Here is a 65,113-nt window from a genome sequence, read left to right as displayed (position 1 = left end):
ACACGGCAGAAGGAAGCCAGATTCCCGAAGACTCCCCAGGCCTGATCATATCCTTAGAGAGAATGTTCTAAGGGCTGGCTGCACAAATCTTTAACACTATTTAGCAGTCTCTTTGGAGGGGGTTTGTCTCTTCTTTACCTGAGATGTAGTATATGAGCTTGCACATCTTTGCTTTTCTTTTATAATTTCAAATTATATATAGTCAGGAAATATTGCGTTCACTGGCAATCAATTTATTTTGATTGATAAAAAGGGGTTAATAAAACCCCCCTTAGAAATAACAAGAAGGGAAACAGTAATATATCTTTCGTGGTGGCTTCTTTGGCGGTGCATAAAGAGAGCAAGGTTCTTTACTTCTCCCCGATAAGTCTTCTCCTTTATTTTCTATACCTAGTGAGTCATTTATAATCCTTATTATTTCCAACCCACACACAGCCATATTTCCACATGCAGGGGTCCTCCTTACTATGTTGTGAGAGCCGAGAGGCCCAAACACCCTATCATTTATATGAAAATACATGCCAAAAATGGATTATCAAACATAACCAATGTGACTTCATACACTTGCAAATAAAAAAAATTTAGGATGAAATATAAAACATCGTGCTAAAATCTCAATCTATTGTTGAAAACACAACATAGCATAGAAAGTACACCTGTGTCTGGCATTTGACAAATACTACCGAGTGATTAGAAGCAGAGAGAGGTCAGGGGCGCCTGGGTGGCTCAGTCGGTTGGACGTCCGACTTCGGCTCAGGTCACGATCTCGCGGTCTGTGAGTTCGAGCCCCGCGTCGGGCCCTGTGCGGACAGCGCAGAGCCTGGAGCCTGTTTCGGATTCTGTGTCTTCCTCTCTCTCTGACTTTCCCCCGTTCATGCTCTGTCTCTCTCTGTCTCAAAAATGAATAAATGTTAAAAAAAAATTTTTTTTAAAAAAAGCAGAGAGAGGTCAGAAGGAGACCCAATTAATCCCTCCATTCAAACATAAAGCTATTATTGATTTTAGGCGGCACAGTTGTGGTTTATTAATCTTTTTATTTATTTACGGCACCTGTGAAGAAAATGCAAAACGATGGACCATAAAAAGCTTGCCTTCTGTATGTAACAAGTGTTTACGCAGACGTCATGGGATGGGTTGGGGCACGCACGTTGTGTGCTATGTCATCTCATGTATATCTCTAATTTGTACTGGTCACAAATTCTTTCAGTATTTTTTAAAAATTTTTTGTAATGTTTATTTATTTTTGACAGAGAGAGAGAGAGAGAGACAGAGCATGAGTGGGGGAGGGGCAGAGAGAGAGGGAGACACAGAATCCGAAGCAGGCTCCAGGCTCCGAGCTGTCAGCACAGAGCCCAACGCGGGGCTCGAACCCGGGAACCTTGAGATTATGACCTGAGCCGAAGTCGGACGCTCAACCAACTGAGCCACCCAGGCGCCCCCAAAGTCTTTCAGTATTAAATAATCATCTACTGCTGATCATTCCCAAAGAGTACACTTACAGTGTCACAAAATAATGTAGGGAGCTGGCTTAGATCAGAGACGTCTCCACGGAGAGATAGCATTTTGAAAGGTGAAACGTGCTGGGCTATGTTTGGCCTCAACAAACTCTTCCTGGAGCATTATCAAGATCGCATGTAGAAAAATCTTATACCAACTCTTTCCATAAAGGAAAATATAGCCCGGACTAAAATGGCATTGAACAAACCGTGACCCTCGGGGAAACAAACGTCTCCCTTCTAGAGAGAGACGTGTGTGTGCCTCAGATTCGGATCCTCTGGGGATGAAGCAGTCTGTCTGCAGGGCGAGGGCCTCACAAGCTGCTGAAGACCAAGGCTAACGATGCGAGCGCAGAGATAGCAGAGCTTACGTTCCCACTCACCAGCCCGGCGAGAAGAGAGGTCCTTACCGCTAGCACCCAGAGGCCAGAGGGCAGGGCACCCTCCTGAAGGCCCCCCAGGCTGTGGCTGGAGCCGATGCCTCACAGATAACGGTGCTGCACTCATTCATTCACTGGCCTTGCGCTGAGTACCCGCCCTGGGCCCTGCCCGTGCTGGGAGCTGGGGACACAGATAAACATGCTCACGGAGCTTCCAGAGAGTGGCAGGCCGGACCCTGAGTTCATGGACCACAGACCTACTCCCACTCAGAGAACCTTCCACGTTCCAGGCAACGGAATGTTTTGGAATGAGTGAGTGGGCGGGCAAGCGAGCCTCAGTTTCCCCATCAGCGCGTGAAGCGCTGCCCTTCCAGTCCTGACTTGGCGCTGTGTCTGAAGGTGGTCTCACTTGTCGGCTGGCTTCTCGTCACGACGGAAAGGAAAGCACCATGCCGAGGCTTTCATAGGCAGCACACATTCCACGTTAACTCGCCAATAAAGGGCATGTGTCGTATGCCAGCTCGATGCAAAAAACATTGGAGTCGGGGTCCCCTGGCACAGGTTACTTGGCCAGTCCAGACGGGCCCACGTGGGAAGATACAGCATGACAGACAGAGGGTGGCTCCTGTGGAGGACCGCAGGGCCGTCAGAGCCACGGAAGGGAGGTCCCATGGGCGAGCTGGACGTTGGCTGGACCTTGAGCCCCGAGGTGAAAGAGAGAGGTGGGAAGAGAGAGGCCAGACAGGCACAGGGCTCCTGGTCAGGGAAGGCAGTGGGCGGACACAGGCAGCTAGGTGAGGCCGTACCCAGGGAGGCAGAGACGGGCCGGTTCTCAGGGAGGAGAAGGCCCTCGACCGCCCACTCCTGGGCAGGAGCCACTTCCGGCACAGAGGGCAGTGTGCAGGATTGACTACTCGTGCCGGCGCACAACAGACGGTCACCTCGCGAGGGACGATGCCAGTTCCGCGCTTTCCAGCAGGGCGCCTGCAAACTCGGCCTGTGAGACGAAGGCCCTTGGGGCCAATGGCAGACCTGAGCTGTTGCTGGTGTTTGTTTGCTGGGGTGAGCAAACTTGCCCGGTTTCCAGCAACACCTGCAGCCTAATCGGGAGGCTCTCCACAGGCAGGAAGGGCTACAGGGCAGCAAAACTGGTGAGAGGTCCCAACGGAGCTGTGAGGGAATTCGGGTCAGCCAGCCGGTCCTCCCGCAGCCCTGGGCTCCACAGGTAAGGCCTCTGAGCCTGTTTCTGGTATCTGAACACAAAGACACCTCTGCCGTGGCTTCACTGACACCAGGGACGCGAAGCTGACGGCTCCAGCTCTGACGCCTGATGGACGGCAGGCCCAGTCCCAGCCAGTGGGGAACCAGCCCTCGGTGGGGCCTACGGGACGTCGGTTGGCAAGAAGGAAAACTGACCCCTGAGCTGGGTGTCCTGGAGGACTGGAGTCAGGCCACGGCTGAGGTGCATGTAGATGGCTGCTCTAGGTGAGCGGGTCAGCTTGGCCTCTCTGAGGAGGGGCGGGACCGCCAACATCTGAACAAGAAGAAGCAAGCTGTTGCAGAGCAGGGGGAAGTGTTTCCAGGCAAAGATGATGACCCTTATCACTATGATAGAGTCTGAAAGCTGAGAATTTCAAAGAAAGAAAGGTATCCTTATGCTTGTGCCCAAAGAAAGTGCTGAGAATTTCTTTCAATAAGAGGGCAAGAAGGAAAAGAAGGGGCATTCATTAAACACCTACTGTGTGCCAGTCTCTGGACTGGAGGTTGTGGATGTATTGTCTCTTTCGCATCCCAACGAGAAGAGGTAGCAAGTTTTAAAAGAAGTCGTTGGAGAGTGAAAGGGGGGTGTTTAAGTTCATGAAAAACTACTCATAGCTTTGCAAAAGTTGAACAGAACTGTCACTCATCCCCCTCCCTATAACACACATGCGATCTCCCTTGACCGGGCTGAACTGTACATGGTTTCTGAGGCCATCTGCAGGCTACTCTTTGAAGCTCCCTCTTTCCTGGAAGGCAGGTGACAGGAGCAGGCTATTTCATTCCTATTGTACAGATGAGGAAACTGAGGCTTAGAAATGAATGCTTGCCCCAGTGAACATCACTAGTTAGGTTTGACAGCCATATGCCAACTGAACCTCCAGAAACCGCCTGGACTCCGAATGGTCCAGGGCTCAGATGGGGACAGACTAGAGATGGTCGGGCAGCTACAGTGACCGAGTACCGCACGTCAGGCTCGCCACGGTACAGACGGTATCTCGCGGAAGACGCACAGGACCGCGCCGAGGCAGACATCGCTATTAACACCCCGAACTTCTACGCTGAGAGGGGCAGGGGGTGAGAGGTTAAAGCAGCTCGCTTGGGAGCTGGACATCGGCAGGGTGGAACTGGACCTCAGGTCACCTGAGAGCCGTTTCCCTGGAAGGTGGTGTGCAAGGGATGGTAAATGGTGTGCAGAGAAATGCTTTTCTTTTAATATTTAATGTATTCATTTATTTGTGGTAAATAATTAATATTTATTGTGGTAGAATATACGTAAAATTCACCATGTTAAACATTTTTTTCTTATTAAAGACTTCTTGGCATTTTATTTTATTTATTTGTTTATTTGTTTATTTATTTGTCTGTGTTACCTTTTTTTTTTAAGTTTAAATTCAAGTTCATTAACATACCGTGTAGTATTGGCTTCAGGAGTAGAGCCCAGTGATTCATCTCTTACATATGACACCCAGGGCTCACCCAACAAGTGCCCTCCTTAATGCCCATCACCCATCTAGCCCATCCCCCCCCCCACTTCCCCTCCAGCAACCCTCAGTTTGTTCTCTGTGTTTAAGAGTCTCTTATGGTTTGCCTCCCTCTCTGTTTTTATCTTATTCTTTCCTTCTCTTCCCCTATGTTCACCTGTTTTGTCTCTCACATTCCACATGTGAGTGAAATCATGTATTTGTCTTTCTCTGATTGACTTATTTCGCTTAGCATAATACACTCTGGTTCCATCCACACTGTTGCAAATGGCAAGATTTCATTCTTTTTGATTGCCAAGTTATACTCCATTGTATATACGTACCACATCTTCTTTACCTATTCATCAGTCGATGGACATTTGGGCTCTTTCCATACTTTGACTATTGTTGATAGCACTGCTATAAACACTGGGGTGCATGTGCCCCTTTGAATCAGCATTTTTGTATCCTTTGGATAAATACCTAGTAGTGCCATTGCTGGGTCATAGGGTAATTCATTTTGAACATTTTTAAGTGTAGAGTTCAATGGTATTAAGTGACCATCACCACCATCCATGTCTGGAACTCTTCACGCCTTCCCAAAGTGAAAGTCTATACCCATTAGACACTAACTCCCCATTCTCCTCCCCAGCCCCTGGAAACCACCATTCTATCTGTCTCTAGGAGTTTGATTTTTCCAGTATTTCATGTAACTGGAATTATACTTTATCCTTTTGTGACTGCCTTATTTCATTTCACATAACGCCCTCAGGGTTCCATGTCGTAGCTGGCGTCGGAGTTTCTTTCCTTAAGGCAGAATGATATTCCACCGTATGGATGGACCACATTTTATTTATCCATTCATCTGTCTATGAAAACTTAGGTTCTTTCCATCTTTTGGCTGCTGCGTCTAGTGTGCAATGAACATGGGCATTCGAATTCCATGCTTTCAGTTATTTTGTGTTATACACCCACAAGTAGGGTTGTGGATCCTAATTTTATTCTTAATTTTTTGAGGAAATGCCATACTGTTTTTAATAGTGCTGCACCATTTTGTAGTCTCCCCAGCAACACTCAAGGGTCCTAACTTCTCCACATTCTGGTCAACACTTGTTTTCTTATAATGCACCTCCTAATGGATGTGAGGTGGCATCTCAATGTGGATTTGATTTGTATTTCCCTAATGAGTAGTTGATGTTGTGCATCGTTTCATGTGGTTATTGGCTGTTTGGAATCATCTTTGGAGAGATGTCTATTCAAGTCCTTTGTCCATTTTTTAATCAGGTTCTTTCCCTGATGTTGAGTTGTAGACATTCTTTATGTAGTCTAGGTATTAACTCCTTATCAGAGACGTGATTTACAAATATTTAGTCCATTTTTTGGGTTGCCTTATCACTGTATTAATAGTGTTATTTGATGCACGTAAGTTTTTAATTTTGATATAGTCCAATTTATCCACTTTTGTTGTTGCTGTTGACTATGCTTTTGATGTCATATGCAAGAATCCAACGTCCTGAGAATTTTCCAGTTTTTTTTCCTAATAACTAATGTATTTGTTTTAACATATTGAAATAATGAGTACTATAAATATCATTTAACAGATGTCTTATATTATTTTTAGAGTTTGAAAAATATATGATATTAATTTAAATAAACTAAGTAGTAGCAGAGTTTTGTATACATCGTAATTGTATCCAATTGACTGTTGTTTGGTAACTAGCGTATCACACTAAATTGCAATGTATTAAATATACCTATCGCTGTACATAGTGTTAAAGAAAAAAAATGCATGACACTTGACATGAGTGGTAAGGCAGACTTTATTCAGGGGGTCCATTGTGACAGATATAGAGACTATTATAACGGGGTTTTGCAGTAGGAGAGGAAGAGTGGGATTAACTCCCAACACAAAGAGTGGGAATTCATAGCCTAGGAGTGTGATACGGGTAGGGGGAGGTCAGTGGGTGAAAAATCCTAGAAGGAAACATCTGGGGTGAGGGACAATTCTTTCTAAATCAACCCAACAGGATTCTTGCTGAAGGCAGGCCGGGGTGATCAGACATCACCTGGGGGAATGTGGGGAATGAGGAACCCCATCAGACATTGAGGCTGATCAGAGAGCAAGGGTGGGAGACTCTTGCTAAACCTGGACAATGCAGAGACTAACATGGAAACCCCAGAGTCAGGGACTAGTTGAGAAGAGTTCAGGGGAGCCTGGGTAGAGTTTGGTCAAGGAGAATAGCTGTCACCAGCCTGTGGGCTAAGCGTTCCCCCATTACTCAATGGTTGGTTCAAGTGCCTGAAAGAGCAGCCCCAAGTCCAAAGACCAGTGATACTGACACTGGACCACACAGCACATCATTTAAGGTAAACTGCAAGGCCAAAAAAACACAAAGTTTTTAAAGTAGGGGCAGTAGTACAGGTTCTTGATAGCACCTTATTTTCAACTCTGAAATCCAACAGTTCTAAAAATCAGTTCTTCCTAAGTTTCGAGCAAACACATTTGAACGGATATGAGACTATTTAAAACAGTTATATATCCCACTTAAGGTGAATATTTCTGAACATTCACACATTTTGCCACATAAATATTGTGTCTGATCATAGGGTGTTGTCCAGGCCCTACTGAAGGCATTTCATACTAGATATGTAATATATGTATATATATATATATATATATAGCGCTTCAAAAACAAAAAAATCCTAAAGATTTTGAATTCCAAAACACAGCCAGCCCCAAGGTCCCACCCCCAACTTTATTGAGATATAACTGGCATAGGACATCATACAACTGGAATGATTTGACATGTTTACATTGCAAAATGATTACCATAAGATCGGTTAGCACATTTATCACCTTACACAGTTTATTTTTTTATGGTGAGAACTTTCAACATGGAGTCTCTTAACAACTTTCAAATATACAGTATTGTTAACTTTCGCTCACAACTGTTAAGTCCAGGGTTTTGATATAGGATTGTCAACTAGGAGCAGCAGTGTTAGTATAGGAAGACTAGTAATAGTAATATACCATTTATTGAGTAGTTTGTGTCAGTCGTTGTTCTAAGTACATTATATGTATACACCTCACTTAATCTTCATAATGCCCTGATTCATCATTATCTTAAATGAATAACAAAACTGATATAGATTAGCTACCTAGCTTGCTGAAGATCATGCAGCCAGACGCCCAACGGAGTGGAGGAGTCACGCATCACCTTAACGGGTAAGAACCGGGCTTTGCAACAAAAAAGATGCCTTTGCCTGCAGCAGAATGGTAAACTCAGCCCTCAAATAATTGAAATGCAACAAAAAGCCTGGAGGCTGGCAGGCATGTAGTTGTGGATTGGTGCGGAACTCAAGGCGTTTCGGCCTAGGTGCTGTCGCACTTTACACCAGGTTTTCCGCCAGCCGCCCCTCATGGTGGCAGGAAGGTTGCAGCGGCTCCGGGAAGCTCACACTTCGGCGGGTAACGACCGCAACAATAGCTGGAAAGAACGCAGCCCCCGCCCATCCATCCATTTACCACAGACGGGAAACTCTGTCCCGGAGCCCCGCCCTCGCAGACCTAGTTTACTGCCACTGCGCAGAGCTCCGGCCCTGCCCACCGCTAGCAGATACCCGGCAGAGGCCCGGCTCGGACACGTGTTACTTAATCAGAGTACGGGGCTGGGCGCCTCGGCCTTTACGGGGGCTGCCAGCTCCCCTAGGGTGCGAGCGCAGAGGGCAGCCGGCGCGGCCCGCCAGGCCCCGTTCCTCCTCTGCACAGCCCGCAGAGAAGCTCCCCGCCCAGGGCCACACCCGGGCGGGCGATCACCTTACCGCCCCCAGCCACGCCCGCCCGGAAGTGAGGCCCCCTTCCCGAGACTACAGCTCCCAGACACACCCTCCAGGGCAGCTCGCCCACGCGGATTGGCTCGCTGCGCCATCCATCAACCGACCAGCCACAGGAAGACGGTTGCTGACGGCGCTCGATGACCAATCACAAGAGCGAGGAGGAGGGAGCTCCCCCTGCCGATCCGCCACGAGCAGTCGAAGCCTGGCAGGACCCTGAAGGAGTAAGGTCTTTGGAGTCCCACAGTCGATTCAGTGACTGGAGAAGTGACAGGCTGGCCCTCTGTGCGAAATGACAACCCTGGGCGGAAGTCCCCTTTTGCCCAGAAGACTCTGGTCTCCGCTACTCCTGTCTGCTGCCCTCGCGAAGCAAGGCCCAGCCGTCTTCGCGGCGCCCCGCCCCCCGTCTCTCATTGGCGCCCTCGGGGCACGTGGGGGGGGCAAAGAGGCGTGGACACAGTGGCTGGGGCGGGCGGCCCGAGTCCGTAGGTCATGAGAGGCCCGTGGACTCGGGCTTGGGGCCGCAGGGATACCATGGTGCCGGGCCCGTGGCGACGGCGGAGGCCGGAGGAACTGCAGGTTCCGGGGGACGCGGTGAGCCCCCCCGGGGCCTGGGCGTTAGGAACGGGTTGGCGGAGCCCCTGGGCGGGCCCACTGGGCTTCGTGTCTCCCCGCGGGCCGGCCCGGGAGGAAATCTAGCCGGACTAGCGCTGGCGCCCTCCTGCCAAGGTGGGCGGACCGGGGGCGAGGCCGCGACTCTGGCACTCCGCCTCCCCGCGGCCGCGCCTGCGCAGAGATGCGGGGCCTCCGGACCCTGGGTCCCTCTCAGGAGCGCGGGCTCCCTGTGCGGCCTGGCAGACTCGGTGGACTCGGGGTGAGGGTCAGGTGGCGCCCCGCGGTCAGCTCGCTGCTGCTCCTGAGTCAGGCCTCCGCGTGCAGGCGCTGGGCTGGGTGTGGTGGGGCTGCCAGGTGAGCAGACACACCTGGATTGAGCACTTTGACCCGAGGGAGCAGGGTCAGGTGACGTGACTGGTGATAACAGCCCTGATCGAGATCCGCGGGTGGGTAATCGGGCCTGCACGAGACTGGAAGGGGAACAGGATAGGAGGCAGGGGATTGCTTAGACTTTTAGGGAACTGGAAGTCAAGTACCGTCGGATTGGAACGTTAAGGCAGAGCCCCTGAGCAGCGCCCCGTGACTTCCACCTCCGCTTGCGAACTGGCTGGTCTCACCCCGCCTGCTTTATTTCATGGTTCCTTGCTAAGAGCACCAACGAGCAGCCAACATACCCAGCATCTGAAGTGTTCTGTGTCTTCTGGACCCACAGGCTTACTAAGCACGGGATCTGTCTCCCGAGTTCATGCAGGCACAGTTGTCTCGCATGATTTTACAGCATAACAAGAGTGCCTAGTTTCCTTCCCTGCATGTGTTTGCTCACCCACCACTGCCTGGCCACGAAGCCAGTGTCACTTAACACCCTGTCACAGAAGCACACTACTTCCAGGGACCGTGTTACTAGGGCACAGATTAAGCTTCTGTAACTGAAGGTTTCAAACCACATTGGTTCCAACGAGGTGGAAGCTTGATCCTGCTGTCCATAATGTATAGAGGTGAGCAGACCGGGGGGACCCTAAATACAGGGTGGGGCTGGTGCTCCCCAGATCAAAGACATCCAGGGACCCAGGTTCCTCCCGTCACCTGCTTCCTGCATTCCCTGGTGGTGTCCTTTTACGTGAGGTCAACACCAGGTCATCACTACACTGCTCACCTTGCGTATGGTGGGAAGTAAATGTAGAGTGACATGATCATACTGACATTTTAAGAGCCTATTCTGGGAACTCTGGGGAAAATGAAAGGGATGGTGATCAGAGCTAAGGAGGGGGGCAAGGGGTGTATAAATTACGAGAGGTTACAGGTTTGGACAGTGAATGTAGACAGAGGGCTCTGTGTATCGGAGGAAGAACGGACTAGTCTTGCTGATGGAGTGGACGTGGAAGGTCATGGGAGAGGAGGAGCCCAGGATGGCTCCCAGGGCTGTGACTTGAGCACCTGGCTGGGCAATGGTGCTCTTACGGGAGAAGATTGGTGTGGAGCTGCAGGAGAACACCGGCTCTGGTTTTGTCACTGCGTTTTCCGCTTTGGGCACGTTTGTCACAGGTAGTCCTCGTCATTGAGCGCTTAGCAGGTGGGTTGTCTGAATCTCACAGCAACCTGTTTTTATTCCCATATTACAAATGAAGAAACGGAGGCACAGGGAGGTTAATCAGCTGGTCTGAGGATACACAGCTAGCGGTGGACGTAGGTCTTTGACCCCACCGCCTGCCTCCAGAGCCTGTCGTCTTAGTCACAGCCTAAGACGTCTGTAGCCTCCCATGTGGGGCTTGCAACAAAGCCCTGAATTGGCCGTACAAAGATGAAAGGTGTGATGCCACAGGCTGTCAGGGACCAGGCACTGGAGGTCATTATTGATCAGAGAGAACGAGAAAGGCTTACAGGAGAAACTTGGAATGGTCTTGCAGATTGCGATGCTGAAATTAAGTGCCCAGCTGGAGGCTGCAATACTTCCTGTTACCAAGGATTGGTGACTTGGGTGTCTTATTGCCATGGTGTGTGTGGACTCTTAATTTGATAAAGTTCTTGTTCGTATTGTATTGTGCCTCAGTCGTTGATCCAATAATTCAGATTGAGTCCTTGTCCCAAGTTTTCCATTCTCTTTTCTCTCACTCTCTCTCTCACACACACGCGCGCCCCCCCCCCCCCCCCCCGGCCTCCTCAGAGTTTGGTTACGTGCAAAGAGCAACTCGTGTCCTACCTCTGTTCACAGACTAGTGGGTCTACACCCTGTGCGTTGTAACCACCAGTGGAGCTGTAGAAACCCCTGCAGCTGCCGGGACCCATCTGTGTAATAGCCCCACAAGTGTTCTCCGGCGGAGCCACAGGTGCCTCCCGTAACCCCCTGGGTGTCCTGATTGTGGGAAGCTTGCCCAGTGTGGTGCCACGTGTAGCCATGGACGATGAGTAGGGTTCATCATTCCTGTTAGGGTGCCTGCTGAGCAGCAAGCACTATTGTGGGCTCTGCAGAAAGGAAAGAGAAGTGAAATCCTGGTGAGATTGACCCTGAGACTTGGAGGCATCCAGCGCTTGGCTGCTTCAGCCCCCCTGCCCCCCGCACCCTCACCACCCTACGTGTTCCGGAAGAAGAGGGTGTGCCCAGAACGCCCCACCTTCATGCATACTCAGCCTTTACTGTCCGTGAAGGTGCTCCTTCCTGACGACCTCTGTAAAAATTCTCCAGGGAAGCGACACCCGAGGTGTCTGGGCTCACCCTCCAATTGGTATCTTTTCTAGCTTCCTCTCGGTTGATCCAGGATCCCATTTTCCAGCTTATCCTGGGATTAGTGACCATTTCCTCTAATGTATTTTCATTCTTTATCAGTGACCTGTAGAAATAACGTATCAGGATGCAAAAATTAATTGGCTATTGACCGTTTTTTTATCACTAGTTTTTTTCTTTAAAAATTTTTACCTTGGGGCGCCTGGGTGGCTCAGTCGGTTAAACGTCCGACTTCAGCTCAGGTCACGATCTCGCGGTCCGTGAGTTCAAGCCCCGCGTCGGGCTCTGGGCTGATGGCTCGGAGCCTGGAGCTTGCTTCCGATTCTGTGTCTCCCTCTCTCTCTGCCCCTCCCCCCCCCCCCCCCCCCCCCGGTTCATGCTGTGTCTCTCTCTGCCTCAAAAATAAATAAACGTTAAAAATTTAAAAAAAAATTTTTTTTACCTTTATATTTATTTGTTGATATGTATTTTTTAAAATTGAAGTATAGGGGCTCCTGGATGGCTCAGTCGTTTAAGTGTCTGATTTCGGCTCAGGTCATGATCTCATGGTTTGTGGGTTTGAGTCCCGTGTCAGGCTCTGTGCTGTGTGCTGACAGCTCAGAGCCTGGAGCCTGCTTCAGCTTCTGTGTCTCCCTCTCTCTCTCTCTCTCTCTGCCCCTCCCTCACTCGCACTCTTTGTCTGTCTCGAAAACAAACATTAAAAAAAATAAATTAAAAAAGTAAAATTGAAGAATGCTGTACATACAGTGATCGTTTCAGGGATGCACTGTAATAATTCCACAGTTGTATTACATTACTCCGTGCTCGTCATGATTACTGTACTCTTGATCCCCTTGAATTCACCCATCCCCCCACCCGCCCACCTCCCTTGTGGCAATCACTGGTGTTCTCTGTATTTGAGTCTTTTTTTGTTTGTTTTTGTTTGTTCTATTTCTTAAATTCCACTTCTGCGTGAAAGCATATGTTATTTGTCTTTTTCTGACCGACCTATTTCACTTAGTGTAATAACCTCTAAATCCATCTGCGTGGCAAATGGCAAGACCTCATTCTTCTTTATGGTTGAGTAATATTCTGCTGTATGTATATACCACATCTTTATCCATTCATCTGTTGATGGACACTTGGGCTGTTTCCATAGTTTGGCTATTGTAGATAGTGCTGCAGTAAACACAGGGTGCAAATATCTTTTTGAATTAGTGTTTTTCTTGGGGTAAATAGCCAGTTGTGGAATTACTGGATCATATGCTAATTCTATATTAATTTTTTTGAGTAACCTCTATACTGTTTTTCACAGTGGCTGCACCAGTTTGCATTCCCACTAACAGTGCATGAGTTTCTTTTTCTCCACATCCTCACCATCGCCTGTTATTTCTTGTGTTTTTTAGTTTCACCATTCTGCTGATTAATGATATTAAGCATCTTTTCATGTGTCTGTTGGCCATCTGAATGTCCTCTTTGGAAAAATGTCTATTCATGTCCTTCCCATCTTCATCGGATTATTTGGGTGTCTTGGTGTTGAGTTGTATGAGTTCTTTATGTATTTTGGATATTAATCCCTTTTTTTTCTTTTTTACTTACTTACTCATTTACATCCAAGTTAGTTAGCATATAGTGCTATAATGACTTCAGAAGTAGATGTCCAGTGATTCATCCCCTACATATAACACTCAGTGCTCATCCCAACAAGTGTCCTCCCTAATCCCCCTTACCTATTTAGCCCATCCCTTCACCCATGATATTAACCCCTTATGTATCATTTGCCAATATCTTCTCCCATTCCATTCAATTGGTTGCCTTTTTGTTTTTCCATTCAATTGGTTGCCTTTTTGTTTTCATTGGTAGTTTGCTATGTAAAGCTTTTACTTTTGATGCAGTCCCAATAGGTTATTTTTGTTTTTGAGACCTATCGAGAAAAATGTTGCTATGGCCGATGTCAGAAGAAATTACTGCCGGTGTTTTCTTCTAGGATTTTTATGGCTTCAGGTCTCACATTTAGGTCTTTAATCCATTTTGAGTTTATTTTTGTGTATGGTGTAAGTAAGGGGTCCAGTTTCATTGTTCTGCATGTAGCTACTGGTTTTCCCAACCTTTTGTGGAAAAGGCTCTCTTTTCCCATTGCATATTCTTGCCTCCTTGCTCATAGATTGATTGACCATATAACTGGTTTTGTTTCTGGGCTCTTTATTCTGTTCCATTGACCTATGTGTCTGTTTTGGTGCCAGTACCATGCTGTTTTGATTACTACAGCTTTGTAGAATATCTTGAAGTCAGGGATTGTGATACCTCCAGCTTTGTTCTTTCTCAAGATTGTTTTGGCTCATTGGGGTCTTTTGTGGTTCCATCCAAATTTTAATATTATTTGTTTCTAGTTCTGTGAAAGTGTTGTTGGCATTTTGGCCAGGATTGCATTAAATTTGTAGATTGCTCTGGGTAGTACAGACGTTTTAATGATACTGGTTCTTCTGGTCCATGAGCTTGGAATATCTTTACATTTATTTGTGTCCTCTTTAATTTCTTTCATCAATGTTTCATGGTTTTCAGAGTATGGGTCTTTCACCTCTTGGCTTAAATTTATCCCTAGATATTTTGTTATTTTTGGTCCAATTATAAATGGGATTGTTTTCTGGGGCACCTGGATTGCTCAGTTGGTCGAGCGTCCAACTTCAGCTCAGGTCTAATCTCATGGTTGGTGAGTTGGAGCCCCATATCTGGCTTGCTGCTGGCCGCACAGAGCCTGCTTCGGGTGCTCTGTCCCTCTCTCTCTTGGCCCCTCCCCCACTTGGGCTTGTTCTGTCTCTCAAAAATAAACATTAAAAAAATACATTGGATTGTTTTCATAATTTCTCTCTCTGCTACTTCATTGTTAGTGTAGAAGTGCAGCAGATTTTAATTTTGTATCCTGAGACTTTACTGAATTCGTTTGTCAGTTCTAGTAGTTTTTTGGTGGAGTCTTTAGGGTTTTCTATATATAGTGTCATGTCATCTGCAAATTGTTGAAATTTTACTTCTTCCTTAACAGTTTGGATGCCTTTTATTTCTTTTTGTTGTCTGATTGCTGTGGCTAGCACTTCCAATACACTGTTGAGTAAAATTGGCGAGAGCGGACATCCCTGTCTTATTCCTGATCTCAGAGGAAAAACTTAGTTTTTCACCACTGAGGATGATGTAGCTGTGGGTTTTTCATTTGTGGCCTTTATTATGTTGAGGTATGTTCCCTTTAAACCTACTTTGTTGAGAGTTTTGTCATGAATGGATGTTGTACTTTGTCAAGTGCTTTTTCTGCATCTGTTGAGATGATCATATGGTTTTTATCCATTCTCTTGTTAATGTGATAAATCATATTGATTGATTTATGAATATTGAACCACCCTAGATCCCCAGAGTAAATCTCACTTGATTGAGATGAATGATTTTTTTTTTAATTTTTTTTAACATTTATTTATTTTTGAGACAGATAGAGAGCATGAACAGGGGAGGGTCAGAGAAAGAGGGAGACACAGAATCTGAAACAGGCTCCAGGCTCCGGGCTGTCAGCACAGAGCCCGACGCAGGGCTCGAACCCACGGACCACGAGATCATGACCTGAGCCGAAGTCGGACGCTTAACCGACTGAGCCACCCAGGCGCCCCTGAATGATTTTTTAAATGTACTGTTAGATTTGGTTTAAATACTATTATTGGACTATAACAATGGCACATATTTAAGTGTACAGTTTGACTTTTTGGCTTTTGTAAATAATGTTTTTATGAGCATCCAAGTGCAAGTTTTTGTAAGGACATATATTTTCGTTTCTCTTGGGCATAAACCTAGTTGTGGGATTTCTGGGTCATGTGGTAACTTTTTTTTTTTAATTAAAAAAATTTTTTAATGTTTATTCATTCTTGAGAGAGAGACAGAGAAAGAGAGAGAAAGCGGGGGAGGGGCAGAGAGAGAAGGAGACACAGAATCTGAAGCGAGAGGGAGACACAGAATACGAAGCAGGCTCCAGGCTCCAAGCTGTCAGCACAGAGCCCAATGTGGGGCTCGAACCCATGAACTGTGAGATCGTGACCTGAGCTGAAGTCGGACACGTAACTGACTGAGCCACCCAGGCGCCCCTGCGCTAACTATCTTTAACCATTGGAGGAACTGCTAGATTGTTTTCCAAAGTAGCTATGCTATTTTACATTCCCAGCAGCATTGTTCGAGAGTTCTGGTTTCTCCACATCTTTCCAACACTTGCTATTTGTCTTTTTAACTGTAGCCATCCTAAGTGGATGGGAAGTGCCATCTCTGTGGTTTTGACTTGCATTGTCCTGATACCTAATAGTGTTGGGCATCTTTATGTACTTCTCGCCCCTTTGTATATTTTCTTTGGAAGAGTGTTGATGAGGTCCTTTGCCCATTTTTAAAATTAGGTTGTCTTTTGCTTGGTGAGTTGTAATAGTTTTTATATATTCCAAGTATGAGTCCCTTACCAGAAATGGGATTTGCAGAGCAGAATTCCCCCCGCTCCCCACCCACCTCTCTCATAATTTTAGCTCTCACATTTAGATCTATGTTCCATTTTGCGTTAATTTTTGCTTATAGTATGTGGTAAGGTTCTAACCTCATTCTTTTGCATGTGGGTATTAACGTATCCAATCACCTTTTGTTGAAAAGACTATTTTTCTCTCCATTTAATTACCATGGCACCTTTGCTGAAAATCAGTTCACTGTAAATGTGAGGGTTTTTCCCTAGATTCTCAGTTTGGTTCCTTTGATCTGTTTGTCTGTCCTTGGTTGGTACCACACTGTCTTGATGACTGTAGTTTATAGTAGCTATTGAAACCTGCAAGTGTGGGTCCTTCAACCTTCGTTTTCAACGCTGTCTCAGCAATTTTGGGTCCCTGGAAGGTCCATGTGAATTTTAGGATCAGCTTGTCAATTCCTACACAGAAGCCGGCTGGAATTTTGATAGGGATTGTATTGAATCTGTGGGTTAATTTGAGGAATGTTGCCATCTTGACTGCACTCTGCATAGTGTCTGATGTATGAACATGGGATATCTAAGTTTCATTGGTTTTTCTCTATTGTTTCTACTTACTATGGCATTACTTTTCACTGAGATCTTTATTACTTCCTTTCCTCTTTTTACATTGGGTTCAATTGTTCTTTTGTTTCTAGTTATTTAAGGTGGATGCTGAGGTCATAGAGTGGAGACCTTTTATTTTTTCTTGCATAGGCATTTAATGTCAAACATTTCCCCCAAGTACTTCTTTAGTGCAAATGTTGATATGTTTTGTTTTCATTTTTTTTTAGTTCAATGTACTTTATAATTTTCAGTTTGATTTCTTCTTTGATGCATTTGTTACGTAGAAATGTGTTAGTTTCCCAATATTTGGGAGTTTTCTAGAGATCTTTGCTATTGCTTTCTAATGTTTTTTTCCTAATCTTTATTATTTCCTTCCTTCTGCTGGCTTTAGGCTTCTTTTGTTCTTTTCCTAGCTCTTTTCTAAGGTTCGGTTGTTTATTTGAGATTTTTCTTGCTTCCCTCTTTTCTTTTTTTTTTTTTTTTAAATGTTTTTATTTATTTTTGAGACAGACAGAGACAGAGCATGAGCAGGGGAGGGGCAGAGAGAGAGGGAGACACAGAATCGGAAGCAGGCTCCAGGCTCCGAGCTGTCAGCACAGAGCCCAAGTGGGGCTTGAGTTCACGGACTGTGAGATCATGACCTGAGCTGAAGTCGGACGCTTAACCTACTGAGCCTCCCAGGCGCCCCCCCCTTTTCTTTTTTAATGTTTATTTATTTTTGAGAGAGAGTGAACGGGGGATAGGGCAGAGAAAGAGGGAGACCGAGAATCCCAAGCAGGCTCCACGCTGACAGCAGAGAGCCCGAAGTGAGGATTGAATTCACGAACTATGAGATCGTGACCTGAGCCAAAGTCAGACATTCAACTGACTGAGCCACCCAGGCACCCCAGATTTTTCTTGTTTCTTGAGGTAGGCCTGTATTGCTCTATACTTCCCCTTAGGACGGCTTTTGCTGCATCCCAAAGCTTTTAGACCTTTGTGTTTTCACTTTCATTTGTTTCCATGTATTTTTAAAATTTCTTCTTTTATTTCCTGGTTGACCCACTCATTGTTTGGTAGCATGTTGTTTAACCTCCATGTATTTGTGGTCTTTGCAGATTTTTTTCTTGTGGTTGACCTCTAGTTCACAGCATTGTGGTCAGAGAAGGTCCATGGTATAATTTCAGTCTTTTTATATTTGTTGAGGCCTGATTTGTGACCTAATATGTGATCTGTTCTAAAGAATGTCCCATGTGTATTCTGCTGTTTTAGGATGGAATGTTCTGAATGTATCTGTTAAGTCCATCTGGTCTAGCCATTGTTTCCTTGATGTTTTTGTTTCGATGATCTGTCCTTTGATGTACGTGGGGTGTTGAAGTCCCCTACTATTATTATATTATTATCTGTTCCTTTATGTTTGTTATTAATTGTTTTATATATTTGGGTGCTTTCATGTTTGGGTGCATAAATATTTACAATTGTTATATCTTCTTGTTGGATTATCCCCTTTATTATGATACAGTGCCCTGATCTGTCTCTTGTTACAGTCTTTGTTTTAAAGTCTAGTTGTCTGCTATAAGTGTTGCTACTCTGGCTTTCTTTTGATGTCCATTAGCATGATAAATGGTTCTCCACCCCCTCACTTTCAAATTGCAGGTGTCTTTAGGTCTAAAATGAGTCTCTTGTAGGCATCATGTAGGTGGGTCTTTTTTTTTTTTTTTTTTTTTTTTTTTTACTTATCATCCATTCTGATACCTGATGTCTTTTGATTGGAGCATTTAGTCCATTTACATTCAAAATAGTTATCAATAGATATGTATTGAGTGCCATCTTATTGCTTATTTTGTTATTGTTATCTGGAGATTTGTCTGATCCTTTCTTCTCTTTGTCACTTTTGGTCTCTCCTTTGCACTCAGAGTCCCCTTTAATATTTCTTGCAGGCAGGGCTGATTTGGTGATCGTGAACTTCTTTAGTTTTTGTCTGGAAAACTCTTTATTTCTCAATATTCTGAATGATAAGCCTTGCGGGATAGAGTATTCATGGCTGCATATGTTTCCCATCGAGCACTTTGAATATCTCATGTCACTCCCTTCTGGCTTTTTAGGTTTCTGTTGAGAAATCTCCAGCTGGCCGTATGGGTTTTCCTTTGTAAGTTAAGAATTTATTTGTCTTGCTGCTTTAAAAAATTTTTATCACTGTATTTTGCAAATTTACTTACAATGTGTCTTGGTGTTACCTCCTTTTGTTGATTTTGAGAGGAGTTCTCTGTGCTTCCTGGATGTGAATATCTGTTTCCTTCCCCAAATTAGGGAAGTTTTCAGCTATTATTTTCTCAAATAAATTTTCTACCTCTTTTCTGTCTCTTCTTCTGGGACTTCTGTGATACAAATGCTATTATGTTTAATGGAGTTGCTGAGGTCCCTAAGTCTATTCTTTTGTTGCATAATTCTACTCTCTCTCTTCTGTTCAGATTTATTACTTACTATTATTTTGTCATCTAGGTCATTAATTTGCTCCTCTGCTTCTTCCAGGCTGCTGTTCGTTGCATCAAGCCTGTTTCCAATCTCGTTTATGGCATTCTTCATCTCTGATTCTTTTTTTAACTCTTTTTTTTAATCTGTGGTAAGATCTCACTTGTGTCTTCTATTCTTAACAAATTCTAATTTAAGAATTTTTCAAAGAATTTCTAATTTAATTTCACTGTGCTCAGGGAACATACTATGCGTGACTAGAATCCTTTTAGTTTACTTAGACTTATTTATTTTCCTTTTCCTAAAATTTAGTTTTTAATTTTTGCTGTGATAAGGACACTTAATATGAGGTTTAGCCTCTTAACAAGTCTTAAGTGTACAATACATCAGTATTGGCTGTAGGTACAGTGTTATACATCAGATCTCTAGAATTTATTCGTTTTGCTTACCCAAAACTTGATACCTATTGATGAATAATTCTCCATTTTCCCTTTCCTACTACGCTTGGTAACTAGCATCTCCCCCCCACCCTTTAATTTTATGAATTTGACTCTTCTAGATACCTCATGTAAGTGGAATCATGCATTATGTGTCCTTCTGTGTCTGGCTTACTGCATTTGGCCCAAGATCCTTAATGTCCATTTATGTTGTCGTATAACATTCCTTCCTCTCTTTAAGGTTGAACAGAGTTCCATTGCATGTACATACCAAATGTCAGTGGACATTTAGGTTGTTTCTGCATCTTTGCTACTGTGAATATGTGCTGCAGTGAACATGGGAGTGTTGATATCTCTTTGAGAGCCTGATTGCAATTTTTTTGGTAGCTCTATTTTTAATTGTTTTTAGGAGCCTTCATACTGTTTTCCATGTGAAACAATTTTTTTTGATTCAAGATATGGTCCATCTTGGAAAAGGTGTATTGTGCAGTTGTTGAGTGTTCTACAAGTGTCTAATAAGTCATGTTGGTTGTTAGTTTGGTTTAAATCTTCTATTTTCTTAATGATTTTCTTCATGTTCTATCTGTTTTTGTGAAAAAGTATTGAAACCTGTGAATATAATTGTATGTTTGTCTTTTTCCTTGCATTTCTTCTAGTTTTCTTTCATGTATTTGGAAGTTCTCTTATTAGGTGCAAATGCATTTATGAATTGTATATCTTTTTGATGAATTAACTCCTTTAACGTTAGCAAATTACCTCTTGTATCCCTTGTAATATTCTCCTCTATATCTGTATCTTTACATTTAAAGTGAGTTTCTTGGGGCTCCTGGGTGGCTCACTTGGTTGAGAGTCTGGCTCTTGATTTTGGCTCAGGTCAAGATCTCACGGTCCATGAGTTCCAACCTTATGTCAGGCTCTGCACTGACAGCATGGAGCCTGCTTGGGATTCTCTCTCTTCCTCTCTCTCTTTGTTCCTCCCCAGCTTGCACACTCATGCACGTGCTCTCCCAAAATAAATAAATAAACTTAAAAATAAAGGGAGTTTCTTGTATGCAGCCTATAAGTGAGTATTTTTTCTCTTTAATTCAGTCTCTGCCTTTTCATTGGAATATTTGGTCTGTTTACATTTAATGTAATTGTTGGTATAGTTAGATTAAAACCTAGCTTCTTGATTTTTGTTTTCTATTTGTCCTCTTTGCTATGCTGTTTTTCCCTTTCTAGTTTAGTGGCATACTTTTATGATTTCATGTTATTTCTTTTGTTGGCTCATTCGCTGTATTTTGTTATTTGCTTTATGATTTAGAATGTACATCTTTAAAATATAGTCTATCTTCAGGTGATATTATGCCACTTTATATATAAGAAACGTACAATAGTATGATTTCATTGTTCCTCTCAACTTTTGTGCTTTCATTGTCCTACATTTTACTTTGACACGTGTTGTAAATCTGGTACTGTATTATTACTATATCTGTAAACAATCAATCATTTTTTAAAGAGGGTTCAGTAACAAGAACAAAAAACATATATCTGCCCACAGTTAACCATTTCCCTGTGCAATTCATTCTTTTGTGTAGATGCATATTTCCACTCGGTATCCTTTCTTTTCTGCCTGAAGGAATTCCTTTAACATTTGTTTAGGAAAGGCTGATTGGTGGTATGTGTTTTGAACTTTTGTGTGTCTGAGAAAGTCTTTATTTCACCTTTATTTTTAAAAAATATTTCTACTGCATATGGAATTCTGTTGACTGTTTTTTCTCTCAGTTATTAAAGATGTTGCTGTGCTGTCTTCTTGCTTGGATTGTTTCCAATAAGAGATCTGCCATCACGCTGACTTTGTTCCTCAGTATGTAATGTATCTTTTGTCTCTGGCTACTTTTAATTTTCTCTTTGTCAGTGTCACGATTTGCTTTGGTATGGTAGGGTCAGGCCATATTCCCAGCTCTGTCTGAGCACCAAGCACTGTTATTCTTTCAGATGGTTCTTTCCCTGCTCTTGGATAATTTCCTGACATTTGTATGCTGACCAGTACTCTACTGAGTACATGCAGATCTTCATATTTCTCTCTGTGTTGCTGTCTTCTCTCAAGAATGCTCTATCCTGTGAACCTCTCACAGCATTGTGTTCTCAACTCAGGGAGGCCCCCAGGCTCTGCCTCAGGTTTCCCTCCCTGTGCCGTAGCCTGGGAACCCTCCAGGCAGTGAGGTAGGGCAGAGGTAGGGCCCAGCCCATTTGTGTTCTATATCTTGGGGGTCACTCTTCTTTTTAACGCGTTGGTCAGTGTCTAGAAATCTGTTGTTTCATTTATTTTGTCCCTTTTTGGATGTTTCATGCAGGAGGGTGAGTCCGGGCCCCGTTGCCCCATCTTCACCTGAAGAGCTCATTGGATTATTGATTTAAAATTTTTAAAAAGCTTGAAACTTAACCCAATGTGGTTAAGTTTGAGGGACTCCTCATGAAGTTTAAGGTTGTAATTATAAATGCTTTCTGTCCTATTTGATTTCAACTGTGTTAAGTGTGTGTGGGTTGTACACGGCAGCAGGAATGCCACGGCGAACTAAAACCGGTAACAACGCGAATGTTTTCTGCACGGAATTTAGTTTGCCAGCCCAGCGTGTGACTTTGTTGAGCTGTGCTGTTCCCTGCAGGTTGGACAGCGGGCTGTGCGCGTTACATTGGCAGACATGGTTTTCCCTTCCTTTATGCCTGCACACGGGTCTTGCCTTCAGTCCACGGATGAGCAAGCTTGAACTTTTCAAAACAGGCGGTAATTTGGAGTTTTAACCTGGAATGTTTTGATGCAGCTGTGGAAATTTAGATGAAAGTAAATTACAAAGTTCCAGTCTACCATTTTCACCAGTTCTTGGTATTATGAAGAGCTGCCTCTAAAATCAAGGGCTGAGGGTGTTTTCTGTCCACTCTGCGCTGTGGAGAACTTTAGACCTACCTTTGCTAACACTTGAAAAATGATCCAGTAAAGCTGGGTGTCTTTGTCGGCAGAACCACTTAAACACGTTTATGGCTTTAACTCCAGTTGAGTAACCCTACGGGGGTCTGCCTTCTAAAGAGAAAATTCAGAGTTAAATTTGCGTGTTTCACCCAGAAGGGTGTGGGTTTTGTAGCTCGTCTGCTGAGCGAGATCCCAACTGTGAGAACCTGGCGAGCACCAGCGGTGGGGCCGACCCCAGACCAAGCCCTTCACTCTGACTTTCTGTGCTCACCCTTTCCATCAAAATGATTGCAGCCCGTGCCTCAAGAAACAGGTTATTCCATTCTCTCGGTCCTTTTTTATTTCAAGGTTGAGCTAATCTGTTGAGCTGCTTTCACTGTCTGTTCTACGCAGTTTAAACGTATTTTGCCACGTTCCCATCCAGGGGAGGAGAAGTTTGCCAGTAACAGTTCCTCTTTGGTTATAACTCTGATGTCACCTTGACTCTGCCACCTGCACGGAGCCCGGTCACGTCTAGTTGTTTGCACATTTCCTGACAGATGACACAGCAAGGTCAAAATGGGGTAACGGTCAGTCTTGGGTGGGGGTCTCTTAGGGGTCTGTTGGGCTCAGCGGCCACACTGGGGGACCGTGACGTGGCTTCAGCATCTTCAACTGTCAGATGCCCGGAGCCAAGCGAGGCATATTGTAGGCGTTCAGCAAATACTTTCTGGCTGATCGGCGTGTTGAAGGTTGTGTGTGCAAAGGAACGGAGGGAGGATTACACTAATGCATAAAATCCTTGGTGCTTTCGGAGTATTTATTTAGGGAAAATTTTAATTCAGCTGGTAAAGCCCTAATGGTGTGCTCCATCATCACCCTCAAGGTCGTGACTGCGGTTCCTGTCTTTTCAATTTCTTTCTTGCATTTATGAGCAGAACAGTGTTGTTTAGGTGTTTTTCAAGTGCACAATGAAGCGATTTTTTTGGCTAATCAATTGTGCAGCCGTCACCCCAGTGTTGGGTCGCTTCTGGTACCTCGTGTGTACCCATTTTGCGGTAAGTCCGTCCCTCCCAGCTCCAGGCAATTGCTAATCTACTTTTTGTTTTTCCAGATTTACCTTTTCTGGAATTTTTGTATAACCAGAATCATATGTTTTGTTGTTGTTGTTGTTGTTGTTGTTGTTGTTGTTTGTGTGTGTGCAGCTGGCTTCTTTTACTTAGTGTGATGTTTTTCAGGCTCATCCATGATGAAGCAGGTATCTGTGGCTTGCTCTTTTTATTGCTAAATAATACTCCATTGTATGAATATACCACGCTTTGTTTATCCAGTCACCTGTTGGTGGACGTTGTGTTGTTTTTCCTTGTTGGCAATCCCAAATAATGCTGGAAATTTGGGAAACTCCCATGCAGATCGTCGTATATACACTCGTTTACATTTCTCTTAGACACCTGGGACTGGAACTGCTAGTTCGTACGGCAAGTGTGTGTTTGCCTTCCTGAGAAACTGCCAGGCTGTCGTCCAGAGTAGTGGCACGGTTTGCACCCCCGCTGGCAACCTACAGAGGGCTCCAGTTTGTCCACGCTCCTGGTAGGTCTGAAGTTAGCCATCTCACCGTGGTATTAATCTGCATTTCCCTAGTGACTTGCTGTTGAACATCTTTTCATGTCCTTATTTATCACTCGTATCTTTTTTGGTGAATTATTCAAATCTTTTGCTCATATTTAAAAATGGCCTTGTTTGTAATTTACATACCATAAAGTTCACTCTTTTGAAGTACACAGGGCAGTAGTTTTAATATGTTTACAGAGCTGTGTAAATGTCTCCATAATCTACATAAAGAACATTTTCATGACCCCTAAAAGAAAGCTGGTTCCTGTAGGCAGTCACTCACTATCACCCTCCCCTAGCCCTTAGCAACTGCTGATTGACTGTCTGTCTCCATCAGTTTGTCTCTTCTGGACATTTCTTACGAACGGAATCACAATATTTGATCTTCTGTGACTAGCTTCTTTCACTTGGCCTGATAATGTTTTTGAGGTTCAGCCCTGTTGAAGCAGATACCAAGTATCTAATTCCTTTCTGTTGGTAAGTGCTACCTTGTGTGGACACACCAGGTTTTGTTTATCTGTTACTCAGCTGGTGGCATTTGGGTTTGTACTCCTGGGATTTTGCAAGTAATGCTGCTATGAACGTTCACGTACAAGTGTTTGCATGGACGTAATGGTTTCATTTCTCTTGGGTGGATACTTAATTGTGGAATTGCTGGGTCATACGGTAACCTGACGACGCTTCACATTTTGAGGAATTGCCAAACTCTTTTCCAGAGCAGCTGCCCCCACGCTCCCACCAACAGTGAGTGAGGGTTCCGGTGTCGCCACACGCTCCTAACACCTGTTACCGTCTCTCTGTGATCACAGCCATCCTACTGGGTGGGAACTGGCATCCCATTGTGGTTCTGATCGGCATTTTTTAATGACACGTGATGTTGGGGCACCTGGGTGGCTTGGTCGGTTAAGCGTTCAGCCTTGGCCTCCTTCGGGTTTCAGCTTAGGTCAGGATCGTGTGGTTCGTGGGTTCGAGCCCTGCGTTGGGCTCTGTCCTTGCAGCCCAGAGCCTGGAGCCTGCTTCGGATTCTGTGTCTCCCTCTCTCTCTCTGTGCCTCCCCTGCTCGTGCTCACTTGCTCTCTCTCTCTCTCTCTCTGTCTCTCAAAAATAAAATAAAGATTAAAAAAAATAATGACAAGTGATGTTAAATATTTTTTCATGTGTTTATTGGCCTTTTGTGTATCTTTGTTGGAGAAATAACTATTCAGATTCTTTGCCCACTTAAAAAATTATGTTATTTGCCCTGTTCCATTGAAAGACTTCTTTATATCATTTGGACACATATCTTTTAACATATACATGATGTATAAACGTTTTCTCTAAGAATGTGGCTTGTCTTTTTATTTTTTTGATGGTGCGTTTTAAAGCCCCAAGGTTTTGGATATCAATGAAGTCCAGTTTATCAACTTGTTTCTTTATGGATCATGCATTTGGTGTCATATCGAGAGATCTTGTCCTATGTTCCCCTCCACAAATGTTATGCTTTCAGCTCTTACATTTAGATCTCTGACCCATGTTACATTAATGTTTGTGTATGGTGTATAGACAGGGCCCAAAGTGCCTCCTTTTGCGTGTGGACGTTGAGTCATGCCAGCACCATTTGTTATGAAGACCGTGCTTTCCCTACTGAATTGTCTTGGCACCCTAAATGTCAGGGTCTGTTTCTGGATTCTCGGTTCTGTTCTAGATGTTTATCCCTATGCCAGTACCACACTGTCTTGATTATTGTAGCTTTTTTTAAAAGTTTTTTTTTAAAGTTTATTTATTTTGAGAGAGAGAGAGAGAGAGAGTGAGCGAGCGGTGAAGGGGAAGAGAGAGGGAGAGAATCCCAAGCAGGCTCCCGCACTGTCAGCACAGAGCCCAGTGCGGGGACTTGATCCCACAAACTATGAGATCAGGACCTGAGCCGAAGTCGGACACTCAACCAACTGAGCCACCCAGGAGGCCTGATAATTGTATGTTTTTATGACAGTTATGTTAAGTTTTGAAATCTTTTTCACACACTGTTTGGTTTTTAGTGCATCTTTGGCTGTATTTTTCAGTCCTGTGTGACTAGTTAGACTGAAAATTCCCTGAAGGCCCAGCTGTATCACTGCAGATCCCCAGACCTCAGACAAGTTGGTTGAGGGTTTGGGGCTTCATGTTTCTCATCTGCAAAGTAGAAAAAACATTCCTCCTGTCATACGGCTGTCGTGAGGGTCGGATGATCCTGTTGTGAAGTGACAAATGTGGAAACACCCCGAACTGTACTTGTGATCATTGCAAGCGACGTTCATGAGGCCCGGCCGGGGTAGCTCAGTCTGTGTGCCTGCTTTCCTCGAGATCCCTAATGGTCACCCGGGGCGTAACCTGGGTCTGTGGTGGGCTTCGTAATCTTGTGCTGAGTCCAGTGTGCCCGTCCGTGGTTCTTCCTCTAACCGGAAGCGGACGTGTGGTTTTTTCCTTGCTCTCTCGTCTTCCGCTCCTAGAAGTAAGTTGTCAGTCCTGCCTCTGCTGCCTCGGGCCGCGTGTCCCCTCGGCCTCCCTCTTCCCCCGGACCCGGTCGGGCGTGCAGCCCGGGAAGCCCACACGTGGTAATCCGAGGGGTCGTCCAGACAGCGGTCACAGCCGAGGAGGGCACAGCACCAGCCTGTGAGGTCCCTGTGGTTAACGTTTCAGCATGTCCTGGCGGCATGGGGTGGAGAGCAGGAATCCTGGCTTCTGGTGTCCGTGGTTGACTCCGTGTCACGTGGCACGGTCCCGTAGACAGCAAACCTCCCGAGGCGGCAGGGTCATTTTCCAAGTGGCGGTGTCATGGAAGCAGGATCTGTGCGTGACGGAAGCGGTGTTTTCTTTCTAAAGGACGGTCTGCGGGGCCTTGTGGATCTCGCTGCCAGCACTCACGGTTCCGTATTCGGGGCTGGTGGCCATCCACGTCCGCTCCTCCAACAGGAGTCAACTTTCTTTACTGAGCTGAACAGCCTCGCTCAGCAGACTGCTTCTGGTAACTAGGCCTCCGTCAGCTGGCATGACACTTTTCAAATACAAACGATCTTCAGGAAAAAGGCCGTTCGTCACTAACAGTCCCCACAGTACCTTCCGAATGAAAGTCGAGGGCTGTGGGCGTGTGTGTAGACACTTAACCATCAATCGCATCCTGAGTTGTAACCATCTGCACTGGGAGTCCACTTCACAGCATACGTGCTCGATTCGCGTATTGGTGTATTGATTAACTATGCTCAATTCATGGTGTTTAATGTTTGAAGACTGTGCCGTTTTCTTGCGGTGCTGATTGAGGAGAAGACACGGTGCGTTTCTGTTCAGACGGCCCAGGAAGTCGGCATCTTTGCTTCTCTGCATCCCTGTGGCGTGTGGAGCGGAGGAGCCGGGGTCCAGCACTGGCCGCGTGTCCGGGTTCGGCGGGTGGCCGTGCCTCGTGTGCCGGGATTCCCCGTTCACCGGCTCACCAGCGTGTCCGCGGGGGCGTCGTGGGAACGTCCCCAGCCCGGCTTCCGCAGAGCCTGGCACGGCGTCCCTGCCCCGCGCCCCCCTCGGCAGGCTGGGCGCCACCACTCCCAATAAAGGGACAGGTCGGTGACAGCACAGGTGGGATCATGCAGTCGGCGGACCGCAGCTTGCCTTTGCCAGACCGGCCAGGTTTCTTTGTTCCGTCATTGGGTAACCCGAGACGCGTTTTGTATTTTAATTCTTGCGTCTTCTAAGTGTCTCCTCTTAGCCAGCCGTGTTCCTGTGTGAACTCTTCTCTGGTGAGGCTGCCGTTCGACTGATACTCAGTTACTGTTTAGTAACGGGGTCTTTGTGTACACTCGGGATTTTAATTTCGTTTATACAGTGCAAGTGTCTTAGCTGGGTGGTAAATCTTCATCTGCCTTTATGAAGGCTGACATATTCTCTCTACGAGGGAGTAAAAGGGAGCCGTGTAGCACAAGCATCCCGGAGTTAAATGCCTCTGCAGCCTTCATTTTCCTTTGGTCCAGGCCCATCCATAATAACTGGACAATTTGCCAACTAAGTGTACGGGTCAATAGCATATGCAGTCAGCTCTCAATAATCCACAGTAAATAGCAGAACACATGAATAATTTAATCCACTCAGCTGGCCGGGGGCTCCCAAGCAGGTAACCTGCATGTCCCCTAGGGGAGCCCAGCTCTTACCGACCACCTAGGTGCCAGCATGAGTCCCCCTTTTGCCTGCCACCGGGTGTGGGGGCCCAATTCCCCAACCATCTGAGCCACTTAAAGAATGTCAGCTTGTCACCACGCATGATCACAAGTCTACTGACCTTAATGTGCCAAATGTTATTCGACCCCACACAGAAATGGTTTCGAATGTGCTTCCCCGGTGTTTTAGATTTCATCCAGAAAGTGTGGGTTCTGACTCATAGTCCCCTATCCGTGCCCCTTGGCTTTCCCCTTTGGCAAGTGTGATGTTATTCAGAAAGGAGCAGGGAAATGATATTGTTACCGATGGGGGCGAGTCGAAGCCTTGTGTACAAAATGACATGGGGTGCATTTACCCTTTCCACTTTTTCCCTTTAACCCAGATTGTGGGAAGTTGGCAGTAAACCAGTTTTACCCATCATACTTCTTTTTATGGTGTAAAGATCGAGCATGTCCTGAATAACCAGAGATCTAGTCCTTGATCCTGTCTTTTGCGGTACTTTCGTCTGACTTGGACGGAGGCACAGAAGGCCCCATTTTTGCAAACGTTATGAAGTTAATAAGAAGGATTACTGCAGGATCCTTCGGGAGGAGGATTGGATGTCCTCTGCTAGACTAGGAAGCAACACGGATGTCAAATTAAACTTAACGAAGGCACCGAGGGGAGCCCTCCGCTGCGAAGGGGAGCCCTCAGCATCGGGCTGTTTCATGTGGAGAAGACTCAGGGACAGTGGAGGATGTCCGCCTCCCTTGGACCTGCCACGCCATGTGGCCGCTGCCTGTTCAGCTAGGCATCAGACACACTGGCCGAGTCCTAGAAGGTGGCTGTTCTGCTATCCACCGTGGGGGCCACTTGGCTTTGCAAGTGTTCGTTATGGTTTAAGAGGGGTGCTGATGGTTTAGAAACTCTGGAGCAAGGTGTCTGGGATAGGAAAAGTCCGGAAAACATCTCAGGTGTGGGCTAGTGAAAGGCAGTAGAAATAGTGGGCGGGAGAGAGGAAGCCTCAAAAGTACCTGAGCAGGATTTGCAAGCATCTGGAAGGATGTGCATCTCATGCATGAGGGAATATTTGTTTTATGTTGCTCAAGAGGGAAAAATTAGAATCAGTGGGTTGAGATTATGGGAAAGCAGTTTGGCTTAACTCAGCGTTTCTAGAAGTGTGGTGCACATACCACCAGGGGTATAAGAGATGGTTGGTTTTTTTTTTTCATTTTTAAAAACTTCGAAATAGTTACAGATTTACAGAAAGGTTGCAAAAAACATAGTATAGAGAATTCCGGTATAGCCTTCGGCTAAACAGCTTATGTGATCATAGTACTGTGAGCCTAGCGTGAAGTTAGCACCGGTTCAGCGTGTTAACTAGACTAGACCTTACTCCCGCCTCCCCAGTTCTCACACTAACAGGCTTCTCTGACCCTGATTGAATCCAGTGTCCACACTGCACCGAGTTGTTGTGCTTCTGTGGTCTCTTCCAGCCTGTGGCACTTCCTCAGTCGCTCATAACCTTGACACTTTTAATGAGGAGGGGTCAGTTATTTTGTAGAATATCACTCAGTTTGGGTTGTCCCATGGCTACTATGAGTAGATGAAGGCCATGCACTTTTGGCACAAAGACCGCAGAGGTGACATCACACCCCAGTGCGTCGTGTCAGGGCTTCACGATGTCAGTCATTACTGCTGATGTTGATCTTGTCACTCGGTGAAGGTGATTTCATCCACTGTAAAGCCACTGTCTTTCTCTTTGTGATTAATAAGAACCTTGGAGGAGGGGCCTGGAGACGGTGCCAGTATCCTGGTTCTCCTTAAACTTCTACCCATAGATTTTAGCATCTATTGGTCAATCTCGTTGGAAGTAACTTTCACCGTGGCATTTACTTCGTGGTGACTTTGTGTTTTCCTTGTTCCTTTTACATAGTTAAGTAGAAGTCATCTGGAAAGGGGAACACTATCTCTTCTCCCCGAGTTGTTTGTTCAGTTGTTTATGTCGCAGTCAGACTCACAGGAATTTACTTTTTTCTCTGGATTTCAATCCAGTTGTTCCAACTGTGGCCATTGGGAACTCCTTCAAGGTGGCGTGTTTTTGTCTTTTTGATGTGTCCTCATCCTTTTTTAAAAACTTCCTTATTTTGGGGGGCACAGAATGTCTCAGGCTCTTTTTATGCTTTCCCTGTTGTATGCCTGACCCAGTCCCTCTCCATTGGAGTCTCGGTTCCTTTAATAATTCCTACCGTTCCTGGAGAATGGTAGTTAGAAAGCAGCACCCACCTGTTCGGTGCAGTCTTGCCACTCCTAGGATGCCACCGTCATCAGCAGACGCAACTAGAACATGTAGGCATTGGTGTGTGTGTGTGTGTGTGTGTGTGTGTGTGCGCGCGCGCATGTGCGTGCACTAGTGTGTAGGTATTTGCATCGTTTACACTTTGTAGTATGTGCATTACACACATCTGTATGTGCTTCTGTGTCTCTGTCTGGATGTAAAAACAGCACATCCGGGTCTAATCCAGCACCACCAGGTTCTTTCATAGCCTCTCCCTTTCTTTATTTGTTTTTGTTTTTTTAATGTTTATTTATTATTTTGAGAAAGAGAACCTGTAGTGAAGGGACAGAGAGAGGGAGAGAGAGGGAATCCCAAGCAGGCTCTGCACCACCAGCACAGAGCCTTACACGGGGCTCAATCTCACAGGCCGTGAGATCATGACCCAAGCCAAAACCAGGAGTCAGATGCTCAACCAACGGAGCCACCCAGGAGCCCTTCCCTTTCTTTAAATGTAACTTATTTCTGCAACAGAGAAACCTTGCTCTCATTATTTACAATATGTTTACTTATTTATTCAATCCTAGGATGCCAATAAAATAGTTTCAAAATTGCTAACCCTGTGAGAAACAGATTTGCTAACTGTAGTCAGTATTTGCATACGGTTTTTTTTTTCAACATAATACTTAATTTCATTTTTTTAAATTTACATCCAAATTAGTTCGCATATAGCACAATGATTTCAGGAGTAGATTCCTTAGTGCCCCTTACCCATTTAGCCCATCCCCCCTCCCACACTCCCTCCCATAACCCTCAGTTTGTTCTCCATATTTATGAGTCTCTTCTCTTTCGTCCCCCTCCCTGTTTTTATATTATTTTTGCTTCCCTTCCCTTACGTTCACCGGTTTTGTTTCTTAAAGTCCTCATATGAGTGAAGTCATATGATTTTTGTCTTTCTCTGACTAATTTCACTTAGCATAAGACCCTCCAGTTCCACCCACGTAGTTGCAAATGGCAAGATTTCATTCTTTTTGATTGCCGAGTAATACTCCATTGTATATATAAACCACATCTTCTTTATCCATTCATCCACAGATGGACGTTTGGGCTCTTTCCATACTTTGGTTATTGTCAATGGTGCTGCTCTAAACATGGGTGTGCATGTGTCCCTTCGAAACAGCACACCGGTATCCCTTGGATAGATACCTAGTAGTGCAATTGCTGGGTCATAGGGTAGTTCTATTTTTAGTTTTTTGAGGAACCTCCATACTGTTTTCCAGAGTGGCTGCACCAGCTTGTATTGCCACCAACAAGGCAAAAGAGATCCTCTTTCTCCGCGTCCTTGCCAACATCTGTTGTTGCCTGAGTTGTTAACAGCCATTCTGACAGGTGTGAGGTGGTATCTCACTGTGGTTTTGATTTGTGTTTCCCTGAGGATGAGTGATGTTGAGCATGTTTTCATGTGTCGGTTGGCCATCAGCCTGGCTGTCTTCCTTGGAGAAGTGTCTATTCATGTCTTTTGCCCATTTCTTCACTGGATTCTTTATTTTTTGGGTGTTGAGTTTGATAAGTTCTTTCTAGATTTTGTATACTAACCCTATATCTGATATGTCGTTTGCAAATATCTTCTCCCATCTGTCAGTTGCCTTTTAGTTTTGCTGGTGGTTTCCTTACAGTTTTTTTTTACCCTTAGACTTAAGAGTTTCTAGCCTAAATAGTATCTGCCAGAGTTACTGAGGATAGTTCTGTAGTGACTACGTTATTTGTTTGTAAAATAGTTTCATTTGTTATTATTTGTGTTTCATTTGGGTCTTCTCTCTCTGACGTCCTGGTTGATTTTTTTTTTTAATTTTTTAAACATTTATTTATTTTGAGAGACAGAGAGAGAGTATGAGCAGGGGAGGGGCAGAGAGAGAGGGAGACACAGAATTCGAAGCAGGCTACAGTCTCCGATCTGTCAGCACAGAGCCCAACGCGGGACTCAAACTCTCAAACCGCGAGATCATGACCTGAGCCTAAGTCAGACGCTTAACCGACTGAGCCACCCAGGCGCCCCCCTAGTTGTTTTAAATTTGGTATTTTGGGGTACGTGAAATGTCACTGTGGTTCTAAGACTAGAGCTTCAGAGAACATGCGTGGAGAAGTGTCTGCTCCCACTTACACCTGCCATCCCTCCTTTTTACCTTTTCTCATCCACTCCCTGTGGGCATCCAGTCTCCTTAGTTTCTGGTACAGCCTCCCTGTATTTCTTTTGTATGGACGAGCAGACAGGTATGTTTTCTTATACCCCTTCTTTCTTACATGAAGGGTAGATTGCTTATGTATGTATGTATGTATGTATGTATGTATGGAGTCGTAATTTTTTTTAACATTGACTTATTTTTTTTTCAGTGTATGAAATTTATTGTCAAACTGGTTTCCATACAACACCCAGTGCTCATCCCAAAAGGTGCCCTCCTCAACACCCATCACCCACCCTCCCCTCCCTCAACATTGACTTATTTTTGAGAGAGAGAGCATGAGCAGGGGAGGGGCAGAGCGAGAGGGAGACACAGAATCCAAAACAGGCTCCAGGCTCTGAGCTCTCAGCGCAGAGCCCGATGTGGGGCTCGAACCCACAGTCTGCAAGATCATGACCTGAGCCAAGGCTGGACACTTAACTGACTGAGCCACCAGGCACCCCAGGGGTAGCATATTGCAGATCTTCTTTTGCACTTTGTCACTTCACAGTATATCCAGGAAATCGCTGCAAGCCAGGGCACAGAGGTCTTCCCCTGGTTTTTATGGCTGCCTAAGAGCTGCCCTGCTTGGGCACGCCCCGCTCCCCCAGCAGCTCTCCTGCTTAGTTAGCTCTGTGCTTAGTTAGCGGTTTCCAGTAGCTTGCGGTTCAACCAGTGCTATGGTGAGTAACCGTGTGCAGCCTTTTTTTCACATTGTTGTAGCTGTGCCTGGCAGGTAGATTCCTACAGGTATAATTTCTGGGTTAGAAAGTCTGTTTGTAGCTCTCCTTCCGTATCACCAAGTTTCCTGCAGAATTTGCAGCGCAGGAGATAGGTGCCTGTTTCCCACAACCTTCCTGGCAGAGTCTGGGTCACACTTGGAAGTTCTGCCGGTCTGACGGATGCCAAGTGGTATCCATGGGGGAGGGGCAGAGCGAGAGGGAGACACAGAATCCGAAGCAGGCTCCAGGATCTGAGCTGTCCGCACAGAGTCCAACGCAGGGCTTGAACCCATGAGCCGCGAGATCGTGACCTGAGCCGAAGGTGGAGCTTAACCAACTGAGCCACCCAGGGGCCCCTTATTTCTGGACTTTTCATTCAGTCCCATTTGCCTATTTGTCTGTCATCAGTACAACCCAGTTTAATTATAGAGTCTTCAATGGTACGGTTTACTATCCAGTGGTTTAATTTTATTTTTTCATTTTTATTGATAAAAATATTAACGTAATGAATGTTTCTCTGATTACTGCTTTAAGTCCAATCCATAGAGTCTGGTATGTTCCTCAGGGTTTTCCTGCCTATTCTTGCATGTTTGTTTTTCCATGTGACCTTTGGTAGCAACTGTGTAAGTCCATACAATAATCTGTTGGTGTTTTTACTGGCATTACATTGCATTTATCAATTAACTGTCATCTTTCAAATGTTAAGTCATCCTAACCTAGAATAGAAGATGCCTTTTCATTTGTTCATATCTACTTTTGTGTCTTTCAAGAATGTTTTGAGTTTTCCTCATATAGGCTCTGTACAATTCTTATTAAACTTAATCCAAAACGTTTGACCCTCTTTGTTGTAATTACTTAGAATGGGCTTTTCTCTAATACTTTATTATATTATATTTGAAGGCAGTTTTTGTAGGTTAACTTTGTATCCTAATATTCAAGGGGTGGTTTTATTGCTTGGGTTAGTTTTATCTTTGATTCTCTGGGGGGTTCCAGATATACATTATGCTATCGTCTGCAAATAGAGATCGTTTTACTTCCTTACCCATTCTTATGCCTCTGCTTGATGTATCTTTTGTAACTGTACAGGGTAACATAATACCTCTAGGGTAGGGCACTGGTGAGCACAAATGGAGATCGGGCATCCTTGCCTCCATTTTAGTGGAAATGCCACCAGCCTTTTCCCATTAAGTAAGATACTGGCATTAGGAATAGTGTATGTATATTTATCATGTTAAGAATATAACTCTCAGGTCATGATCTCACGGTTTGTGAGTTCGAGCCCCGCGTTGGGCTCTGTGCTGACAGCTCGGAGCCTGGAGCCTGCTTTAGATTCTCTCTCTCTCTCTCTCTCTCTCTCTCTCTCTCTCTCTCACACACACACACACACACACACACACAAATAAGTGATTAAAAAAAATATATGTATATATACACATATATATACATATATATGTATGTGTATATATATATATATAAAACTCAATTTCTATTTTCTGTGATTTTTATAGATGGGTTTTAAATTTTGGCAAAGGGTTTTTTAGTATCTGTATAGATAACCATATGGTTTTTTCCTTAGGTTTATTAGTACAGTGAATGCTACTGGATTTCTTAATATTGAACCCAACTTTCATTTCTGGAAAAAAATCCTACTTGGTCACGGTGTGTGGTCTGGTATTAGATTCTGTTTGTTAATGTTTTATTTAATATTTCTGCATTGATATTCATGAGGGGTACTGGCCTGTGATTGTCCGTCTTTATTGCTCTTTACCTGGTGTGTCAGTGTTACACTTGCTTCATTAAAGAACTTGGGAGCTTTTTCCGGCCTTGTCAGTGCTCTGGGCAGTTTACATGGAGCGTTGGAACCATCCGGCGATGAAGGTCTGCTCGAACCCCTGAAGCTGTCTGTCCGCTGCTTCTGTGGGGTGCCTGCCTGCCCAGGAACCGGCTCTTTTTCTTCCCTGCGGTCATCTGTCCCGCGTTCCGGCTGCAGTGGGGCCAGCCTCGGTCATCTGAGTGTCCTTAGGAACTTGTCCTTCTCAGCTACGTTTTCACGTCTGTTTGCACAGATGTCTGTCTGCAAAGCCGTCTCTTGGGATTTTTAAAATTTCTTGTTTCCTCGTCACTTTCCCTGTGTCATTTCTTATTTTCTGTATTTGTGCTTTCTCCCCTTTTTTCTTGAGCAACTTAGCTGGTGGATTGTCTGTTTTGTCACTTACCACCCCCGCCACACACACACACACACACAAACAAGACTCAGAGTTATTGTTTAACTCTAGTGTTTTAATGGAAAACTCCACCTCATTAATCAGTTTTTCCCTCCATTGTTTCTCTCCATGCATTTTCTTTTGGGTTACTCTGTTGTTATTTTTATAGTTTTTATGAGCTGAAATTTGTTGGTTTATTAATTTTGTTTTTTCACTTTTATTGATAAAAATATTCATATAATGAATTTTTCTCTGACTACTGCTTTAAATGCATTCCCTAGGTTCAGATACATAGTGTTTTCTGTGTAATTACTTTTTCAAAATTCTGTTCTTTTAGTTTGTGTTTCCTCTTTCACCTAAGAGTCAGTAATAGGATTTTTGAATATCCCAGTGGAAGTGCCTTTCTGTTTTGTTGTTGTTGTTAATGATGTATACTTACATTGCATTGTGATCAGAAGGTATTGTCTGCAGTGTTTCTACATTATGGAAATTGTTGATGTTTTCTTTGTGACCTAAATACACCATCACTTGTGGTGAATGTGCTATAGTTTCTTGAGAAGATGTATATTCTCGGTTATCAGGGTGTGCGGTTCATTGCGTATCCACAAGATCTGCCTTGGTTGATGGTGTTGCTGAGATCTGTCTCCTTACTTACTCTTCTGCACTTGCTCTGTCTTGTACGGAGATGGTGTACTGGATCTCCCACTATGAGGACGTTCCTACCTGCGTCTCCTTGCATTTCCTGTTGTGTCTGCTTCGTAAAAGTGGTGGTTGTATTATTTGGTGCACATATTTCATGAGCATTGTGTCTTTGTTGCAGACTGTGGCTTTTAACATAATGTTAACAATTTAACATTGTACATCCTCTTGTGTTTACTGCTTTGGGACTTGAATCCTACTCGGTCTCCTTCTTTTTGTTTTATTTACCTTTGTCCGTCCTTTTAATTTTTGGCTTTTCTGAATGACTTTATTTTAGGTGTGTGTCTTGTACGCAGCAACAGGTGGGGCTTGTTCTGTGAGCCCAGTTAAAAACTGTTTTCTTTTAATAGGGGGGTATTTGAACCTATTTTTACGTCCTTAGTAGCCTGTGTGATTAAACTCTTTATTGTCTCACTTTCCTGTTTCTTTCTCGTATTCTTTAATACACCTGTTGCTTACACAGCACTGACCTGTCCATTAATCAGAGTGTTTGCCCTTTACCTCTTCCTTCACCTCACGTTTTTCAGTTGAATTATTTCTGCTTTGTCACTATGTAATTTTTGCACATCTGCCTTTCAGCTTAACTACACCTTTACTTTGGTCTAAAATATGCACTTACGTATTTTTGAATGTGCCTCATAAATCCTTTGCTGGAGCCCCCAGTCATCACTAGATCAGATAAAGCTGACCTTCAGAAGGGCCGATTGGGGGTACTGTCGTCCAAGTCCCTGGTAAGGCCCGTGCCAGTCAACTTCCTTTGTGTCTTCATTAATCTGGGCTCGCGGGCCTCGAGGACTTTGTCCTTACCTTTGAGACCCCATAGCTTCATTAGGACACGTCTCAGAGTTGATTATCCTGGGTCATTTTTCCCAGGTACCCTGTGAGAACTTTCGTTTGAAGATTCAGGCCTTTTTCTATACTGGAAATGTTCTTACATGTTAAATACTGGCTTTGCGGTTCTGTTTTGTTTTCCTCTTTCGGGAAGCCCGACTCACGGGTGCCACTGCTTCGTGTTCTCTCCCTGCTACGTCTGTCCTCCTTGTGTCCTGTCTTTCCTCGGTGCCTTTGTTACTTTTCATTTGGAGTTATTCTCCTTGGATGCTCTGTAGTTTATTCCTCATTTCTTCCTTTGTTTTTAATTTTTTGATATTTGTTTTGAGAGTGAGAGAGAGAGAAAGAGAGCAGGGGTGGGGCAGAGAGAGAGGGAGAGAGATAATCCCAAGCAGGGTCCATGCTTCAGCGCAGAGCCTCACATGGGGCTCGATCCCACGAACCGTGAGATCATGATTTGAGCTGAGATCAGGAGTTGGACGCTTAACCTACTGAGCCACCCAGGCGCCCCCATTCCTCATTTCTGAGATAATTTTGTTTTCCTTCCATTATTTGATGCATCTGCTCACGTCACTTTCTCCCTGTTTTGGTTCTTTTCTGTTTTTAATTTTATATTTCTGATTCAGGGTAGTCTTTCCTGTCCTCAAATGTTTGAATATGTTTATGATTTTAGGGTGTAAATTCCAATTTTCTTTTGACTCATGGTGGTTTTCAGGAGTAACTCTTTACGGTATTGAGTATTTTTAAAAGATTTCTAGTCTGACGGCAGCCTCTGCGGTTAATTTGGCCCAAGTGCAGGTGCCTCGGCCGCTGTTGGCTGGCTGCTTGGTTTTGGTGAGGATGGGCAGGTTGAATCTCATATTTCCTTTTTGCTCATAGGACCCTACACTCTGCCTCTTTCTTTTTAGCTTTACACTCAGTTGCCAAAGGGTGCTTCTCCCAGCCTTTTTCCTGTTTTCTTCCCCAGAAGCTTGGAGTTTTGCCGATGCCCCTATAAATGGTGTCTGTCCCCTTCTGCCACATGTGTGCACCTTCAGCCCCTTCCCTGACCCAGGCTCTCTGCTCAGGCACTTGGTAGCTCTTTTGTGTTTGTACTGGACTTGCTCACCCCTTTGCTGGTGCTGCCCTGTGTCCTGTGCTTCTTCCTTGTGCCCCCGCTCACCAGAGCTCACGTCGGGAGGTGCAGGTGTGAGCTGGGAGCACGAGGCGCCCCGCACTGGCACCTGCGGGCTTTTCTGTCTCTCACCCTGTTTTCTGTCGTTCACGTTCTCTGTCTTCACATCGTCCCACAGTGTGGTCTTGAGTAGACTCGTAGTTTGGTTAGGGGAGCCGTAGGGAAGTCATGGCTCGTAGCCAGCCTTGTCTTTGGCCACCTGGAGGTCGAGCACTTACCCCGAGAATGTCTTCTCAGTGGGTTAAGGGGCTTGGAGTTCAACATTTTCCAGTTTAATCTCCAATTTCCATTTAGCCTGTAAGGCATGTTAGAGGTCAGTAAAACTAGCACTCTAAACCCATGATATAAGGTTTCTATCCTGAGTAAATCCACTGAGTAAAAAACTAAAGTCAAATTAGAAAGTACAGACAGGTATTAGCACAGACGATAGAAACGTGGTACGAACCTTGGTGATGGTTTGCCAGAGGCCGGATGCCGGCCCCGGGCCGAGGTCGGGCTTCACCGCCACACGCAGGGGTCCTGTCGCTCGTCAGCTGGGCATCACTGGAAACGGGGTGGCCCTTCAGAAGGCTCAGTCTTGGGATCTTGAGAGTGAATGCGTTTTTCCTTTAGTGTCAGAGGATTGCTTTCGCGGTTGGCCTTCTTCAGTTCCTGGGGAAGCAGAAGCCAAGTGCTGACTTTCCCAAAGCTTATCAGTTACAGAGCATGTGTGCAACTTGAAAATAAGTACGATTAATTTGCTCCTCAGTGTCAGCAAGACCATAAAGAATTACTCACCTGTGAATTATTCATCTCGTATTAAGAAAGTTTGTAACTCGAAACCAGGCAAAGTGTGTTGAAGCACATAACTAGTTTCTGGAACAAAATTGATAGGTTTTGTATATTTTCAATATCAGTAAACCAGTCACAATAGTTTATTATAAGAGTTTCGCCCAAAATTGTTGCAGATGGCTACTTTAAATCTATAAAGCTAAGTAAACACCAAACAGTGCTACAAGTAATGAGGTTAAATGTAACTGATGGAATGGGTTCCTGAAAGACAACGTTTAAAGTCACCCCCCGAACACCCTGTAAACTTGCCGGGCTCTGCAGGGTCTGTATTTGCAGCTGACATTTTCCGAAAGCAAATCCAGTTAGCGTCGTGTGCTCTAGGAGGCTCTCTGAAGTGACATTTGGTGTTTTTCAGAAGCGGGTGTGCAGGAGACTCGAGGCGGCTGGGCAGGAGCGAGGCTGCCCCCCAGTGAAGGTGAGCGCCCCCATGTCCTGGAGCGGCGAGGGGCTCCCTGACAGCGGCCAGCGGTGGCCACGCGCGGGGGTAGGTTCCATTCCCACCAATCCAGCTGTGACCCATTTAAATATTTTAATAAAAATTGTAAATAATCACTGTTCTGATACATCTACGGCTGTGATTTGTTAAATAGATTCCTCACAACGGTGGAAGGAACTCGGCCCAGCCTTGCCCGAGATGTATTGCGGGGGAATCTGTAAGTGCATTAACCTTCTCGCTGTGACATAAAAGACAGACTTGTTCTTAAATATTAGATCCATAAAACAAAGTTAATAAAAACGGCAATTACATTTCTAAGGAATGAGGGATGTAAATAAAAAGGTGCAGATTGATTTAAGCTTTTCTTGGCATTCTGCTGGGGTGCAAACTGATTTGTTTCTAGCTTCAGCTTGGAAACAGAAATGAAAATACACTTAAAATTTTTTCTTAACACAGAGTTCAGGGAAGGGAACAGGCCACTGGATACATTTAATAGAGATCATTTGAGGACGTCTTGGAGGAAAGCCCCTGACCTCATTTAATTATCCGAATAGGGATGGACATTGTTTTCTCTTTTCCCTGCTTAAGCTTTCTTTCGTGTTCCTGTAAACTTTACAGAAACCACAGATTTCAGAGGGAGAAATGCAGTATTCCCACCATTAAATCAAAGTAAAGGAGGCCTAACATAGCCAGAGTCACATTCCCCATCTCCTGTATTGGGCAGGATATCGTAAGGTTGGACACTAGCATCATATCTTTGTTATTAATTTTGGACTTACTCTAAGAACAAGTTAATATGTCTTTTGATAACCTCTGTAATTCTTGGGGGTTTTTTATTTTTAAATTTAGAATTGTAATATCACAATAAAATGGAATTACGTTTAATTGACACATAGAAACCAGGAGAGAGAGAAGAGAGAGAGAGAGAGAGAGTGTGTGTGTGTGTGTGTGTGTGTGTGTATGTATGTGAGTATTTCTTAGATTTCCCCCTACAGATTTTTAGAGAAATGTATTGCTCTGTTTCTGATAAGCAAAAGATTGAGTCAATAAATTATAAGATTTTCAGTGGATATATTGCAGGCTACTGTATTTTCCAGTGAGAAGCAATGGTTTTGTTTTTAGTGAAGACCTAAGTGTCGGCTATCGCCCGTGTGAACCTCTGGTCCCCTGAAGTCATTGGAGAAATAGAAACCAAGCTCAGTGTTTGACTTGCTTTGTAAAGGTGTGCTTTTCGATTTTTTTTTTAATGTTTATTTATTTTTGAGAGAAAGAGAGCATGAGCAGGGGAGGGGCAGAGAGAGAGAGAGAGGGAGACACAGAATCCTAAGCAGGCTCTAGGCTCTGAGCTGTCAGCACAGAGCCCACGGCGGGGGAGGGGGGGGGGCTCGAACTCACGACTGTGAGTTCGTGACCTGAGCCGAAGTTGGACGCTCAACCGCCTGAGCCATCCAGGCGCCCTGCTTTTCGACTTTTTGTGGTCTTTTCGTCAGGAGAATTCCTGCGCGTTGTGCTTCATTCCCTGGTGTAGTCCTTGAACAAGGGCGGAGTCAGAGATCCAGCGGTCGGAACTTACTGTACTTTAGGTTGGTTCGTACAACAGCTGCACCTGCGCTGGATACAAATACGTGATGTTTACCTGGAGAGACACGGCCCCATTGTGAGTAAATTGTGTAAGTGCTGGTGACTAGATGGTGACCTTCCTTGTCCTCGTCCCATTTCCATGGAATGTATCTCTCAAATCCCCCCGTCTGTTGGGCAAATACTTGGAACGTAGTATGGATTCTTACTGCTCTAATAGGTTGTGTTCTGGCATGAATGGCTTAAAGAAAAAAAATTTGGCTCAAACAGCTGATTGGATCATTTTAGCTAATATTCTGTTTGAACAACAGTATCTATTTGATTAGGATTTTTCCTTCCTTTGTAACTCCCCAGGCTTGCCTCTGTTATGTTTCATAGGAAATGAATCTGTGAGCAGAGAACCTATATTGATATGTAAATACATCATTTTTTCGTTAGTGCTCGATATTCTTTTCATCTAAATTTCAGAAGCCGACTTTAAAAAATCAGTTTCCCTTTATCTGTAGTCATTCTCAATAAAACTTTACCCAGGCTTGGGTGATTTAATATTTACACCCACTGTTTCTAAAAGTCTTATGTAAATAAAGATTGAAATGTGAATTTGAAAAGTCACACCTCTTGATATTTGAACAGACTATAGCTGCGTATATCTTCTTTTTCTAATAATACGGCTAGTTTCTCTCCTAAGCTTTTAAAATAATAAGACGCTATTTTTGTATTCTGGAACATCAAAAGGTTCAGTGTTAAATAAAAAGCAAATAGTATTTTTAGAAATGTGAGATCCCAGGGAGCAGTGCTTACCAGGAAATCACCAACAGACAGCAAGTCCAACTTTCAGAAGACTTCATTAGACACACGACTCCATCCACAGACGTGTGCCCGTGCACACAAGTGTGCCCCTTCTGTACCACTGTTCCCGTAGTGGAGCCAGGGTGGTGACCTTGGGTCACAGAGAAGCACAGGGCGCACCGGGGAGTCTGTGGGGCCCTGAAGGGAAACTCCCCTTCTTTGGTGCTCCCCGCCTCCCCCCACAACCTCCTTTGTGCCTCGTTTTCTGGTGTGGTTCTGACTTGGCGGGACCTCACCTGATCGGCCGGTCCTGCCCTGAGTCCTCAGGCAGCTGTCGCAGCTCGGAGCCTGAGTTTCTGCTGTCATTCTACTCCTGAGCTCTTGGTTTTTAGCACGAATCATTTCTCATGAATGCAGGGTCTTGGCTTCTCGCGTATGCGGGGACTTTTCGGTTGCCCTTCTCCATCCGCCTCGTCGCCCAGGCTGGCGCGTGGTCTCCTCCCTGTGCGGTCTGTTCTGGCTCCCCTTGCAGCGATCGCCATTTGGGCCTTGCCGCGGGGTCTCTGCTGTCGTGCGTGCTGTTCCTTGGAGGCACCTTCTCTTAGCCCTGCTTCATCCTGCTCGGGTGACCGACGGCTGCAGTGAAAGTGGCCCCTGTCCTTGCGGTGGGACGTGGCGTTCCGTCCTTTGGGGAGTCCACCCTTCCCCAGGCCGGGGTGCCCCCTCTCTGCAGCCCCGTCCAGGGCTGCGAACCTGGAGGCAGTGCCAGTGGCCACCATCGCTGATGACCTCTCCTTCGTGGGCGGTTCCAGGACTGGGCCACAGCCTGGCCACGACGCCTCCTTTCTCGGGTCAGGTTAGCCCGCTGGGTGCAGGGCCCACGGTGGCCGAGTGGACCGTGGAAACCGTGCCATCCTTTGCAAATTCTAATCCGTTCGATGAAACCCAATAGGGCCGTGGAAGGTCTGTAGGGCAGTCAAATGAAGGTACGTGGTGTGGGGGTGGGGGCACCGTAAGGCAGGAAATTGTAGGAAAAGCAGATCTCCCTTGTTCGTTGAGGTGCTGTGTCCTGGCACCAGTTTTCCAAGTGGCATCCGGTCCCCGTCACCCTAGCTCCCCAGTGCATGAGCCCTGCAGGGGCAGGGCCACCTTCAGATTGTATTGGGTCTACATGATGGTCGCCTGCCCGGTTTTTCTCAGCTCTGTGCCCCACCTTTGCTCTGCTCTGTGTTGTGGAGACTGTGCTTCTAGACTCCTTGGCTTCTGGTTTCTGACCCTGGACCCTGGAGTGTGAGGGAGGGTGGGGTGGAAGCCAGGGCACCTCTCTCCCCCCACCTCACCCCCAAGGCAGCCTCTCAGCCCCTCCCTCCAAGATGCCAGCTCCTGTAGAGTTAGCCCGCTTGCCCCCAGCTCCTGCCAGGTGGCACGGGCTTCCGGGCTCTGTGGTCATTTTGCTTCCGCTTGTATTCCGTGCCGGGGCCTGTGGCTGTCTGCGTGGGGGCGTGGGCTTGCCTTGACCTCCCCTGCGGGGCTTCTCTGCTCTTCTGTGAGCGGTTGAAGCCATATTAAATTCCCTGCGTGAAATACCTGCATTCGTTTCTGAACTGTATCCTACCTAATTGCCTGAAGAGCAGACCAGTCCTCTTGGACAAAAAAAAAAAAAAAAAAAAAAAAAAGATTGCAGTTTTAAACACGGGCCTCTGGGTCTCTGTTGCCCACCCTCAGGCCTCAGGGTGTGGTTCAGCAAGCGTGGCGTTTTGCAGCACGGGCAGAGCCTGCCCCAGCCCGGAGCTGCCTGGGCGATGTGGTGAGCCCGGGCATTAAATCGAAAGAGTCAGGCCCTTTAATATTGCTCATCACTGGTGGTGTTTGTTCTGTTATCTGGGGTGAGCTGGGTTTTATTACCTAAACTGGTGCTGAATTGCCACATAAAAGCCGATGTACAAACCACGATGTTTTGGTTTTATGGATCCCCCCCCACACACACACACCCCAACAAGTTGATTTTAGATAACAGCCTGTTCATTAGTGATGAGGGCAGGTACTAAGGGGAGTAGACCTAATAAGCCTCTGTGCTGTTCCCACGCTGACACTGAAGTCCCTTGCCTGACAGTGCAGGGGAGGGGCGGGAGAAGGAGAGGCGGGCGGGGCGTGGGGTGTGTGGTCCAGCCTGTTGTCCAGCCTCCCGGCTGCAGCAGCCCAAGTATGGTTACTCTGATTCTGAATGGATATTCTTGTTTTCTTTGTACTTTTTATCTCCGAATGCGTGACCTTTAAAATATTTGTTTTGTGTTATTTACCCACCTGTCTGATTGGTAAGTGCTTCCTACATCTGTGGCATCTCTAAATACTGGGCTGAGACAGGAACCAACCCAGGGCCCAGGGTGCAGAGAGCCTGCCTTTCTCCTGGCCTGCGTCACAGCAGGAGGATGGCTGTGGCCAGGCTTAGTGGTCCAGGCGTCTAGCGGGGACGAGGCCAGGATGAAAACGTGGTGTTCTGACGCAGACGAAGGATGATTGATGAGCAGCTGTTTGCTCTTTGTGCCCCGTTTCAGCACTAGCTGCTTCTGGTCAGTCCTTCATTCTTATGTCCTGAGAGAGGAAAACACGATCAGGTGGGTTCAAGGGAAATTTCATCGATTATTCCATGAGGATCAAATCATGCTTGTGCATTTCCCCAGCTTGGCCAAGGATGCCAGAGTTTGTTGAACCTCGTGCATTCATGCTTGAGGAGAACGGGGTCCACCATGGTGGGCAGGCAGGCGGGCTCCAGTGGTCACCGCAGCCCGCCCCTCCGCCCGCTCCTCTCGGCTGGTCTTTGTGTGTGTTTACAGCCCGCGTGCCAGCCTCACCAGCCCCCCAACCCCGCACATGGCTGCAGAGATCAGCTGTCACCTGCTGAGAGGTGCTGCAGTGAATGAGTGAGTGAGTGAGTGAGAGAGAGAGAGGTGTCCTTGTGGACATCACTCCCAGATGCCAGGAGAGTGTCTGGGCTCAGACACAGCGCTGAATTATTCAAACTGGATGAACACGCTGGCTGAGAAGAGTTTGGCTATGTCAGTACAGCCAAGTGTGAATCCCAGAACAGATGAGTTTGGATAGACTTCTTACCAAATCTTCAGATTTAGCTTCTGACAGTAAATGTTTTCTCTAGAATACAGCAACCAGGAAAATTGTTTGTTGTTTTTTTTTTTAATTTTTTTTAATGTTTATTTATTTTTGAGACAGAGACAGAGCATGAACAGGGAGGGGCAGAGAGAGAGGGAGACACAGAATGTGAAATGGGCTCCAGGCTCTGAGCTGTCAGCACAGAGCCCGACGCGGGGCTCGAACCCACGGACCGTGAGATCATGACCTGAGCCGAAGTCGGACGCCCAACCGACTGAGCCACCCAGGCGCCCCTGTTTTGTTTTTTTTAACTATGTTATTGAGATCAGAGCCTTCAGATAACTAGAAAAACCAAGCAAACATTTCTTTCTTGCAAATAAAATAAGTTAAACTGTGAGGAGATGGTGAATGGATTGAAAACACTTTAAGAAAGATGTAATTTAGACTTGCTAGGGGCATGTTAGGTGCGCTGATGCAAATGTATCCACCTTCTGGTACAGATAAAAGCATGAAACGCATAGTTAATGTGTAATAAGTGAAGAGAGAGAAAACAAAAGCAGAACAATAGATACACACCCCTGGTGGCAGTTACTAAGTCCCCACCTTTGTTGAGTTTGGTCCTAGAGTAGGCCGGGGGGACCAGGGGATGGGGAGGCTGGGGGACTAGAATTCTGATGTCCAGAGGCAGATAGATGTGACTTTGGCCAGTGGAGGTGTGGGAGCTAGAACCTGGACCCTTGCCTAAAGTTCCGAGCCTGGAAGATCTACTTGTCCCTTAAGGGGACTAGAAATTAAAACACCAGGCCATACACGGGTGTCTGGGCCCCAGGCTGGTTCTCTTTCTCAGTGGTACAGGAACCAAAAGCAAAGCATGAACACAGAAATAGATACAGACTCTCGAAGTCCATTAAGGCCCCGGATAGTGGCAAATGCAGAATCGTCCTGCGGGCACACCTCCACCATCCAGAGCACACAGGCTGCAGAGGTCAGACAGTCTGCACTGAGGATGCCAGAACAATTGTCAGAACAATACAAATGACACCCGTAGATCTATGGCTGGGGTGAGGGGGCTGTTGGGGACGCATCAGGAATTATAACGAGAATACAAACCCCCAAGACTCTGAAATAGAAAAGAACTTGAAATTTGCCGTAAGACTGATTGTTTTAAATTTAAAAATGATTGGGGCGCCTGGGTGGCGCAGTCGGTTAAGCGTCCGACTTCAGCCAGGTCACGATCTCACGGTCCGTGAGTTCGAGCCCCGCGTCAGGCTCTGGGCTGATGGCTCCGAGCCTGGAGCCTGTTTCCGATTCTGTGTCTCCCTCTCTCTCTGCCCCTCCCCCGTTCATGCTCTGTCTCTCTCTGTCCCAAAAATAAATAAAAAACGTTGAAAAAAAATTAAATAAATAAATAAATTTAAAAATGATTAAAGGGGAAATAGAGCCATAATCAAAGATGAGTATAGTGTAAAACGAGAATTGGAAGGTTGAAAAAACTAACCTAAAAGTGAGTGACATGGCCACTGAAGTTAGATGTAGTTAAAGACAGAATTCGTGAACTAGCTTTGTCTGGAGAAGTCATCCAAAGCACCTCACGAGATTATAAAGAGACAGAAAGTATAGAAGGTGTGATGCAGAGTCTGAGGAAAGAATGGAAACCCCATCAGGAAATCCAGAAGGAAGGAGTTTAGAGAAGAGGAGGAAAAAATAATGAAATGACCTGACTTGAAAAGATTCATGGCTTTTGGAAAGATAGTAGCTGAGAATTTTCCAGAATTAAAGGAAAGACATGTGTCGCCAGACAGTCTTGAATCAAAAGAACAAGGTGACGAAGGTCACCTGTCAGATGTCAAGATCCATTACAGAGTGATAAGGGTTAAGACAGTGCTGGCCCAGGGATAGAGAAATAGACCAGTGAGATAAAAGGGAGAGTGTTAAACTTGCATATACGGCAACTGACAACAGTGTAGAGACTCAACGGCAAGTCAGGCGGGAAGGACAAGGTCTCTCAACTGTGCTAACTTACGTGGCCATCTACATGAGGAAAGGTAAGAGCAGATCTCTGCCTCACAGAAATCAATCCTGGGAGGTGGGGGGAAGGTTAAAGACCCTAAATGTCCACACAGAATTGTACAATCTAACAAACTCACAGGGGAAGGATTGGTATATTTGGCTATGAACATAAGCTACGTCGCATGCCAAAATCCCTCCACACTGTTGAAGAAGATCCCATAAAGCAGGGAAGACATTTGTGACATGCCAAACAGAGACTCGCAGATAAATGGACAAAGTGTATGAATTGGCAATTGAGAGAAGAGGAAACCCAATTAGCCAGTAAACATAAACAGATGTTAAGCCTTGCTAGTAATTAAGGGTATCAAATTTAAGCACCAAATTGGCAAATAATAACAACGATAATAGCAAACCTCAGAAGTGTGGAGAAGGGAATGGGACGTCCATTCCGCTAGTCCTCCTCCCCTGACTTCGGTCCTACCTCCTTACCCTTTCCCCTGGCTTAGATGGGAAGGTTTCCCAAACTTGATCCCTGTCGAGATGATCGGTAGGAGACTGATCAGGAAAGTTGTTCCGAGTCACTCATTAGAAGCCGACGACAGAAGTGAGGGCGGGGTGTGGGGTGAAAGGCTCTGCCCGCCTCATTCGAGGCCGTGCACGTTGACACAGTGAAAGGGAGAGCAGATCCCTGCTAGGGAGGGTGGTGGGCATTCCCTGTGACCCAGAAGATTCTTTCCTGGGAGGAATGCACACAAGGTAATTGTAGTTGTGTTGTTTGCCAAGCAAACAGCCAGAAACCCGACTGTCCTGTGGGACAGTGGGTAGGTGAGTTTGGGTATATGAATTTGACAAAGTATCACAGTAAAAATGGATGAACTTAAGGAAACTACAGAAGGATGTGTATAGAATGATGCCATTTAGATACAATTTTAAACTTGTAAAACATTGATATTAACTGAAGGAAGACATTCCTGAGAATGAGAAACTTCAGGTTCAGGAAGACAAGTTCGTTTCTCCTTAGGGAGTGAGGGCTCAGGATGTACAGGGTGTTCAAGTTGTATCTGTCATGCCCTGTCTCCCAAGCCATGTGGTGCTTCGTGAGGGTGGGTCTGTTTGTGTCTATACCTTTCTTGTGTTCCTGAAATCATGGTGGGTAGGCCTTGCGCATGACCTGTCAGCACATCTCTCATGGAGCTGCTTAGGAGGCAGGGAGGGGTCATGCTTTGGCCACAGACCTCTCGTTGGTGAAAACAGACACCAGGAGACTTTGGAATAGTGTCTTTGACACGCTCAGAGGACAGGTCCTTTGTGGACATGTGGGCTGGCTGTACTAAGCACGAGGCTAGGATGGCCAGCACAGCGGGGATGGCAGAAGAGACAATGTAAACAGACCAGTAACAGTGAAACAAATTGGGAAAGTTAGCAAAAAGCTACCATCGCAGATGGCTTCTTAGGTTAAAAAAGTCCTACTTGAAGTAACAGAAGCTTGAGTTAACATTAGAAAACCTACTGCATTGATCAGAGGAGAGAAACCAACGATCATCCAAATCTAAATAAATGCAGGCTCCAGATCCCACTGATGGGAAGAACTCAGCAAACCAGAACTAGAAGTGTCTGTCCTGGGAAGGTTTAGGGTTCGTCACACTGGGTGGAAGCATTTCCGTTGATGAAGAGGGAAACACGAGTTTGCAGCTGTCGCTCGCTCCCTGACTACCCAGGGAGGGGTAATGCTTCCATTTTGGACACCGTGAGATGGGAGAAAAGAAGCAATGGTGTAACAATTGGGAAGGAAAAGATAAGTTTTTATTTCAGATGATACAATTACCCACATAGGAGATCCAAGAGAAGTCACAGATAAAGTGCTAAAACTGATATTCATCGCACTTGTTGGATAGAAGATGAACACTCAAACAGGATAGATGAATGGATAGAGAAACTGTAGACACACTCCATGGAATGTTACCCAGCCATAAAAAAGAATGAACTTCTGCCATTTGCAACAACGTGGATAAACCTCGGGGGTGTTACGCTGAGTGGGGTAAGTCAGAAAGAGACATACCGTGCAGTCCCACTACCGTGTCGGATCTTTTATTTAAAAACAAAAGCGGCTGATACATACTGAGAACAGGCTGGTGGATGCCCAGGGTAGGGAGTTGGAGAAATGGGTGAAAGGGATCAAAAGGTGAAATGGAAACAAAAATTTTAAAAGACAGCAACAGCAGCAGCAGCAGCAGCGGGTAAGTGGATTCTTTAAAGTCCTCAGACTCCTCACAAGGCAGCCTGCTTGAGATCGCAGCATCCCCTCGAGGTGTCAGATGCCCCTTCCCTAGAGCCCATGCCCGTGAGCTTGAGAGAAAACGATTTTATGATGATAGCCGGATTTTGGAGAGTCTGTCCTTAGTGCCTGCTTTTGAAGTCCACGAAAGCTGTGTGTACAGTTTTGTTTTTAGCTTTAAACTCAAGGCTTTTCCTATAATGTACCTTCCTCCACATTCCCTATTTTTTTAATGTTTATTATTTTTGAGAGCAAGAGAGAGTGTGAGCGGAGGAGGGGCAGAGAGAGAGGGAGACACAAAATCAAAAGCAGCCCCAGGCTCCAAGCTCCAAGCTGTCAGCACAGAGCCCGACAGGGGCTTGAACTCAGAAACAGTGAGAGAGCATGACCTGAGCTGAAGTCGGACACCTAGCCACCCAAGCCACCCAGGCGCCCTCCTCCATATTCCCTATTTGTAAAATACAGTCTGTCTCGAGCTCAGCAATGTTCCTGTGTGTTCCCCTCAGCCCCGTTCCTCCCCATGGACGTGAGTACCGTGAGTCTCCTTGCTCCGGCAGGTGGAGCAGCCTCTGCCTGTTCAGTCTCCATCTTCTTTTCCCCAGCAGGAGCCCCTGACTCGGCCTCGGAAGGGGGAGGAGGTTGTGGGACGCCACCCCGACTTCAGTTCTGCCCACGTGTCCTTTCCCCCTGGTCTAAGTGCACTGCTTCCCAAACTTGATCCTGTCACAGACAATCGGTGGGGAGGATTATAAACCGTTTGCTCATTACTGTTCTGAGTTGATCATTAGAAGCTGTTGCTGAGTACTGCTAAGTACTGCTGAGTGCTGAGCTCTGTTCCTATTGCCCACTCCCACCCCCTGCAAGGGTCTTCATTGGGTAGGCCCGGGGCGCGTTCCAATGCCTGAGAGCTCTGGAAAAGCTGGAGCAGAGGCAGAACGTGATTTCAGGAATCGGGGCTTCTTTGCCTTCATGTGGGCCCCGCTGTCCTCAACGACTCAGACTCATACTGGCACTTTAACTTCATAAGGAGGTGGAAAGTTCAAATACAGCATTCCTGAATTTCTTAGCAGTTCATGCTGGGACCTGGTGGGATGAGGGAGAGCTCACTCCTGGGCGTGCGCCTCCCTGCTGCTCAGTGCAGGCTCTGTCCTGCACGACACAGGGCCCGGGGCACACTGGAAGGGCACGTCCAGGTTCCACCCTCATCCCCTCCCACCTCACCATACCCCTCTCCAGCAAACAAGGGTGCTGTAGTGTGGTAGTGCTGTGGTCTGTCCTCAGCAGAATGTACCTGCAGAAAAGGCAGTCCCAGGCCCAGGAAATAGGCTCTGGAAGCGGAGCAGGGGTGGGAACATCCCGTTGGCCCCGTGGATTCCTTACCCCATGGAGAGGTATAGCCAGGATGGGCTGGGGAGGTTCCTCTGGAACATGAGGCCCAAGGTGGTGGGTACACTGTTAAGGAAGCTTGGATGGAGGGAGAGAGAGAGAGAAACTCTTAGCAGTAATAATTAGGAAACAAATCACACTCGTATTATTTCTTCTGGATGTGAGAAGCAGCAAGCCCTTGGATGACTAGAAGGACAGAACAAGAACTTCTTAAAGAGTAAAATCTGTTCCACTCTGAGGAGACGGTGAAGTGCATTAAAAGGCAAGTTAGCACTTTAAGAAACGATTTAGACTTCCTAAAGTCTGGATTTGACTTACTGTCCAATATCCTTTAAATTCAACCTGAAGGATGCCCTTCAGTATTTCTTGTAGGGTAGGTCTAGCTGCAACAGATTTTCTCTGTTTATCCAGAGATATTTACGTAGCCCATTCATTTCTGGAGGATAGTTTGGCTGGATATAGAATTCTTGATTGACGGTCTTTTAGCACTTTGAATACACACTGTCACTGCCTTCTGACTTCTGTATTTCTGATGAGAAGTCAGCTGTTAACTTTCTGGAGGGTCCCTCTCCCTCTCTGCCTTCAGGAGGATTTGAGTTTTGACAGTGTTATTCTGCTGTGTTCAAGTCTGGACGTCTTTGGGTCTGAGGCCCTCCCAATATTAGAAACGAATAAAAGCTCTCTTCTAAAACATCTCTCTCTTGGTGGAAATACATTGGAGTTGTATTTTATCAAAAGTGGTATATTCCCCCTGTTTCTTATAAGATTACTTTTTAAGCCCAGTCAGGCCATAAGGTGTGGTCAGTCAGCATGAGACTCACAGGTAAGGCACAACACCCTCTTCCTACCTGTCATGTTGGAGACTTAGCACCCAGATCTCCCCTGTCAGCCACAGGGTGTTGCAGAGTCAGAGGACTAGGACCTTGCTTCTAGATTGGTGATAGGACAGGCTCCTTTTTGGGTGTACCTGTGGCTCTATGCTCCAAGAGGGACATTGACCAAGTGGAACGAATTGAGGAGAGGGAATGGAACGAAGCAGGAACTCCGAGCATTGGCGAAAGGCTTAAAGGAGCAGTTTCTGTGTTTAAGATTCTGGACTCGGTTGGGCGCCTGGGTGGCTCAGTCGGGTTGGGCATCCGACTTCAGCTCAGGTCATGATCTCGCAGTCCATGAGTTCGAGCCCCGCGTCAGGCTCTGGGCTGATGGCTCAGAGCCTGGAGCCTGCTTCTGATTCTGTGTCTCCGTCTCTCTCTGCCCCTCCCCCGTTCATGCTGTGTCTCTCTCTGTCTCAAAAATAAATAAACGTTAAAAAAAAATTCAAGATTCTGGACTCGGCCTTCATATTGATGTGGCTCCGTCTGTCTCATTGTCCCGAGTCTTGTCCATTCTGCCTCCAACACATCTTCAGATAACCCCATCCAGTGGAAAGGGGGCGGCTGGGGGCTGGAGGGAGACCTCTCAGCAAAATATTTTTTTAAAAAAATTTTGGTATTTGGTGGTGCTATTGGCAACAGTAATGATGATATGATGATGATGATGATGATGATGATGATGATGATGGTGAATTAAAGAGCCTGATCTAGTCCCCTCCCCCCGGGATGTCCCTCCCTCAAGAGAGGCCCCATCTTCCCTGGAGTCTTGCCTCCTGGCCCTGTCCACTGCACTCCCTCTCCCAGAGCATCTCAGAGTGAGTTTCCCAAGCTCTGTGTGACCCCATCTCTGCCACTTCCTGTGCCTGGGGCAGTGCTTCCTCGCCCAGGCTCCTGCTGCTGAGGGGCTCAGGACAAGAGCTTCCTGGCCAGAGAAGTTGGGGAAGTGCTATGTCCTTTCCCCACCTTTTGGAGAGTTGATGGGTAGTAGGTGATTAAAGAGCCCAAGAACCACAGTAAAGACTCTTGTTTAAATGTCCTTTTATAAAGGGATGCTTGTTACACATGCAGTGCAGAGGCTATTTTGGGAAACAGAGGCCTGTTGAATAAATTCAACACCTATAAATTTCACAATCTGGGCACAGCATGGCATTCCAGATAGATCCCCTGTCCCTGCCTGTGTGTGCTGTGAACCCTAGCTTCAGTCATCACAGATGACTTCCCTGGTTCTGGGACATTCTTTTTTATTTTTTTTATTTTTAATTTTTTTTTTTAATGTTTAGTTTTGAGAGAGAGAGAGAGAGAGAGAGAGAGCACGAGCAGGGGAGGGGCAGAGAAAGAGGGAGACACAGAATCCGAAGCAGGCTCCAGGCTCTGAGCTGTCAGCACAGGGCCTGACGAGGGCTTGAACTCATGGACTGCAAGATCATGATCTGAGCTGAAGTCAGATGCTTAACCAACTGTGCCACCCAGGCACTCCTGGTTCTGGAACATTCTGATCTGTTCTCACTGCCAGTGAGCCCTCTCACCTTGTAAGATTGTGTTCTGCCTTCTTGGTCCACTAAAATACCTGTCCTGTGTAAAGCCTTTGCTGACTGCTCCTTGGGTAGAATCTGAGATCTCCAGAGCATCTTATTCCAATCTGCCGGGATGATCCATCCTTGTGAAACATGCTCACAAGCCTGGGTGCCACTTCCCCTGCCGTGTGCCAGTCCCAGGTCTTTCGTGTTGGGTCCCTGTGGCTCAGGGCAGTACATACCTTCGAGGAAATGGGCACCATCGTGGACCAAACCACTTTGTCCCCTCCACTGCCTGGCCCAGCCCACCCTTCCTGGCCTCCACAAACCCAAGGAGCCACTGGCATCGAGATGTGCTCTTGGAGAGCAGGGCTCCCCTGCCAGCTGCTGTCATTGGGCCACGGATCCACACTGCTGTCTGCTGGGATGGTGACCAACTGGGACGAAGGTTTCTAGACTCTGGACAAGACCTCTCACTTCACTGTGGCACAGTGTCGGGCCACCTGTCTGCCCCTAGCCATCTGGTCCTTCCCAGTTATTTCTGCGGGCAAAGGCGAGGAGGCCTCAGGTGGGATGGGCAGAAGCCCTGGACTCTTACCAACTGGGGTTACTTCCCCTGACAGGAACCACTACAGCTTCTCTGTGTTGGGTTCCTATTCAGTATTTAGTCAACATCGTTTGAAAAAATTCTATTTCACGGGATGCCTGGTTGGCTCAGTCAGTTGAGCGTCCAACTCTTGACTTCGGCTCAGGTCATGATCTCACAGTATAGGAGCTCGAGCCCCGCGCCGGGCTCTGTGCTGCTGACAGTGTGGAGCCTGCTGTGAATCCTCTGTCTCCCTCTCTCTCTGCCCCTCCCCTGCTCGCACTCTATAGCTCTCTCTCAAATAAATAAACATAAAAAAATAATTCTATTTTATGAATATATATTTTCAGTCTCTTTGTTTTCCTTCATAGCATGTAGGAAAGAAGAAAAATGTTTATTTGAGAACATTCTATGTAACAGGCACCGTAGGAAGTGCCCTAAATATGTTTTATTATATGTTCTGGATACTCTGTAAATGTAGATTCACCTCAGAAATAAAACATTCATACAAGTGTGCGCCCTGTCGTTCTAAACACAGTGCTTTGTGTCAGTGGACAGACAACCGCAGCAAATTACTTCCCACGGTGTACTTTTGTGTCATCATAGGGACATCTTAGCCACACGGAGAACTATTAGAAGGTGCAAGCGGGAAGGCTCCGGTCTGGGTTCCAGCCATCCACGTGCCAGCGAGTGTCGTGTCCTGGATGGACGTGGGCGCCCACCTGTTCACGCTGCAGCCCGTTGTCCTCTCGCTCGGGTGACCCCCGTGCCCACCACGCCAGAGCCAGGAGGACCCCGTCCCCTCAGAGGAGCCTTCCAACCGTTGTTAACCTGCCACAGCCTCCTTTCAGATGTATCGTTTGCATCATGTCAAAGTTAAAAAAAGATTCAGTGTCAGATTCCCTATGAGGTTTGAGGGCCCAGTGGCTTATGGAGCTTCATCCGGGCTCTTCCATCAGGCTTTCCAGTTGTTTTGTGCGTGTGTCCAGGGCTGCTTGTGCTCTTTTTTAACTAAAAGACTTATTTTTATATTTAAAATACTCTATAATCTTAACCTGGATTTTACTAAATGCTGGTATCCAATCTGTTCCATGTAATTCCCCAACCGAAGTTGTCAGGCACAGGGCTTCCTTTATATTAAAGTGAAATTTCTTATTTCTCTTGGGTTTTCAATGCATCGTCGGAGTGTGCAGACTGGCGTCATTTTCCCTGGGTCTGAGGGCTTCCTGACACGTCCTCGTACTTAGTAGGCAAGGTCCTCTCGAAACTACTGGGTTATAGGACGACTCTGGCTCTTTGCCCTCCCAAAGCCCGAGCGGGACGGCGTCCCTGCACCCTCCGTTTTCATCGGTCACCCCCCGGCCATGTTCTGTGCCGGTGCCCGCCCCAGCACTGACATTCCAAAGAGCCGGTCCGCAGTCCCGTGTGTGGTTGTGGAGGGACTTGGTGTTGCACAGAAGGGCAGAAGACTGGGCATTGGGAGGAGACGAGGCCAGTACCCGTGGTGACGTGGCTTACCCAGAATCTCAGGCGCACCGCTGTGTCACAGGGAAGAGATCGGACTGTTCTGCCCCCGGCGGCTTGGAGGTCACCAGTCATTCAGCCCTGGGTCAGGGCACATACCTGGCCTGAGACAAGACCGCAGTCCTCACCAGACAGCCAGGGCTGAGAGCCGTGAGGCTGAGATTTGTGGCCTTAGAATACATGCTTCTGAGGACCTCTCTCGCACTCCTGTCTTCAGAGTGAGACGCATCTGAGCTCCCAGGGAAACAGTGGGAGTTCTGGAGTCCTTTGGTTCACCTTTCTGGTGGGTGAACTTGACCTTCTCCCAGATTCACGGGGACAGGAGGTGGCCACTTAGTACTCATTGTTTTGGTAATTACCGATCGCCCACACATCACCCCAGCTCTTGACGTGAACCGAAAGCTTTTTCTGTGGACGCTAAGCCCCGAGCATCCTCCTGCCTGGTGGAAAGCAGCTCTGTTCAGAGCAGACACACTGGGTGCAGGTTCCCCGTCCCCCGTGGCGTCTGGCCTCGTGAGCCAGTCAGCAGCGTCCTGGAGCCTCGTCCTCCCCGTCCCTCTGTGCGGGGTGGTGGGAACATGAAGCACGGGCGTGCACAGACGGCCGTGGTGACCTCACGGTGTCCTTCCTTGTGCCCCACTGCACAGCCCTCCAACCCCAGAGAGGCCCTCTCCTCTGGAAAAGCAGAAGGGCACGAGAGCACAGAGTGGCAGTGCGAATGACAGAGGCCGGGGTGATGCCGACCGGCAGTTTTGTCACGAGTCCCTGTAGATCTTAGATGGCAGAGGGAGTGCTCACTGCGGAAAAGCCTGTCGGCAGGGCGCTTGGGAGGGGTGGTTTCAGTGCATCCTCCCCATTCATGTCCCAGAGTAGAATGCTGTGGGGTCCCAGGCTTCCAGAGCCATCTTGGTCCCCATCCCCGGACCCACCCTAGCCCAGCCTCCCCCAACCGGCCACCGCACTCCAACCTGGCCTCTGGCCTCCCACTTGGCTCTGAGCGGGCCCCTGCCCCTGCCCGGTCCCCTCGTTTGGGGCCCTGAAGCTTGTGAAGTGTCCAAGTAAGGCTTTGCTTCTTATTGGCTGCTGCATGACCACAGAAGTAATGCGTGTTCATCATACAAGAAGGTGGGCAGCGAAGGCAGGAGCCCAGAAACCACTCACCCAGGTGGCCGCTGTCGGCCTGCCAGATGCGGGCTTCCCTTCATGGCTCACCGTGTGCTGCGTGGGGGCCGCGTCCCCGTCCCTGCAGGAACACGTCCTCGTGAAAGTAACAGGGTACTCCATCCTGGAAGGCACAGGCTGTCGTCGGGACAGCTCGGGCACGATGTGCCCGTTTTGTTGGGACAGGTTGTTTTTAAAGCCTGTAGGTAAGTGTGGGGAGGTCTTTTTAACGTTTGCAAAATGAAGTCTGGGCCAGGATGTGCGGCTTGACGGGCCCGGGGCACGGCCGCTCGGCCTGCTGGAAGCTCTTCCCTGGAAGAGCTTCCAGTGCCGCCTGCACCGCACTGCGGCCACCCCCCGCCCCGCCAGCCCCCTCTGGCGGCTCCCCGCCTGGTCACCACCCCCTGGCCAGCCCCCGATGGCTGCCCCCCCCCCCCCCCCCGTCAAGTCAGCACTGCAGGTACTGAAGCACATTAGCTAATAGGCAAAACCCGCACAGATCCCACTAAAGCTGGTTTTGACTCCCCGTGACGAGCGTGAAACGTGGCTATCCCTGTAGACTGCTTCGTCTTTGTTTTCCTGTCGGAGTGGCGGTGGGGGTGGGTGGAGGTTCCCTTACACCCCGAGGAAGCAGGCTGGGCCTGTATGTATGTGCATTCCCATTAGACACATTGTCAGTGTATCCCTTAATCACTGTCATTGTTTATATTTTGTGTGGGGACAAAAATACCTCTTATCGTCTCACAAAATAAGTTTATAGTGGCTTCTAAACCAACAGATTATACAACTTTCAGAAAATTCAAAAGCAAGGGAAATGGTTAACAAAGAGAGTAGCATCATTTGAAATGTCTTGCCTCCTTTTAAAATATGGTTTATTTATAAATTTCTTTCTAAAACATTGAAAATTATACATCAATTCCCTACTTAGTACAGAAGAAAACTAATGTTATAGATAAAATGAAATACAAATATAAAAGTCTCCCAGAATCCCATCATTCCTATACCATGACTGATGTTAGCATTTCTATGACTATCCTTGTAAAACCTTTGCTCCATAAGCATACACTCCCACAGACGCGCCCTTTGATGTTAACGTCACGTCCATCTTTTCACGTCAGTAAATGTGTACTGGGTCATGTCCTTAAATGTCTGCACAATGTCCCATTGGGTGGATAATGCCACAGTGCCTTTGTCCAGTCCCTCTGTACTGCCTGTGTAAGTTCATTCATTTATTCATTTACTCATTTATCTACTTGCTATTACAAAAATTGCCAGATAACCATTCTCACACATTTTTATAAGGTTTCCCATTTATGTTCATAAGAGAACATTCTATAAGTTGAATCGGTGAGTCAGAGGGTACATTCTGGTTTTGTGCCCTCTGGCAGGTTGGTCCCAAGAGCCGACTTCCTTCTCTTTGACCGATACTGGGCAGAGCCTACTCTGTTTTTGAACTCGGGACATTATGCACACACCCAGGAGTCGGCAGAAGAAACAGTACAAGGGACATCCTCAGCCCTCCATGCCCAGCAGAGGTCAGCCCCCAGCCTGCTCTGCCTGCCCGTCCCTTCCCCACACACTGACTGGAAGCAGGTCCCAGGTATCCATTCACCTGTAATAGTTTCCATACGGCCTCCCCAGGGATGTTTAAAAAGCAGAGCCACACTATGATGGTTCCTCCTCAAACAGATTATGAAATCTCTAGTCTCTGGTTACATTTCTGCATGCTTTATCAATTTCATAAATGTTTGTTTCTGTTTTGTCTGTTTTTTTATGGCTTGTCTGAGTTGGGATCCAGATAAGGTCCACATGTCTGGCCGGTTGATGAGTTCTGTTTTTTCTGATCGAGGGTCTCCCTTCCTTTGTTCCCCCTTGGACTTTTGTCGCGCTTGTGTTGAGATTTTGCTAATTGTGAGTCATGTTTTCACTTGCTCCTCTGACCTCTGTATCTCCTGCAAGTTGGTAGATGATCCCAAGGCTTGATCAGATTTGATTTTGATTTTTTGGCAGAAGTTCTTTTTTTTTTTTTTTAATGTTTATTCATTTTTAAGAGACAGAGCATGAGTGGGGGAGGGATAGAGAGTGAGAGAGAGAGAAGGAGACACAGAATCTGAAGCTTAACCCAGGCTCTGAGCTGTCAGCACAGAGCCCGACTCAGGGCTCAAACCCACAAACTGCAAGATCATGACCTGAGCCAAAGTCAGACGCTTAACCGACTGAGCCACTCAGGCACCCCCAGAATTTCTTTTTTGATCCTTGCCTTTCTGGTCTTTGTCCTGCTTTCCATTTAGTGGCCATGTGCCACTTATTTTGTGAACTTTCCATCTTTGCCCATATTTCTACTGGGACCTGTGTCTTATTTATTTTTAAGAATTCTTCATATACTAAGGCTAGTAGGTCTGTTTTTCTCTCATATATTACAAATACTTTTCCCACTTGATAATTTTTCAGTTTCTTTTCACTGATGCTTATGGTACCATTTGCTGCTACATGGAAGACTTAATGGTCATATCTGTCAGCCTCTTTTCCTCTGGTTTCTAGCCTGAGAGTCATTCAAGTGAGGCCTTCATTTCTCCCAAATTCTGTACGTTATCTGAATTGATACGCACATCATGCGTCTACAGCTTTGCATGACTCTTCTGTCATTGTAACATTTAAAACTTTGCTGTAGCTAAAAATTTGGGGGGGGGGTTGCGCAAAGGGTGATATGTCTACCTTGATTTCTTCCCCGACATCATCCATTTGTTCTAACCACATTTGCCTCCACTGACTATAAATTCCATTTCTACTATGTGTGGGGTTGCTTGTGTGCTTTGTCTTGTTCTTTGATCTTTCTCATCTGCTGGCTGTGGCATCGTGTGCTTGGGGGGGGGGTGCGTGTGTGTGTGTGTGTGTGTGACTTTTGTTATTGAGACATAACACGTGCAGAAAGGTGACAAAGCCAGGGCCCAGGCCTGGGTCCCATTCTCCTGGGCACGGGCTACTTCTCCGTCACCGCCTGTCATTTGTCGGAATGCTGCTGACTGTTCTTGTGTGCTTATTCGTCTAGACCGACTTCAGAATCATTTGGTCAGACTTCACAAATAAAAGCCACATGAGACATCAGTTGGATTTCTGCTGAATTTGCTATTAATTGCAGGATAAGCAGCCACTTTCTGGTATTGAGACTTCCGCTCAGAGGCACGGCATTGTGCCACGATCACCACTCTTGTGTGTGTATGTGCTTCCTTTTCTCCCTGTTCTTGGTTTTTGTTTTGTTAGCACAGGTCTTGTACTTTAAACTCAACCCTGGGTATCTTTTTTTTTTCCCATTAAATTTTCTGATTATAACTGTCTTACCAGATCATTTCCTGGAAACTGGCTGTTTAAAACTGAATAGTGCAGTTTTTTTCCCCCAAGTGCAATGGGAAAGAAACAGTGTAGTGAGTGATCATTTTTAATAATCCAAAACCCTTTGAGGAAACGAGTACCCTCACTGTACTAATAAGGACAGCGGCTGAGCAAGGCCCAGTCAGTCACCCACGGCCAGACTGTGGTCCGAACCGGGCCCCTCCAGACCCCAGCTCCTCAGGCTGCACGTGGATCCCAGGGGTGGGGCGGTCTTGTCCAGATGCAGACACCAGGTCTGGGGAGGGTCCCTGCGTTCTGCATTTCCGTAGCTCCCAGGAAATGCCGCCCGCCACGTTCCGGGAATCTGGGCATACCTGAGTCATTTAGGTTGGGACATGGGAACTTTGGGGCAGACGGCTCCTCTGTGCTATGTGGAAAGTCTCTCCAGTGTTCTGGAATAAGTCGAATAGTATACTTCGCCGGACTAGGCAGCCCGCAAGCCCACTACCAGAAGTAGTGGTGTCTGTGCATCTCAGGGCCTGGGGTAGGCACCTGCCTGGGGTTCCCCTGCTGCTTCCGACTGTGACCCTGTGCCTCAGCCTCCTCATCTGGAAAATGGGGACAACAACAGCGCCCACCTCCTAACTCGCGGTGGGCAGTGAGCGATGGCATGACGTATTAGGTGCTTTGCATGGGGCCTGACACTCGTGACCGTGATTGCGTACACATGCATGGGGCCTTGGAGCCCAACGCCCCGGGTCCCAGGATGTCAGCGACAGAGCTGAAAAGCCTCGCTCTCTCTGCCTTTGACTTCGAAACTGTGGTGAAGGCCCCTCCCCCCCGGTGGCAGGCCGCGTGGAGAGCGTGATTCCAGACCTCATCCCAGGACCTGCTGCCAGCTCATGACCAGGACTCGTGATTTCTGCGCGCATTTTAGCACCTTGGGAAACGTCTGGCCCATCGGTTCCTTAGCAGTACATATGCATATCTGGGGAGGATTGCCAGCCAGCCACCTTACATGATCACTTCAGCAGCCTGGCAGGAAGACAGGGCCGTCTGGCGCAAACTTAGTAGGGTGCAGAGGGACAGGCGGGGAGTTGCTTAGCGGGGACAGAATTTCCGCTGGAGAAGAGAAAACGGTTCTGGAGATGGATGGAGGTGATGCATGCCCAGCAGGGTGAACGTGCTTCATGCGGCTGAAATGCACACTTAAAACAGTCCAATTTATGTGTTGTGTATTTTACACAATAAAACAAATCCAGTCAAGACTTACAATGACTCAGTCTTTTTCTTCTCTGTGAGAAATGGAGGCATTTCTTCTCTCCCATGAGTCATCAGCTGTGGTGCTCCAAACTCCAGTCACTCACTTCCTACTTCCTCTTCCTCCTCCAGCCGCTGAGGACCCTGGGGTGACCTGGGGACTGGACAGGCCCTCATCCTCAGTCCTATCGGTACAGAGAGCTGGGGATGACCCTTTCATCCCCACGTTTGGGGGCACACAGCCCTGACGGGGGTTTGGACGGGCACCACTCCTCCTGGCCGTACTGCGACGTCCTGCAGGGGTTACTGGGGGAGGCTGGCTGGATGGCAGGGGCAGTGGCAGTGACCCAGTGACGCCCGTCACACAGGGGTGTGCTGTATCGTGCCGCAGGGGAGGGTCACAGGCAGCAGCGGCGTGGGTCAGGTTGGCCCTTCCCTCCGTGACATGCGGGAACGGCACAGGGCACAGCCGATCAAATGAAGACAAAATGGAAAGTCCGCTCGGAGCGCTGAGCTCCGTGTACATTTCTGCTAGGAAGGAGTCTCCTCGGACGCCTAATGTTTCGTCTTAGACCCGCCCCCTGCCACCGGGCCCTGCCGCTGATGTCGAATGTAAGTAACCGTCTGGCTCAAGACCTCAGCAGTGACGCCCTCTAGGTGAGCACCGGGATCCGTTCCAAAGCCGAGCTCCTTAGTTCCCAGTCCCCCGTGGGCAAACAGCTCGATGTCCAGGGGAGCCCGGACCGGACGGCGGGTCGGCTTGATGTACCGGCCGTTTCTGAGCAGCTGGACGGCTGGGCTGGGCTGGTGGAGGCCACGTGCGCATGACCAGGGCGGGTGGGGGGCCCGGGACAGGTGACTGGGTCCCTCTGTGGTGACTGCTGGGGCCGGATGCAGAGGGTGGGTTTGCGCTTCCCGCTCTTGCGGACTCGGCCGAGGGTTCTGCCCGCCCATCCCTTCCGGGCCCTGCATTGCTCAGGCCAGTAAAGGGTAATTGTACCTTTATAAAATACAGTGACTTTTGGGGCGCCTGGGTGGCGCAGTCAGTTAAGTGTCCGACTTCAGCCAGGTCACGATCTCGCGGTCCGTGAGTTCGAGCCCCGCGTCAGGCTCTGGGCTGATGGCTCGGAGCCTGGAGCCTGTTTCCGATTCTGTGTCTCCCTCTCTCTCTGCCCCTGCCCCATTCATGCTTTGTCTCTCTCTGTCCCAAAAATAAATAAAAAACGTTGAGAAAAAAAATTAAAAAAAAAAAAATACAGTGACTTTTTAGCTGAAGTTCAGGGCAGACAACAACAGACAAGTTGTTTACTGGCATCTAAATTTACTTACATGAAAATAATTACACAAATAAAAACTTAAATCAGGTTTAGTTATGACCTCTGTAAAAAGGAATAAAATTGGGGCTCCTGGGTGGCTCAGTCAGTTGACCATACGACCCTTGATCTTGGCTCAGGTCATGATCTCAGGGTTCATGGGTTCGAGCCCCACACCAGACTCTGTGCTGACAGCGTGGAGCCTGCTTCAGATTCTGTGTCTCAACTCTCTCTCTGCCCCTCCCCTCTGCTTGTGCGCTTTCTCTCAAAATGAATAAACTTGAAAAGAAACCAGAATAAAATTACAAGAAAAGATGTAGCCATCAACATAAACGTATAATCAACTGAAGCGATCTTTTTGGTCGTTCTCGTGGTGAGGCCCATTACTCCTGTTTCAAGAAACCCAGTTCAGTGACGATCTCTAAATCTCTTAATTTTTAAAAACGTTCTTGACAGGCTCCTTAATAATTAATTCGAATTAACACAAGAAACTTCACCTCTGGGGTCATCAGTGTCTTCTCTAGTCCCTGAAAGTTGTCGATCATGAAAAAGGACTTGTGGCCATTTGCGTGTCTCCTTTGGAGACGTGTCTCTTCTGGTCCTTGGCCCATTTTTAAATGGAGTTATTAGCTTTTGTGCTGTTGAGTTACAGGAGTTCCTTATATATTTTTTGAAATCAACCTCTTATGAGATGGATGGTTTGCAAATACTTTCTACCATTCTGCACGATGCCTTTCCACCTTGCTGACGGCGTCCTTCGCCATGTGGAAGCTTCTTCGTTCCACGTGGTGCTCCTCATGTATGTTTGCCTCTACTGCCCATGCTTTCAGCGTCTGGTCCACGCCACATCACATCGCGGCCAGAATCGATGTCGTGATGCTTTTCCTCTGTGTTCTCTTCTAGGAGTTTGAACTTCAGGTCTTATCTGTAGGTTTTCAATCCACTTGGAGTTGATTTCTGTGTGTGGTGTAAGCAGTTTCATTGTTCGGCATGTGGCTGTCGGTTTTCCCAGCGCCATTTGCTGAAGAGACTCTCCTATCCCCGTTGTGTGTTCTTGGCACCTCGTTGAACATCACTTGACTGTATATGTGTTTGTTTCTGGCTCTCAGTTCTGAAGTTCCACTGGTCCATATGTCTGTCTTTATAGCAGTGCATGCTTTTTTGGTTTCTGTCGCTTTGTACTATATTTCGAAGTCAGGGAGTATGATGGCTTCAGCAAGTACATGAAAAGATGCTCAACATCGCTCGTCATCAGGGAAATAGAAACCAAAACAGCGAGATACCACCTCATACCTGCTGGGATGGCTGTTACTAAAAAACCAAGAGACTACAAGGGATGGCGAGTGTGTGGAGAAATTGGAACCCTTATATACTGTTAGCGGGAACGCAAACTGGTGCAGCTCCTGTGGAAGACAGTACGGAAGTTTCTCAAAAAATTAAAAATACAGCTACTATGTGATCTGGCAGCTCCGATTCTAGGTATATACCCAGAAGAGTTGAAATCAGGAGTTTGAAATGATTTTAGCACACCCACATACACAGCAATATTATTCACAAGAGCCGAGACGTAAACAGTCCTAATGTCCATCAGCAGATAAACGGGCAAAGAAAATACTGTATACACATACAGTGGGATATTATTCAGCCTTAGAAAAGAAGGAAATCCTGCATTATCCAACGACATGGATAAACCTGGAAGACACTATGCTGAGTGAACAAGCCAGTCACAGAAGGACAAATGGTGCACAGTTCCGCTTAAGTGAGGTATCTAAAATAGACTCATAGAAGCAAAGAATAAAATGGTGGTTGGACGTGAGGGGTTGTTGCCCATGGGGTACAGCTCCAGCTACACAAAATGAATACACTGTAGATGTTGTACTGTATTGCACACCTGAAGATCCAAGAGGCTAGATCTTGTGGTAAGTATCTAACCACAGTAAAATCAACAAACAAACACACACTGACCTGTTGCAGCAGGAGCGCTTGGGAGAGAGGGTTGTGCTCGCTCTCGGTCTCTCCCTTTGGGTCCAGATGCTGCCGCTTCCCTGGGAGGGTCCTCTGTTCTGTGGCCGCCACTGGAGGCTGTTCTGCTACCCGCCACGGCCAGGGAGGTTAGGGAAACACCATGACAACAGAGGAGGGGGAGACCCCTCGCAAGGACCCTTTGTCTCCCCACGTGGTTCCACTTACAGCACAGTTTCACTGGCATCCGGGTAATTAATAGATGCGCTCAGGACCTGTGAGCCCAGAGTTGAGGCTTCAGAGATGCCCATGCTGGCTGCTGTCCTGTCCAGACCGCAGATTCCTGCAGCGAGCCATTTGTCCCACAGCAAAGTCCTGACAGGGTGGACGTGCCCCCAGGAGGCCCCGGCATGTCCTGGCTTTTTTCCTGGAGAACACCACCCTGGACAGAGAGGCTAGACCAAGAAAATCTGACTCACTGTCCCCGAAAACCCCCAAGAACAGCAGTTGTGGCCTCTGCAGACTTCAGAAGTCCCACAGCAGCGGACCAGCATTTACCTGGTGTCATGCTGTGCACCAGTCCAGGAACCTTTGGGTCTTAACGGAAAATGACATATTGATACGACTCGTTCAGATTGTAAGATCTTCTGATTTGCCCCCAGACACGGTGTT

General features: G+C 46.7%; 1 protein-coding gene across 1 annotated transcript; it reads left to right on the top strand.

The window, feature by feature from the left end:
- The first annotated feature begins 8,864 nt into the window (after nt 1–8,864).
- On the top strand, nt 8,865–55,050 carry C13H10orf143 (chromosome 13 C10orf143 homolog). The gene is made up of 4 exons (XM_058698153.1): nt 8,865–9,024; nt 39,693–39,821; nt 39,928–39,990; nt 54,498–55,050. The coding sequence occupies exons 1-4, from the start codon at nt 8,923–8,925 to the stop codon at nt 54,525–54,527; spliced, it is 324 nt and encodes a 107-aa protein (XP_058554136.1). The 5' UTR covers nt 8,865–8,922; the 3' UTR covers nt 54,528–55,050.
- The last annotated feature ends 10,063 nt before the right edge of the window (nt 55,051–65,113 follow it).

This window comes from Neofelis nebulosa, chromosome 13 (genome assembly GCF_028018385.1).
Source record: "Neofelis nebulosa isolate mNeoNeb1 chromosome 13, mNeoNeb1.pri, whole genome shotgun sequence".
NCBI lineage: Eukaryota > Metazoa > Chordata > Mammalia > Carnivora > Felidae > Neofelis > Neofelis nebulosa.
This window is presented reverse-complemented; position numbering and strand designations above follow the sequence as displayed.

Coding starts and splice junctions, on each gene's coding strand:
- C13H10orf143 (XM_058698153.1), top strand. CDS start 8,923: ATGAGAGGCCCGTGGACTCGGGCTTGGGGCCGCAGGGATACCATGGTG. Junction 9,025..39,692: donor TGCAGGTTCCGGGGGACGCG/GTGAGCCCCCCC, acceptor GGTGTTTTTCAG/AAGCGGGTGTGCAGGAGACT. Junction 39,991..54,497: donor GATGTATTGCGGGGGAATCT/GTAAGTGCATTA, acceptor GTGTCATCATAG/GGACATCTTAGCCACACGGA.